Genomic DNA, 59,759 nt, shown 5'->3' with positions numbered 1-59,759 from the left:
AAAAAAAAAAAAAAAAAAGTCCCATCGCTTTGAAAAGACGGGGCGGGGGGGACGCCTTGGGGAGAGCCCTGTGAGCGGGCCGCCCCCTTTGCGGTGCGCCCCGCCTCCCCGCCCGTCCCTCTCGCCGGGGGTCCCCGCGGGCGGTGCGCCGTGCCCCCCTGCTGCCGGCGCAGCGCTCCGTGGGGAGGTAGCGCCGTCGTTTTCATAAGGATGCAGCTTCCCCCCCTAGCGACCGCGAGCGTCGGCAGCGCCTCTGCACTCTGCCTTTGTAGCTTGGAGGAAGCGGGAGGCAGTGTGTCTGCGTGTGCAGCCCCGAAGCTGCCGGGCCCTGCCCTCGCTCCCCGCCTAGGCCAGGTGAATAGCTGCTGCCTGCCAGCCTGTACTGCGACCGCCTCTGAGAGAGGCCGTGGGTATTTGGGCTATTTCCCAGGACAGGCTCTTTGTGTTCAGGGATGTTCTCTTTAACGTTTTTCGTAGGCTCATAGTACTTCATTCTTAGTCTTTTCGAGTATTTGATACTCATGCGTTTCCCTCCCCCTAAATAAGATTTGCATCAGTTGTGTAGAGCTCTTGGGAGTAAAAGCCCTGCGGAATAATTTACCTGTGTGTGAATACCTGCTTGGCCTCTGTGCATAATATTCTTGTGAGTAATTAGGACTCTTCTGCTCACAGTCTATGTAATTATACATGTCTGCCTTCTCTGGATAATATTTTGGTAGAATCAAGATATGAACTTGATTTTAAAGGTTTCATCTTCCAGAAGTACAGTGTCTGTATAGATGCCTTGGACTAAGGCATGTGCTTGATGTGTCACCCAGAAACACCATTTTAACGTGTGTATTAATTTACTGGGGCTTGATTTGAGTCAGTAGAGCGAGATCTTATATAAACTAATTCTTTTGTTCACTTCTGTGATATTGGGTGCTATTGACTATTAACACTGCTGAATGGAATAAAAGACTGTTTTAATGCTTATTCTTAAATAGTGCATGTGTATATACATGTATGATTTGCGTGACATGTTGAGATAACTTGAATAAGGCTCAAGAACTGAAACTGGAAAATTTTTAGGGGAACTTCACTTATGATAGTTTTTGAGTTTGTTCTTTTTGTCTTGAGGGCCTAATCTGAGCTTCACTGAAGTAGATGAGTCCTGAACTTAATTTCAGTGGGCTTTCTGTCAGGCCTGCAGAAATGTGGTGAAATTTTTTATTAGCAATAAAATATGCCTTTTTGGTGAACTTTAAAGATGTAGTTGTGTGAAGGTGAATTAATTTTCCTTTTGAGTAACTGTGGGGAAAGAAGTGGTATTACAATAACAAAGCACTTTCTGTTCTGTGGTAGTAGATTCAGCTAGTCCTCTGATGCAGAAGGCTCACTGTTAGTCTCTGGATGCATTCTTGCATGTATGTTCTGTTAATGGAAATCAGCAGTTTGATATCAATRTTTAACATGTACTGTTTCAGAGAGTTGGGGCAGGTAATTTTTAACTTTGGAAGAAGTTACAGTTTCCAAAATCCACATTGGTAATTTGAAGTAGTAAATCCTGCACACTTACTTAGTTCTTAGCTTATCAGTAGCTGGAGATTGATATTTACGAGTACTGTCAAATTACGAGAAATCTAAAACTGGGAGTCTGCCAGTGACATTTTCAGTATGGTTTCAGTAGGCTTCAAAATCCCTCGTTTCATTGAGGAAATCTGTTAGGTTCTTTTGATTTTTACAGATCTGATGCACAGTAAGAAGAAATAGATATAGGAGCTTAAGTCTGGCTTTACCAGTGTATTATAAAACAATTTCATATTGACTATCTAAAAATTATCAAATGTTTGCCAGATACTATTAAGCCAGAGGTCAGGATGATTCCTCACTCTTTCTCTTCAACCTCATACATCGGTGATGTATAATAGTAACTTCTTATCCTGGTAACAAACATAGGTTGTTCAGTGTTCCTTGATCTGTTTGAGTGTTAGTCTGCGATCTGCTAGTGCTATTCAGCAACTGAAGGGTGAAATTGGGATTTTTAGCTTTTGGAAACAGGGCAGGTTTTTTTGCTTTGTGACACTAAAATGGCCAACCTGTTGTTCTTAAGTTACATGTAGTGTGTGAGCAGTTCAAGTGTGGTTCTCATGCTGGAAAAGTAGGTCATGTGGAAGGGAATTGTTGACCTGGAGGATACTGTAATTCTCTGCTCTGGGAGGAAATGAACCACCAGGAACTGTTAAAAGTCAACATGGGCCTGCCACACAGTTTTTTGCAGTACCTTCCTATGTACCTTCATTCCTCCAATAAATGTTGAAGTTAGTGGAGGAGTATTATCACTACTGTTATAACTAAGGGCAGAAGCAGTTCTCTGAAATGTCTTATGGGTCCTGACTATATGAAAATTTCAGTATGTAGCTTGTAAAGTAAAGAAGAATAACTGCTATTAGTGTAATATTAGTACAATGAGGATCTAAGTGCTGATCATCTGGAGGTGTCACCATAGCCTGAAAATACTTTTGTGCTTATCTTCTTTTAAAGAAACAAAAATGTGCCTACTATTTCATTTTATTGCTCTTTTAGAAACTTTTAGCTGTAGGATAGACACGAGAATTTTTTTTCTAACTAGGTTCAGGAAGACGTATTGGATCAATGTATTTGGATACACATGGAAGTGTTGCTTTTGTAGTTGTAAGGAAGGAAATACATTTAAGAAGGTATGTAAATACATTCTGTATACACTTGTGTATAGGTCTAGATTTATGTACTAGATACCAGACTAGATATTTGGAATATGCTTGCTTTTTTCAGTTGCCTGTTTTTCAAAGTAGCTGGCAATTCTTAATGGAGATCATGGCAATTATTAACCATGACTTATTTCAAAGGCCATAACATAAACATGTGCTTAGACCTAGAAAAAGAGTATCCATAAAGCTAGTTTGAAAATAAAACTTAATGATGAAATGAAACTATTTTAAAACATTAATCAAGAATATTAACTTTTCAACATAATGGAAAAAATGGTCTGGACATATATTGTCATACAATTGTATGGTCTGGACATCAGTTGGTTATTAGACTCTTTCTCATGGTATTTCTGGGAAATCCTAAATCCTATTCATAGGCAAGAGTGTTCGGATGGTAGGGATGTTACAGGGTTATTATTTTTTCGTACACCAGTACACTGGTACTTTGGTGCTGCCTTTGGCAAAACCTCAGTAATCCTCCACACAAACACCCCTCTCTTGGTCCTATTACAGTAAGGCAGGAACYGTACAAATGCTACCATGCCATTTCTGCATTCCAGCTCTGGTAGAGTGATAGTGGTTCTCCAGCAGCTTTCTACAGTTCTCCAAGAGAACTGCTTTTGATGTTTTGGAAATAATTCACTGAGCTGCTCTGTTCAGTGCACAGAGAATTACAAAATATGCACACCAAACTATTAAAGTTATATGTATGTGAATACAGCACCAGTGTAAACAAGGTAACATTTTTTTTTCCCTCTGTGGCTTTGTTGTATTTGAGTAGAACTGTCTTGTATGTATAATTCAAGCCAGCTTTGTAAAGAAGACACCTGTCTTCTTCATTGATTACAGACTGCGGTATACTTAGTTTCTAGTGCTAATCCGTCGTGTATCACCTGTGAGCAAAGTATTTGAAAGTAACGTTAAAGTTGGAATAAAACTTTCATTTCTGTCACCTCTTATTTCTATACTAGCAAGTCCTCTCTGTGCTGTATCTAATGCAATGGATTTTTTTTCCTTTAAGTCCATTCCAGATTCTGTATAAACTTAGTGTTTAATGCTTGCCAGAACATCAGAATTTGGCTTGGCAAAGTGCCATGTAGGTATGTTGTTTCCATTTATTTTCTTTGTTTGAGCCTCTACGTGTAGCAAAGTCTACTCTTCTGTACAAATGCTGCACTCTACGTTTTACCTCATAAGTAATTGTAATATTTATGTGAGACTTCTATCCCTCTTGCCCCAATTCTTTATGGTGGACATATAACTTGTTTTTAATTATTCTATGTAAAATAAATTTAATTAAAATCTGCTGGCCCACTGACTTTTACTTGATTAAGGTTCCTACATCTAATTTTTTTCCACTTGTTAAGTTTTTTTTGGTTTACTATATCAGACTTGCAGGGAAGATGAAAAGGAAATAAAAAAACAACCAAAGCAATATTCATGCACTATTAAAGCATACCTCATTAAAATGGAGAGGAATTTTTTGCCTCAGTTAATTCTGTAAATGATTATGGTATTGTAACTGCTTATCACAGAAGGAATAGAATCCAAATTGTTTAAAGAATATTCTGAATATATTTGCGTATCATTGGAATATTTATGTCAAAGGTAGTCAGAATGCTTTGGTATTCAGTTGTGCCTTCTAGTATTATTCTTGTTTACCTTATTTTTCCAACGTTTCTTAGTAAAAGCTCATTGTGTTTGGATTTGCTCAATTGTTAACAGGTTAGTTATCTTCTCCCAGTTACTTAAGAAACCTAGTGAACAAGAAGGGCTTAAAAATGGTGTAAGTAATACTGTAATAACTTGAGATATTGAAGGAATAGAAATAAATTTAAAAATGTGGGTGTTCCTTTCCACATACATGTTACACATCATACTGCCACTAACACTTACCAGCTACCAAGACATTTCATATTAGTTTCCAAAAGAAGTCTAAAAGCAATATATGTTTATCTTCGTTTAACTTATTCTATTAACATTTTACATTAAACTGTTTATAAATAGTATAAATAAAGCACAAATACACCGTATTATACCTTACTCTCTTTCAACACTGGCAGTTACTCTTCTTTGATGTTGCAAGTAACTTGATACTTGGTTCATCTGACTTGGWGAGCTGCTGTATTTGAGAATGGGAGATTCAGTACTGATTCTGTTAAGCTTATTCAAAAAGGTACTATGACAGAATTAAAATAGTGGCATTATAAAGAAGTAGTGGTTGAATGCAGAAAACAGAGGAGAAAATTATTCCTGTTGTAGTAAAATTTTCTTCTTACTCTGAGCAGCTTCAGCAAAAGAGGAACCCTTTGGCTGCATCTCAGATCATAGACACAAAATTGATGGATTTTGCTCTCTGCATTGAATGGTATGTTGGAAAACCAGCAAGCCAACAGCTGTTGTGCCTCATGAAAGCTCTCTGAGTCTAGAGGTAGCATTTAAAGCTGTTGGTTACTAGTTGCAGCTGTATGAACACGTCAAATCTGGGTACCGTTACAATTTAATAACTTCTGTAGCTTCATTGCAGGGTGTTAAGTTCCTCAATGAATTTCTATAATTTATCTACTTTTTTTAAAGAGTTATTGAAAGTGAACACTGCAAGAGTAGTGCTTCCCATCTACAATAGTGGCTCCAGGTAACAGCCATATCTTGCTGAATGAGTCTGTCATTCATTTTACTTACTGAACACTGTAGCTTTTCCTGGATTTTTGAATGTAGACTCTAAATGGTAGCAACACAACCAAATGCCACCATTGCCTACTTTAGACTAGCTGTTCAGCCGAGTATGTGAGGTACTCTTTTCTGTATGCACTCAACACTGCAGACATATCCATGTCCACTTTGTTTTATGTCAAGGATTGAACAGTATTCTAGAGGAGTATAAATATTAATCTTCAGGCAACAAAACTAGACTCTGAAATTTAGGTTGTAAATTCTGTGGACGAAAGTGAGAGAAATTACATGCACCTACATGTTATTTTCTTTGTAAAAATATCATTCACTGTTTTTAGGACTTCAGACATGCTTTTGCGGTTTCAATTTATTGTGGTGGTTAAGATTTGTCAAGAAACTAGTTTTAGGACTTGCAGTACATTTTTGTTTGTTAATTTTTTTTAATGAACATATAGACCAAAAAACAGGTGTAGATTCTTTTACCGGTTTAAAAAAGTGGTGTGTGTGCACTAGCTGCTTCCGAAGTGAATTGTAGGTTCAAGTTCTTGATGTCAGTTTGAAATAAAGGTGATGAAATACTTTTGAAACATAAAAAATATGTTTTGTTTACAAGGGGATTTGTTGGATGCTTTTTTTTTTTCTCTCTCCTCATTTCTCCCCTTCCTCCCAAGTATATATAYTCTTTTTTTCCCCAAGTAATAGTGTTCATTTTGTGAGAACCATCAGATTACAGTTTGACAGATTCAGCTTGGGAAATACATTTTTCAGGTAGTAAAAAGGCCAAATGTCTTGTAGTCAAACACTACTTCTGTATAGCTCCCTTCAGGAATTTGTATGCAAAGGCCAAGCATTGTGACCAGAGGGTAGATTTTGGAATACTAGATTTTTTTTTTAATAGAAAAAATGTGAAGAAAAGTGTGAATTAAATTATATTGCCAAAAAGCTTAAAATAAAAATAATTTTCTTGGACTTGCTGTCCAACTACCATAAAATTTAAGCAGCAGTCAGTTTGCTTTGCCATGCTAGTGAGGTTTTCAGCAAAATTAAGGGTTTGCCTCATGTTAAACTGAATTCTCTAGCATATGTTATAGCACCGTAGTACCACATCTCCAAATCATGTGAATACTACTTCTAAAATATTTACCAGAAATGATTATTTATATTATTTGTTTCAAGCACCACTTAAGACTGGTTACTTTCTTTATGAATTACTGACTTAATTGAGGAACAGTAGCATGAGGAATTCTATAGACCTAGAGATATGTGGGGTGTTTTGTTTTGTTCCTGAGAGGAGGAAATCTGGTGATGAGAAACTGAATTTAGGCATTTCAGTCCTTTCCTCATCCTAATTACTTAGTACTTTGAAAGGCTTTGGCTTGGTATTTGTGCAAGATACCTATAATTGTATCTTTGCTTGCTCTGTGCTTTCAAAATTGGAAAACATTGTTTGAGGAAGTCAGATTAGAGCAGCACAGGCAACATTAATAAGCTACTTAAATATGTTTTTTTTCCCCCCCTCCCCCCCCCAGGTAAACTTTCATTAACTTCACAACCCTCTTGATCATTCTCAAGTCTGCTTTCCATTCCTTGCATGTATTCCTTCTCCCCTTACCCCACTCCAGCTGATATTAGTATTGTAAGAGGAGTCTTTGTGGTATTATATTTAGTATTTGTTTGGTGGAAAGTTCGGTGCCTTGTGGGAGACAGATTCCCAAAGTTCTCAATTCATGGTGGGCTACTTAGTCCAAAAGAGAATTTCAGATATATTTTCCCTTCTGATACCTTTTATGTAAAAATATTCAAGTAAAGAGCATGCTTTGTCCTTCATTTTTAATACTTTTTTTTATATTGATGCTTAAAAACATTTATAGGCACTAACCTAGCAAAATACGGCTTCCATGTACTGTGTGTGTAGTTTATTGTTTATTCTGTCTTAGAACTTTGAAGGTATTTACTGTATGCTTCTATTCAGTATCTTTTAAAGTGATTCTTAGACAATATTTGTGAGTACAAAGATATTTTACTGGTTTAGGGTCTTTTTCCTTGTTGAATTAGTTTTAGTTATTCTGGCAGTTTTCTTTAATCAGTATAAGCTGTACTGCTAGTAAGAGGTTTTATGGGTATAGAAAGCTACACCGGTAAGAATTTTTTGCAAACAATGTGCAAGTGCATTCCATATCTGCTGAATTTGTAGATTAAGGCTGTTGCCAGTAGTTGCATGGTATTTATAAAAATCAAAGTTCATTCTTGGAATGTATTTAATGTTTTATATTTTGAAATATGTAAATCTGAGCCAGAGACAGATAGGTTGAGTGGTTTGTATATTAAATTAGTTGATATTTTCAATTAAAAATGCCTTCATTGAGAACTGAATGTAATTCAGCCAAATTACTTTTCCATACCCAAACATACATTATTTAAAAACAAAAACACTACTTATGGCTTATGTCTACATCTTCATCTTTACTCTTCTGCTTTATTTTATTTGTTTGAAATAATAATTTGGTGTCAGCACTACAAAACCTGAAGGGATTGGAAACAGATCGTTTTGAAGAAAAAGAAGAATAATGAACTTCTCTGTGAATTTAGTTGCAGTTGCAAAATCTTGATCCTACAAGCTGTTGCTTCTTTCTTTGAAGCTTTTCTTCGGTGGATAGCAGTAGGAAGTATTCAGATATTCTTTAAAGAGTATGTAGAGCTCTAGTAAGAGAACGCTTACATGCCTATACATTAAATAATCTTTTCATAAAGCAAGATTTCCAGAGCCACCTTTCTTGTTCAATATAGAGCAGATAGGTACTATGTATTATCTGATATAATACAGACTCTGCAAAAGTAAAACCTTTAATTAGGATCATATAATCAGGAAGTATTTGCAAGAAAATGTGCTTGCTGTTTAATTCTCACCAGCATCACGATTTGCTTGCTACCGTGGAAATCAGTTTAGATTACTTCTGCCAACTGTTCTTTTGTTTGTTAAAGAAAATATCATAAAAGAAAACAAAGGAGGAGAAATTTATGATTGCTGATGCTTAGGGATTTCCACAGCACGTGCCTACAAAAGTTAATGGGATGTAGAAGTGTGAATCAAAGTTGAGAAATACAAAATTATTTAAAATATATAGCTATATATATTTTATACTGTAGCTGTGTGTGTGTGTGTGGCTACAGTAACTATTTCAACTGTAAACAAATACCAGGAAGATCCCCCCAAAAGCTTAGCATTTTCCTAATTACATACTCTCTTAACATAAATAGACCCAGTTCTATCTTTGTTAAATTTGGTTATTCTGATTTTAAATAAATAGGCAACATGCTGGACATCTGAGTACCATGCGAACATCTAAGATGTATACAAAACAAATCCCCACTTTTTAAAGTGTTCTGGAGTGTAGTCCTTTGTTATATAAAGGACTCAAATAAATTATAATAAGAATGTGAATTTTAATAAGAATCTTTGGTGAACCAATTCACTTAATAAACTAGGAAGATTTCTTCAGACTGGGGAACCTGCAGGTATTATTTTACACATTTGAATGCATGAAGGTATTTTTTACTTTAAAAAAGTTTTACCATAAAATGGAGTTAAAGCTAAATTTCTGTCATATTTCTAACACATATTCCATGTATGCTCTAGTTTGTGATATCCTGCACCTTATTCAAATCAAACTAAGGGTTCAAACTTGTATCTAACAGAATTGAAAATGTTTTTCAATAATTATATGGTTCACTGAATGATATAAGTTAACTGGAATTTCAAAATTCAAAATAAATTTCTGTCTGAAACATGCATAAGTGGTATTTTCATGGCAGACTGCTACCTGTTTTTCTAAATATTCAGTTAAGGACCTTTGCCACTCTATTGATCTTACAATCTGCAAGAAGATGCTATGATATGCTTCTGCAAGGCAAAGTCCTTGTGCCACATAGTACATTTTGCTGCTATCGATGTGGGTGCCTTTCCTGTTTTCTCTAAGGTGGTGTCAGGAGGAGAACAATGAATGAAGTATTGTCAATTATAAGAGCACAAAAAAACAAGCCAGAAAGGCTTAAAAAAACTAATAAATGTGTTTAAAAATCCGTATGTGCGTAGCAAAGATACTACAAGTATATGGCACAGTATTCATGCATGAAGCATCTCTAAAAGCTATTGCCAAACTACAGAAGGAAAGAAACTTGTTGGCTATGGGCAAAACCTGAACCCCTAAAATCAAATACAGGAATTTGTAATTAAACTGAAGAAAGGTGGAGAATTTGTATGCATTTTTCGAGGAGTTCTTTCCAAATGAAAAAGTAGAAAGAAGTTTTATTTACTTATTTATTTTTTTCAAAGCAACCTGCCTCACTCCTCCCCTAAAATCCCTTAAAGAAAATATTCAGAACTCCAGGAGTTCTGAATAAATCATCAGCCCTTCTGTATTCACTGCTCTGTAAAGGTCTTCCCTCCCGCCCCCAATTGGTGAGACTGGTTATTCCACTTTAATACCGCTTCCTGTTGTTAACAATTTAATTTTTCCAACATCTTAAGAAAACAGCATTTTACAAGAACCTGGAAACCAGGAGAGATCAGACTATGCCCTTGTCAAATAAGATATATAAAAAAAATCTATCTAAAATACTAGTTAGAGAAAGAAGCATTATCTTCAGCAGTGTGGAGAAAATAAATCAGCCAGGTTTTTGTTAGTTTTGAACAAGCTGCATAGGGGACTTCTGTTTCAAGTCAGTACTTCAAGAAGGAATTCAGCCTTTGCCTCCATGAAGATGATTTGGCATTTAGTTTTAAAAAGTGAAAAGAAATCACCTAAAATTATGCTCTCAGTTTGCAAAGGCATTTTTCTGTCTTGCTGTACAACAGAATACATTACATCTAATACCGTTTAATAAGCATCAGTTTGAAGTAATTCTCCTGTGCTTGTATCTTAAAAAAAATAGTGTTTGTTGAATATCCAAAATAAATATATGTTCCTAACTTGAAAGCCTGTAAGCTCTTACTTTTCTGTGCACTGGAGCTTCTACAGTTACATGTTGAAGAATAATAGCTGAGTAAAATAACCTTTTCATTGTTCATATGTGACAGTATAGCATATAGAATGATACATGCAAAGGCAGTGCCACAGGAGAAAGTGATTCGGTGTTCAAAAATTTAAAGTATGTTTGTATACCTTTTTATTATACTTATTTTCATTAGAGTACTTTGGGAGTTGACTGGATATTATGAAATTTGGAGGTGATTGTGGAATGGGCAATATTGCTAAAATTGGATTTTTTTTAAAAAAAATCAAGCTTTCCAAAATCATCAGTAGAAAAAAAAAAAAAAGCACTAATGATTGTTTTTAAAAAGCATATGCTTTTTCTTATCTTTGACTTTGGAGTCTAGGTGACTTTCCGGACAAGACTTCCTGTTTTCTACTCTGCTTATGCGAGAGGAATTGCTTTAAACTGAATATCTGTAGTCACTACTGTAGGATTTGGAGAATTAAATAAAAAGAATTACAGTAGCTGGCAGCAATTTTTTTTTTTTTTTTTAAAAAAACCTTTTAGTCTAACCATTTTAGACACATGTGCAAGCATGTGTCATTCAGTGATGCTCAGCTTATCAGATGAAAACTGAATTTGTGAAGTCAAAATAAAAAATTCAATCTCTAATGTTCTGTCTGATTTTTGAGGATAATAAAAGTAGGCATTGTCTTGTGGAAAGATTCCTCTTCCAATTCCGCCCCCCCCCCCCCGACTATTGATAATTTGGAAATAATAACATTAATTTTCTGAGGTATGATTCAGCTTGAAACTCTGAAGGGAGAGGAATGAAAATCTTCTGCCTTAACACTGAAGTTGTATTAAGGAACAATAATAGTAATAAAAAAGCTTAGCAATTTCAAGCGTTCAGAAGTTAAGAAAGATTAGAATTAAAACCTCTTGGAGGCTATGCTGAATGAGAACCTCACTGCAGCCTATGAAGAACAATCTGTTCGACTTTTGGCTTCCAGATAATCTAGTTAGATGATGTGCTCAGGTGTCAAAACTCTGCAAGAGACCATGCGCTTTGACCTCTCTGTTACTGTACAAGCTTTGTGCTGTGTTCCCGCTTTCAGGGATGACTTAGAATTTTCTTCTAGATAAAGAATTATTAAATCTGAACAGAGGCAAAATATATGTGGTAGTTGGAAGAAGACATTTTTGAAGGATTTTCAGCAACCGTATGGTCTCCTTTTTTGATTAACAGTATTTACATTTTGTCAGCTTCATTAGTATGGGTTCTTCTGGAGCTCAGACTGATCACGAACTCCTATCTCCTAAATCTATGAGCAATGCAAACTAATACAGAAAATTGTGTTATGTCTCCCTAGCATCTCAGATTGCTTTCACAGCATGATTTTTTTGCTGTTGCCTGCTTTCTAGAGGATGCTGAATTACGTTTTAAGTTTTGATCTTTAACTTCAGAGCACGCTGTATCCAGAGGAACTCTGCTAAAGGTGCGCAGATCTGCTTTCTTTGCTTCGTGGATCCCAGTGTACTGGGGATGAAACTTGCTGTGCAGGAGATGGTTTCTTTTGGGAAAGGAACAGGGTAGAGATGTATTGTGAAGGAATTGCTTCCTTCTGCCCGCAGTCTAAAAGTACATGCCAGTTATCAAGATTCAGACTTACAAGTAATCTTCAGTGTTAAAATTTCATTTGCCTTAAAATGTGGAAGAAATTGGTAATCCCTATTTAGTTGTTGTGGCTTGTGGGTTAGTACTGGCATTGAATGTTCACTGGAACAGTACTTGTATAATATTCGTATTTAGGGCTATTCCCTGATCACATTTTTTTTTTTTTTTATTTCTCTGTTACTTTTGCTAGAGAGAATGTACAGTTAGGATGTATCAGTGCAGTGTTTTCCCCTTTAGTTTTTTAAAAGAACACTTAACTTTGATTATTGTCTGAACAAGGTAGTTTTCCTTGTGTGGCCTGTGTGTGTGTTTAATCTTCCTTGGTTTGAGGGCCTGTGTCTTCCTTTGGCTTATGATGAATAATGGGAAAAAATTGGTTAATAAAAATGTTGTTGTTCTGCCTAATAAACTAGTGCCTTGCAGTTTAGTTTAGTTACTAGATTGGAATTACAAAGCAAGTAATGGTTTTCTACAGTATTCTCTCTTGCTTTGGTAGGTTTTAGTCTGTAACTCCATTTAAGAATTCATTGTAGATTCCTATTTCTGAAAAATAATATCAGTTATATTTTGCTTAATATTAATGTATAGCTTACTTGATTCTAGTATTCTTTGTTATGGGCACATTTGTTTTCTGCTCAGGCTTCTAAGTCTGGGAGGATTGTCCACTGGAGCTGTGAGACTTAGATATTTTATGATTGAGAGTTTAGTCTTAATGCTTTGAGATCTATTGCCAGTACACAAAACTATAGCCATCTTGCTGTTTTTTTAGTCATGATTTTCTCAAATTGCCCAACTAACTTTTTTTGCCAAGCTGTCTTAGTGACTATTATGAGACTTCAGCACTCTGTGCTGTTATTCTTTGGGGTCTCTATGTGATGTTTTCAGGATGTGTAGTTAGCCTCAGTATGCCAATACTTTAAAATCTTGCTCTGTAGAAATACTATAGCTAAGAGTTTCAGTGAAACTCCAGCAGTCGTCTTACCTAAAGTGATTTCCAACAGATGCAGGTGCATTAAACTAGGACAGCTGAAGTGACTCTTGTCCCAGCTGCCTGCTCTCTACTCTCATTGGCCTCCACGCCTGGAAGGGGAGGCTGAACATCTCGTGTATGGCTGGTGTGCCTACCGTTAGGCATGTTGAAGAGAATAGGGAATTGCTTCACTGTGATGAGCTGAGCTGTAAAATAAAATTCAAGAGTTGCTTCTTGGTCATATTGACTGTGCTTTTTACCTCCTTGAGAATAGAAGCTACTGAAAGAAGCTTGGGACAGGCATCTAAGACTTTAATGTTGCATAAATGGAAGAAATTAAGCTTTCTTTTTTTGTAGCTGACATGAGGTTGGAATCACATAGCTTGGTCTATGAGGTTAGTATTTCTGGTTGTCTGCCCGAATCCCAGTATTGAACTGCTGAGTCACTAGCTGTTTAGCTGCAGCAATTTGCAATATAGGTATTTAAAATTAACTTAAAATAAAATCAGTGATCATTTGTTTTAGCACACAGTTTTTATTGAGGTAGTTTTTATCAGCAGCCGGTTCAGATAGCTCACCTGTGCACACATGAACAGAGGAGGCAGTGTGTCAGTCAGACTTCTCTCACAATACCACCAGCTTCTACACTWAAGTGCTCTAAGCTTAATTTTAGATTGATTTAGATACCTAAAATCAGTAATGAGCCTGTAAGTTTCCCTCTGTCTTATGAAGATTTCTGTGATAATGTTGCAAGAACACTTTTTTCCTTAGGCTTTTGAKAAAATTTTCAGTTAATCTGCTTTATATTATATTTGTATATAGCTAGCGATAAAATTCCTTTAAAACATCTTTGAGTGAGGGTATTTTTTTTTAATAGCCTAGAATACTTTTGCATCCCTGTATTCATTTGTAATTACATGAACTGTTTTTTCCCCATTCAGATACTCTGAACGTTACAGGAGTATCTTCACTGATTTCATCACTGGAAAATTAGGAAGTGTTTGTTGTATTTTCACTAAAGATGACTAAGCAGTTGAAGCTCTTTCACTGTAAGCAGTCATTTCTTTGTAGTTGGTATGAAGTGCTCTGTAAAATACAGCGTGGAAATCTCACTTTTAGGGAACCATTTCTCCTCTGGAGAAAAAGTGATACTTTTTGATCATATCTATCCTGACTCTGTCTTAAAAAAAGCACCTCTGGGCATTTTTCATTGCCTTTGATGGGAAAGGTGTTGTTCCTTGGTATCAGTTCAGATACTCACTTGTATATTTTATTTACTCCAATGTATTAATCTATTTGCAGATGTGATGCAGATCCCTCTGCCCTAGCTAAATATGTTCTGGCTTTGGTAAAGAAGGATAAAAGTGAAAAAGAGCTGAAAGCATTGTGCGTTGATCAGCTGGATGTATTTCTTCAGAAAGGTATGGTCTTTGTCATAACTATTAAGCTTGAGTGAATTACTTTTCTTATTTAATTAATGCAAACAATCTTTTAACTTAGAATCCAGCATTTATCTTTTTATAAGCTTTGTTACTTAGAATTATGTAGTTCAATTTGCATGAAGTAATTTGTTTACAAAGATAGTTGTATAGCTTAATGTGTGTTATATTGTATTAGGTATATTTTTGCTGTTTATTGATACTGCTAAGAAAATTAGGGATGTTAGAAATGATTACCAGAGTAGAAATACTGGAGCTCTATATTCCAGCAATAATCTCCTAGATATTTTATTTAAAGTCATTAAGTAATTTCAAGGTTGAAAACCTTTATGAAACTTTATCATTATGGACATATTTCTTAACTCTGTAAAAGTTCTTTTTTAAATACAAAAATTAGAAGAGATGCAGATTTTGCCATTGTTCTAACCTTCCAATGAAGGTTGGATATTTTTTTTTCCACCAGTGTTAACTGAAGTTGTGAATATTGGATATGTATTTTTATACATTCTTTTCTTCTAGAAACTCAGATCTTTGTGGAAAAGCTGTTTGATGCTGTGAATACAAAAAGCTATCTACCTCCACCAGAGCAGCCATCATCAGGAAGTCTGAAAGTAGAATTTTTTCAGCATCAAGAAAAAGAGACAAAAAAGGAAGAGGTAGGCATTCAAGGCTTTATCTTAAATATATGTCTTTTTCCCCTCATTCCTGTAGTTTGCTCATGTGGTTCAACTTCATCATGTTTTTGTGTTCATCAGTGATGGTCACAAAACTTACAGAATAGCAGTATAATCTATTAGATTTGTGCCCGGTAGATTGAGTACTGTTACACAGTTTTTCTGAACTTAGGAAACGGATCCTTTGTAGATAAACCAAATGGTTTTCTCTAGCCAAAGATAAGCAATGTTACTGAACAGTGTAAGAGTTGTGGTACAACCTGTATCACTTCATTGCTCAGAATACTCTAGTAACTACTTATATATCCCTTCAATCCAGTATAAATCCACACCTGCATTCAAAATTACAATACTCCTTCCTCCAGCTGCATGATCCAGGCTTCATCCTTATAGTGGCATCTAGGGATGCAGTTCTGTCCTCCAGAAAAGAGGGAGAGGAAAACAAGGGAAGATTTAATATTACTGTTTTTAAACAGCAGCCTAGATTTGGCTGAATGAATGTGAAGAAGCTAAACTGCTGATAAGAAATAGACCACACTGTGTCAGTCGTCCTCCCAGACCATCCCAGCACTTCAGTATGGATTTGTCTACCTACATTCTAAATAGATTTAGTTTCATTGCAGCACAGTCAGGATTGTTTATTTTACTTTCTTGTAAAAGCTAATATTTTCTTGCAACCAGTGCTTTGGATATTCCCAGAAATTACAATTCATTCATTATGAAGATTGTTTAATTGCCATAGAGGCAAAATACACTGTTAAGGTTAATGTTAAGGCTGACTTTGCTCGATATTTTGAGTTGTTCATTTTTCTTTAATTGTGCAGAAGTCTTTGTTATAGTATACACATGTTTTGATCTAATGTATACTGCTTAAAATTCAGATAGTTAAAGAGGAAGAGCGAGAGAAAAAGTTTTCCAGAAGATTAAATCATAGTCCTCCTCAGTCAAGTTCTCGGTACCGAGATACCAGGTAATAAATTTTGCTTAAGCACTTGCATTATTTCAACAATCAAATATATTTGATTTTTTTTCATAATGTTAAATATTTCATTTCTGTACAGTCACTTGATAAGACTTTTGTCGCATTTATGCCTATATAATTAAATTGTAAATATACTGAGTGATAGTTTAAACTGTCTTTAAGTTGTGTATAAACTGTCAGATTTCAGTTTGGTGATACAGATTGAAGTTAAATTTGTAATTTGTATTAAAACACCTACTCTCTTCTGTTTTGAAATGGAATAGCGCTAATTTTAATTTAGAGGCATTTTTTTTGATATTTCTGACTTGGGGAAGATGCATTTTTTTCAGAAGCAATATCTTATCTACATTTAAAAATCTTTTGGATACTAAAAATAAATTACATAATCCAACTAAAATATTTGTAAAAGTCTTTTCAGAAGAGAGAAAGGACCATAGTTAAATTTAGTAATTTTTTTAGAGAACTGTACAAGGAGTGGACAGTCAGTATAAGTAGAATATCAACCTCAGTATTTTTCTAGTGTTTTCTTGGAACCTAGCTTTTCTAATATTTATACTTGTTAATTTTAGGTTATTGAGCAGAACACTGCAGTGTTCCTTTTCATTTGTTTGTATAATGTCTCAAAGCTTTTTCCATTGTCATTTCTCAAGATTTATAAGTTAAGATTTTCAATTATGGCTTCATAGTGCTTGTAATTTACAACCCACAAAATTGTATATTTAGAAGCCGTGATGAAAGGAAAAAAGATGAACGTTCTCGGAAGAGAGACTATGACCGAAATCCTCCCAGAAGGGATTCCTATAGAGATCGGTATAACAGGAGAAGAGGGCGAAGTAGGAGCTACAGCAGGAGTCGAAGTAGAAGTTGGAGCAAAGAGAGATTGCGGGACCGGGATCGAGACCGGAGCAGGAGCCGGAGCAGAACACGAAGCAGAGGTACCTATAGTTGGTCTCTAACATATGGTGGATTTTGCCTATATTTTCAGATGCCAGACTTTAACACAGTCTTTAAGACACACCAAAATCTTTCCTGTGGAAATAAGACTTACACAATTAATTTCTCATTACTTGTCCTCTGTTTCTCCTCCTGTTTTTCTCATCTAATATTTTTGAATGTGTTCACCCTTTTTAAACAGTTTTGAAAGAGAGACAGAAATATCAGAGCTGATTGCATCTCATTAAATTCTAGGAAACTTAGAATCTGATTTGAGAAGATAGAGAAATAATTACCTATTCACAGAAGTAGGACTAGCAGTGACTACTTTCTGTCTGGTAGGAAATGGCTGGTCAAGCAGATCAATACAGCTGATTTTTTTTTTTTTTTTGACCCTTCCCTGGTGTTATAGGAAAGGCCTGAAATTACTAACATGTGCACAGAAATTGCTAATATGTGCACACTAGCACACATATCTCTATGACTTTTAGATTTCAGTAGTTTTGGTCCTCAAATTAAGCTGCTTGCAAAACAAAACTGCTTATTCAGCTGAAAAGAATGTTTTTCCTCCTATAGCTGTTGCTGAAATATTGAAAGAGAGTACTGAATGTCGTTTTATGTTATCTTTATCCTGACTTAAACAACACAGTGGTAAGAATAGTCTAGTTTAGATCTCCTATGTGGTATTCCTTCTGCAGTATTGACCTCACTATCGCAGCCTTAAAAGCAGGAATGCAGTATTCCTGAAAATTGTGACTGGATATTTTGCTAACACCTTATGAATGAGCAAGTTAAATAGAATGCACCGACTTAACTAAAATATTACAGCGTCCATTAAGTTACATCTTAAGGCCTGTTCTACATACGCTACGCTGAGAATATCTTACAGTCTTGAAAAAACTATTTCTTTATTCAGGCACATAGTAAAGCCTATAATAAAACAGAATCCTATCCAGTRCTCTCACAATATTTTACCTATACTCCTCTGCCTTTTATAAGACATTTTTGTTAATGTTTCTTTTATATGGGCTTGTTTGAGTCTACTAGCTTTTCTCAGGATGGAACTCTTCTCTCTTAATGTAGGTACTTACTGTTTAATTGATGGTAATGTTAGAAAATAAAGAGATTGTGATAGAAAGTTAAGATAATATTTTGTATGTATTCACAATAAGAGATCCTATCCTATTACTCCTGTAGTGGATAGAGATCCTATTACTGCTGTATCTGGTTGGAAGTGTACCACACCTTTCAGATATTTCTGTATCTTTAAGCTTTGCATTCAATTGAGTGTACTCAACTTGGATATAAATTAAGATAAATCAATACATGGATATAAATTAAGATAAATCAATACATGGATATAAATAGAGATAAAATAATAATGGTATCTTAACATGAAACCTTTATACTGTTTTCAAATGATGTTTGACTTTTGTTTGTTGTTTCTGTTAATTCTGTTAATTTCTGTTAATTCTGAATAACTTTTCAGATTATTATTTTTTTTTCTAATTAAAACTCTGGAATATGGAATCATTGACTAGGTGAGGTTGGAAGGGGCCTATGAAGGTCGTCTAGTCTGACACCTCTACTCAAAGCAGGGTGATCTAGAATGGGTTGTTCATGATCTTGTCCAATTTGGTTTTAAATATCTTCAAGGGTGGAGAAACCAGAGTCATTCTGGGCAAATTGTAGGACATTTTAATTATCACTTTTGTAATTTGAGTTCAGTTCATTTGGAATAAAGATACTGGTACAGGTTAGTGATAAAAATATGTAGAAGGGTCACACAATGTAACTGTTTTCTCTTACAGAAAGAGATTTGGGAAAGCCAAAATATGATATGGATAGAACAGATCCATTAGAGAACAATTATACTCCCGTTTCTTCTGTAACAAATATTTCATCTGGCCACTACCCTGTCCCTACACTGAGCAGCACGATTACTGTTATTGCTCCTGCTCATCATGGAAATAACACTACTGAAAGCTGGTCAGAGTTCCATGAAGAGCAGCTGGACCACAACTCCTATGGAAGACCTCCGCTGCCAAAGAAACGCTGTAGAGATTATGATGGTAAGTCTACGTTTTTAAAATTACTTCTTGCAGCTATGACTGGTCCCTTTCCGAAATGATCCAAGTCTTTCTCTTTTTTGTTCTCTAATATTGTGGTTTACTTGTTATACAACTTGCTGTTTTTTTAGGAAAATTCTTAAACATTTTCCCACTTCTTAATTGTCTATCTTCTAAACAGCCTTTTGTGTTAGTACAGTGTAGTGTTTTAGTTATTAGAATTATGTAGATGAAATATACTATATAATTTTGTGTAAATATTAATGGGCTTTTACACAGTTTTTCTGTATTGTCTTGTTCAAGCAGAGTACAATATTTGATACATTCGATCATGACTAGCACCTTGCTGACCTCATCGTGTTTTACTTTTATTCTGTTCTTAGAGATGATAATTTTTAGCTAGAACGGCTGAGAACTTCAGCTTCTTAGACTCTCTTCCGTTTTTGTCAAAGCCAGCATTTCTTAAAATTTAGTGTTTTTTAAGCCTATCTGTATTTTGCACTATCATATGGATTTTTTTTTACTACAGTCAACACAGGAGGCTGCAACAATTTGCAGTGATTTACCTCAGTTCAGCCACTAAACTTGTTAACTCAAAAGCATTTCAATTTCCCCCTAAAGTTTTTCTGAGTTTTTTTTGTTGTTGTATTTCATAAGGAAAATTTGAAAATCTAGAACAGTTTACATTCAGAATACTGATTAGAAAAGTATTTTTTTTTAAAGTAAAGAAAATGAAGAGACTTGACTGCAAGTGTTGATGGAATTATAACAGCAAAGTTATTCTTAATTAGCACAAGCGATACAGCAGTGCTGTGAAAGTGTAGTTGTATTTTGAGATCTTTTAATACAGGTGGAGTTGCAGAAAGTATTGTCATGGTCTCACATCTACAGATTTTTAAGAAAGAGACAATACATACTGTTACACATTTTGAAATAACAATCTTCAGGTGTAACGCTGGAACTTTGTAACTTTAATAGTCCCTCTTAGATAGCAGCTTATTACTTTCCAGTATTCCAAATATAAAACAAATGTTACTGCATTATCGTTGTCTCAAATCATTACTTTATTTTTTTGTACATTTCTGACTGGTACTAAAATCTTTCCAGAGATGCCTCTTGCAATTGCTTTTCCTGTAGCTATTTGTGTGTTCTGAATTCATGCACTCATCTTTCTCTTTAGTAGTTAGCTTGTTCTAGCATACTGCTCTTCCTAGCTGCACTTTCACATTTATATGTGTATGTTGCACACATTTACGTATGTAAATAAACAATACATACATATAAATAAAAATACTGGTTTTTACTCTTACATGAGCACCATAAACTAAGACAAAATGTTTTATTTTTTTCCAAAATAATTGCAGAAGACAGAATATAAAAGAACTGGAAGGAATTTTCTCATGTTGGAATTTTATAATACTAACTTCCAACTCTAGTAGAAATTGAATTGAGAAATCTCTACACTCTTTACTTAGAAACATTGTGTTTTTGATATTATAATGACATTCTGATTTCCTTGTTTTCCTACAATTTGTTACAAATCAGCACAGAAATAATTTTTAGCAAAAAATCAAACTCTTACTTGATCTGATAGAGTGCCACTGCAATTTCCTGTTGTACTAACTGTTGAACTAAAGCTGAACAGACAGCTTCATGTTCTGATGTAAATTTTTGTTGCTGTGCAAAGCTCTTAATTTACAGACTCCTGCATTACATACAGAATATCCAATATCTCCTCAAAAATCAAACTTCAATTGCCGAATACTAATAATGCTTCCTTTCTTCTTTGATATTTCAGAAAAAGGTTTCTGTATGAGAGGGGACATGTGCCCTTTTGATCATGGAAGTGATCCAGTAGTGGTAGAAGATGTGAATCTCCCTGGCATTCTGCCTTTTCCAGCACAACCCCCTGTTGTTGAAGGACCACCTCCTCCTGGACTTCCTCCCCCTCCACCAATTTTGAGTCCTCCTCCTGTTAACCTTAGACCTCCAGTACCACCACCAGGCCCGTTACCACCTAGCCTTCCACCTGTAACAGGTAATTTAAAAAAAGGTTAAAACCCATTTTGGAATAGAAAAAGCTTCATGTTACTTGGGTTGCATGCAGTACTTTAATAATGTATATTTTTAAAAGTTGTAATACGCTCTTAAAGTCAGATTAGCATATCTTATCTCAAAATTACTGTTTTTATGGTAATCAGTATAATGCTGGTGGTTATATTATTTGAATGCTTTGAGTTTCGTAGAAGTTTGAAACCGACTATACGTAGAGAAGATGGGAAAACCCTGGAAACAACATGTGGTTGGCATTTCTCTAGTAGTAAAAAATTAAAGAGAGTTCCTGACCACATTAAACTTGCACCTAAAAATGTTTTGCTTGCAATTAATTGTGAAATCTAAAACAAAACGTTTTCTCCAGCTTGTTTACTCTTGCATTGGAACGTACTTTGGCTCACATATTAAAAGTTACTTGAAGGCTTTTGTGCCTGGCTATGATTTATAAAATAGCAACTTAGTATTCAGATGCCTCATGTGGCTTAAAAGCCGCCTAGCATATTACTTTTATGGGACTATTCTGTTTTGTTTTGTTTTGTTTTTTAATAGGTGTCCCTCTTGGTCGAATTATTCAAGAAAAATTGTTACTTGATATTATTTGCAAGTTTCTTAATCAATTTTCATTTCCAATTGATAGAATTTGTAAGAAAGAACTGAGTTTATGTATTTCACTTGGTGCAGAGAATAACTGTCTTGCTTGGCTGATCAAGTCTGCTTCACAGAATGTTTTTAGATATGCCTTAAATTGACTTTAAAGTAGGTGACATTATCTCTTCTTCAAAGAAATGTTTTTACTAACAATTATTTGAACGTCAGGCTTGACTGCTCAACTTCAAAACTCTCGCAATACCTTTTCTGAAAAAAAAAAATATTTTAAGAAGGATCACTTTGACTTTCAACTGTAGGTGTCTTCTCAGGTGTTTGTAAAAATTACTTCAGCTAAGTTAATTATTTTCAGCATAGAATATTTTTGTTACTCTACCTAGGTGGAAAGCCACCTTTTTTCCTTAAGGGGCTTTCTTCAGTCTTAAAGATTTTCATTTGGTGAAGGTAAATATTGGGTTAGCAATGAAGGTTTGTTTGTAGGAAGAAGATATCTGGAAGACTGTTCAACTATTAAAATGCTTTTGTCTGTAATCTAAATTCTTTTTTTTTAATATATTTGAGGATGGTTTCATATGAATGAAGGTATAGCATCGTGTCTGTATAAAATAGCTATAAAAGCATTTCATATCAAATTCCTTATGAACTGTGTGACATAGATCTGGTGGATAGTGTAAGAATGTAGTATTTTCCTTTATTTTTGGCAGGACCACCTCCTCCACTTCCCCCATTACAGCCTGCTGGCATGGATGCTCCCCCAAATTCAGCAACTAGCTCAGTTCCTACTGTTGTTACAACGGGTATTCATCACCAGCCGCCTCCTGCTCCACCCTCTCTTTTTACAGCAGGTGTAGTACTGAGGCTTTGCCCACAAGGTTTGCTAAATAGAATAACGATTTATATTTTACTATTCTTTTTAGAGATTGTAATTTTATTGTTTGGGAGAATAAGTTTTATCTTTTAGACTATGACAGTAACTTACCACTTCTTTTTTTTTTCTAAGTTAGGTCAGGATGGAAGTAAAATTTGTGTGTAAAATGGGAATCTTGAATATGGAATCATATTTTAATTATGTTTAAACAAAAACTTGTCATGGCAGTTTTTTTAGGATAGTAATGTTATACAACAGACTGTTCTATTGTAATTGAATCTTGTAACTAAATGAAATACTATATTTACAAGTTGTTTTTTTTAACTGCAATTTATTTTAATTAGACAATCTCTTTGTTACCAGAAACGTATGACACAGATGGCTATAATCCAGAAGCTCCAAGCATAACAAACACTTCAAGACCTATGTATAGACATAGAGTGCATGCTCAAAGACCAAATTTGATAGGACTCACATCAGGTGATATGGATCTACCACCCAGAGGTATGGTCTTAAAGTTATACTTACTTAGTTTAGCTGATTTCTTATGTTAACACAGATTGAGGCAGCTATCAGAGAATGTGATGCTGGAAAACATTTCAATTTTGTGAATCATTTTGATTTAAGAGAAATATAATCGAACAGGGAATTATACTGATAAGTTGCTTTGCATATGCATTTTTACAGGTACAGTGAAAACTATTGGTAGAGTATCGTATGGATTACATGCTTCTTAGACTTAATAACCTGTCACTTTTTACACCTCTTCTATAGAAAAAAATCTTATGTTTTTGTAATATAATCTTAGGGTGTTTTCGTTGTTGTGGAGGCGACAGGGACACTTTAGTTTGTAGTTGACAGCTGTGCCCAAGTAATCTTAACTTAGAGTCATTAAGTTAAGGCAGAAGAGAAAAAGAAGCAGCATATGAAATGGGAAGGTGGATAAGAGTTCTCTTAATGTGGTTTTATTTATATCTTTTTTTTGGTATTTATTGTTAAGTTTTCATTAATGTATTTTTAGAGAGGAATTTCTAAATTTGGTTCATGTTCTTCAGCAAGAGCCACTGCCTGCCCTACCCTACCTTACTCCAGAGCTTGGTCCTAGATGTTGATGCTTGGAGCACCATACCTGGCATTAGCATTTTTCTAATATGTCATATAATCGTAGAATGGAATGTTAGAAGTAATGGCAGAGTATTTTGTGGGACATTAGGAGTGAGTGAAATCATTTTGTGGCAGATGTCTTCTGTCACATTTCTTTTTTTTTATTTCCTTATGTATTACTGAGACAAAATTAAAGCTCTTAGCTGTTTTGATCTGTCACAATATCTGTTAATGGTTAAGATTAAGAGGAAAAGTCTGTGACCAAAATTTAATCCAGTTTGAACAAGGATAATAGTCATTTCAGAATAAACAGTTTGTTTTTCAATGCAGAGTCAGTGTGAAAGAAGAAATACATTTTGCAATCAAATACCCAGAAAATAAAAAAATAATGTAAAATCTCTCATCTATTTACAGAAAAACCTTCTAATAAAAGTAGTATGAGAATAGTAGTAGATGCTGAGTCCAGGAAAAGAACAATTGGTGCAGGGGATGGTGGAGTTCCTACAAAGAAGACTTGGTTTGACAAGTGAGTAATCATTAACACAAAGTTACCTTAATAGTTGATATTCATTGGAGCTCTTTTCTGTAGTCTGAAACAAATATAAACCAGTACAATTTGCAATGATATTAACTCTGAATGAGCTGACTATATTAAAATAAATCATACTATAGAGGGATCTATGTTTGACAATCTTATCTCAAAGACAATATAGAGATAACTGAAGTTGCTTTGGATGGTAATGAGATCTACTCCCTGAAAGCTGGAATGATCTAAGAAATAGAGAAGCTGCAGTGTCATTTCTGCAGAGAAAGACGTGGGAGTGCTGGTGGATGACAGACTGACCATGAGCCAGCAATGTACCCTTGTGGCCAAGGCGGCCAATGGTATCCTGGGGTGCATCAGGAAGACTGTTGCCAGCAGGTGGAGGGAGGTGATCCTGCCTCTCTCCTCAGCCCTGGGGAGGCCACATCTCGAGTACTGTGTCCAGTTCTGGGCTCCCCAGTGCAAGAGAGACATAGAGCTACTGGAGAGAGTCCAGCATGGGGCTATGAAGATGATCCGAGTGCTGGAGCACCTGCCCTGTGAGGAACGGCTGCGAGAGCTGGGCCTCTTCAGCCTGGGGAAGAGAAGACTGAGGGGGGATCTTATCAATGTGTACAAGTACCTGAAGGGAGGGTGTCAAGGGGATGGGGACAAACTCTTTTCAGCTGTCCCGTGTGACAGGACAAGAGGCAATGGGCAGAAATTGAAGCACAGGAAGTTCCGCCTGAGCGTGAGGGGGAATTTCTTCCCTGTGAGAGTGACGGAGCACTGGCCCAGGTTGCCCAGAGAGGTTGTGGAGTCTCCTTCTCTGGAGATCCTCAAGGCCCGCCTGGCTGCAACCCTGTCTACCATGCTCTAGGTGACCCTGCTTGAGGAGGGAGGTTGGGCTAGATGATCTCCAGAGGTCCCTTCCAACCTTACTGATTTTATGATTCTGTGATAGTCAGGCATTAGCAGTGACTGGTTTAGTTTTGAAATGTGAACTGGATCACTGCCAGTTTGGATTGAGTTTTGGAATATGTTACTACTATAAAATGTGGAATGCAGATTTACCTGAGGTGACAAAAAGATGGAAGGTGACAAAAGACAACAGGGACTGAGGAGAGCCTTTGAGTAATAGGAGATACTGGTGGGGGGATTCAGGGGATTTTGGAAAATAGTTTCTGGAGAGAGATACTGTGAAGGAGTTAGACATTTACTGACATGGGAATATTATTGGGAATTATCTTGCAGATTTATGCACTAGAGTATGCTGTGAGTATGAGTAGGGGAAACTGCTGGTGTATGGGCCTGTGCACTTTACTCTTGTAAATAAAATCACGGTGCAGATACCTCACCTACCCCATGCTCCTGTGTAGGTATATAAAACTTAACATTGTACTTGTTAGCTGTCTATGGGTTTCTGGCTTGATTTTTTTTTTTTTTTTTTTTAATCACAGGCAAAATTTTAACAGAACAAATAGTCCAGGTTTCCAGAAGAAGGTACAGTTTGGCAATGAAAATACAAAACTTGAATTGAGGAAAGTTCCCCCAGAACTTAACAATATCAGCAAACTTAATGAGCACTTCAGTAAATTTGGAAACTTAGTCAACTTACAGGTAAGAGCCAACAGAAAAATGACAGTGTACTTTGAGTTAATGCTAAAGGTAATCTGCTAAAAGGCAAATGTGAAGTGCTTTGTAACTACTTCCTTGAAAGTAGTTTCATTATTTTCCTAATGTGTTTTTTTAGACATAATTTCCTTGTTTTTAATAAAATTATCATTGAGGAACCAGAAGTGAAATGTTCAGTCTTTGAATTTTGAACAAAGATTTTCCTCACAGATCAGACTTTCAAGATTAAATGTTTTTCCATTTTCCCTTTCCCCAGTCATTTATCTGATGTCTTAAACCTCCAGTATTTTTTGAGGTAAATCATAATTAGAGAAGACTTGAATTTTTCATCCAGAGAACAGTCCCATACTTGTGGTATTATCCATTATAGTTGCTTCTTGGTATATCCGAGTGATCCACTTTTTTTTTTTTTTTTTTTTTTTTTTTTTTTTTTTTTTTAATAAGTGTTTATAAACAGAAATAAGGAGACAATTAGGGAAAGATAAAAAAGAGATGAAAAGAGCTGAAGCTTAGTTTATGTTAACGTTACATATGGCAGGCTGTATATGTAATGTCAGCATTTTGTACCCAGCGTCTGTGCTGCTCACTGTGATCTTTCATCATGTTTCTTTATCAGCAATGATAAGCTTCAGATGCTGTGTACATGATGTTTTCGCGTACACTTGCTTGCTCTTTCTGAGAAGTTGGATGGAGAGGTGGTAATAGAATATTTATTGTGTGAATTGATACAGTATAGAATGAACCTCCTGCACCCATCTTAACACTGAGAGAACTGAAATCTCTCTTAATGGCTCCTAAATATTTCTTTAGCCATTCATTAGTGTACCTAAGAGTATGGGAGTATTAGCAAGCAGTATGAGTCAGTAAGGCAGGTAAACATACATATATACAGAGAGAACAAGCTCTGCTCCTCTTCCCGAAGGTATAGTTTTTGTTCTTGGAAATCATCTAAAATGATATATCTAAAATGATATATATCAACATCAAAAGGAGGAAAGTGAAAATACCTTGTTATATAGCTGTGATGCTAGAAAAGGACATTTATTAACTGACTCCTCAGTTCATTATAATAATTATCTTTACTTGAGCATTCCTTCACCATCTGTCTTTCAGACAGATACTCATGTTCATGATTACGACATTCTGTTTGATTTTAGGTATTTTGCCTTTTTTCCTTTTTCTTCTTTTTCCTTTTTAAGCATTCTTAAAGTTTATTAGCTTAATCTCAGAGTTTCTTCTTTGACATCAAACTTTTCAAACTCAATCATGAGTAGGAAATATTCATCTACTGACCCATGCTGGGTTTAAATAGTAAGTTTCTGAACCTCTGAAACTATTGATTTTTTGATAATGTTGACACAGATAAAAATCCTACATGCAGTAAGTTTCATTCTTCTGTTTTAAATCTTAGGTTGCATATCAAGGTGATCCAGAAGGTGCCCTTATGCAGTTTGCCACACACGAGGAAGCAAAAAAAGCTATATCAAGTACAGAAGCAGTATTAAATAATCGTTTTATTAAAGTTTATTGGCATCGAGAAGGCAGTACACCACAAATGCAAGCTACTACACAGAAGGTAGAGGGCCTAAGTCTGTTCTATCTAGAATTTTATGTAAAATACATTCTTTTTAAACTATTAGGCTTTTAAAATGTTTTAGAAAGTAAACCAAGTACTCTTGAACTAATGAATAATTAAAGACATTTTTTAAGTTACACTTTGATTGTAGATACTTGGACCTCAGATACAGGGTACAGGATTTGACTAGCAACGTATGACTGAAGGTACTTAAAGCYGTTTTATGACTTATGAAGAATTAGGGTGTTACTTGTCATGTTATGTGAAGTAAAATTTGATGCTGCTGTGTACCAAATAACTGCTATTTTATTTTTAATTGGCATAGATTTCTTTTTCTTCTCGTAAGCATGAGAAAGACAGCAGATTTATATCTTTTCTGCAAAGATAATCTCTCTTTTCTTCCAAAAGTTGCAGTTTTTTTCAATTTCTTCCTTTTTCCTTTCTTATTGAGCACACACATTGCAGTAGAAAGGAGCAGTATAGTCTGTTTTATACAGAAGTACTCTGCACTGTAATCTCCACTGTAGGAGAGGAGAGCTACATTAGCCTAATTTCATGGTAACAGATTAGGGACATTTTCCATTTTTGAGCTGAGTTGCACAGTGGCGCATCTGCTTGTAATTTTCAGTTGCATAGTAGCATTGACAAGTTTTTAAGCRTATGAAAGAGTAATTACTGTAGTGGAGCTTACTGGTGAGCTATGGACAAACCAAATTTGCTTTATTAGCAGGCCTTGTGGTTCTACTGAAACCTAAAGAGACCTCCGAAAAATCCAAGCTTGTGTAGCTTGCATCCAAGTTGTTGGATGGAAGTCTGTCAGTTACCTCCTGGCGTTGCAAGTCCCTTTAAAAACTTGGGTATCCTGCTTTACTGAATTTGCTGTCAATGTGAAACGCGTTCTATACTTAAAACATGAGATGGGCTTTGTAGCAGAAACATTCACATGTTTATATACTCTACTATGATGAACAAGTTTTTTATTAGAGGATTGTTTCAGTGCTACTCTAACTTTGAATGCCTTCTTTCTCTTGATGGTGTATGTCATCTTTCAGAATCGATGACTTAGTTTTCTAAGAGCAATCCTGCTGTAGGCATTTCCTGTGTCTCCCTTTTTTGTGCCAAATGTCCTGCCTTTTATCTACAAAAATGCAGTTTTAGTGACTCCAATTCAAACTTTCCCTAGTTATCATCCTTTGGATTTGATTTTGGATCCAAATTTATAAATATCCTTGATGGCTGGTCTCAAAATACAAGAGTGATTTTACTAAGCTTGACTTGCATCTGATCAGCCAGAAGAGGGTGGTGAAGAATGTAGAATACATTAATATATACATTACTCCTCTTGAATAGGATAGCTTGAGTAGTTAGGCGTTGTTGCCATTGTCTTATTTGCTGATTACGCCATCCAACTTGGACTATTAACTGTATATTTCCAAACAGATACCTGTGTTAGATATTTGTTATTTTACTAAACATCGGTTATAAATCCTCTTACGGCTTTTAGTCATGTTATCCCAACATATTTGACACATTAACCTCGATGGTTTGAGACTGAATTTCCGCTGGTACCAAGTAACAGTATTAAGGGTTCCTACGTCACAGAGAACAACCTTTCATCACGTATCAGGAGACTAAAGTTTGAAATCTGTTGGGGTGGAGGAGGCACAAAAATTAGAACTCAAAATTAGAAATTATGAAGTACAATACCTTTGTCTTCCACCTACTCCAAAATGTAAGAATTATCAAATTGCTGGATGAGTAAACAGGTGTTTCTAATTCATAAACCTTTCATAACCATGAACAATTATGTCCCTTTTAACAGAAATTAGTATTTGATATTATATCCATAATTTCTATGGAATTATTCTCTTATAACTCTTCCATTTTTGTCAGGATTTCTGCTATTTGTTCACCTGTGTGTATAGTGGTTTCTGCCCAGATTTTTTTCTTTTCTTTTTTTCTTTTTTTTTTATCTAGCACTGAAGACAGACTTTTGAATTTTTTTTCAAGACCAATTGTCTGTTCAGTAATATTTTGTCCCACACAATTTCTTGACCATTGTTGCTGCCTCAGCAGGATTGCTTTGGTTAGTGTTGGGCACCACAGTTTAGAAAGAGTCTGAAATCCTTAAAGGAGCAGATTACATAGTACAGATGGTGAGAGTCCCCGATAATAAAACATCAAATAAATAAAAGGCTTCTGCCAAGAAGTGAAAATAATTGTTCTGTATGTCTCTGGTAGATAAGACAAGAAGTATTTATCTTGAAGGGTAGCACAGAAGATTTAGATTAGACATGAAAAAACATTTTCTAGTGCTGAAGGATAGTGAAAGAATTTTGCCTAAAGGTAATAGAGTCTTTTTCACTGGAAATCTTTCAGGAGCTAGATATCTGTCAGTAATGGCTTAGATATAGCTAGCTGCCCTGGAGTGGAAGGATGAATTAGGTCCTTCTGAGGGTCTCTTCATTTTTTTTTTTAATTAAAATGACAGGAAGTGTGTTCAGAAGCATTTTTTTTTGGGGGGGGGGTCTTAATATTTAATTGTAATGTTTTAGCAAAGAAAAAAGCGAAGGCGTTAGCTCCAGGTCATAGCTATAGCAGGCTGCAGGTTACGAAGGTGAGCTGCTCTGTATTCAGAAGCTCTTCAGTGCCACGTGTGCATGTCTGTGCCCCTCTTTCTGGCTTGTGCAGCTGAAACACAGCGGATGAAAGGTAACACATCAGCGTAGGAAGTGAGGCGCTTGGGGTGTAAGCTCTGCTTTTCTGGAACTGAGCAGTTGATGAAGAAAGATTTGTGAAAGGAATCAGAAGATTGCTGGTTACTTTTTGTTCGGTTCTAAACAGATGGAAAGTAAGGCAGGCTAAGTAGACGTGATGTATGGATATAGACCAGAGTTTTGATCACTACTCTGAGCTGTGTATGCAACAATAAATGTTATTGCTGTGTGCACTACACAGCGCAACACCCTAAATCTCATGAACTGTTTATTTTTGCTGTCAGGCAAAAAAGCTTTTGAGTGGTAGAAAAGAAGAACTGTAAATCTGAATGCCATGATAGCAGTCTTACTGGGTATTTATTGAACTGTATATGTAGCAACCTTCTGTTGTTAATATTATGATCTGTTTTTTGGGGGGATGGGGCTGTTATAGGTAATACAACCCTTAGTTCAGCAACCTGCTTTACCAGTAGTGAAGCAATCAGTCAAGGAGCGATTAGGTCCGGTACCTGCAAGTAATATTGAACCTGCAGAAGCACAGAGTGCCAATACGGAAGTCGCTCAGGTATGTACATTCAGTCAAAGAAATGAAAACTTTTTTTCTATAATGGGGTTCTATAGTGTATAAATGTATGCTAAGAAATATGTTCTTCACAGTTACTCATATGTTATAAATAGGCATTTACCATACTAAAGTGCATCTAGTTTGGTTGTGAATGTTTTTTATATAAAAAATGTTTTCTCTAAATGCCATGAAATTTGGCTTTTGCATCCAAGAGCAATATTGTTTTTAGTGTCCTAGCTTTTATTTTGCTTAAAAAACAAAAAACTTGAAATATTTCATGACTTTTTTTAAGTTGCATTTTTCAGATTTTGAAATAAAGTGAAAATTATCCTTTGTGTTATCTAAAAGATATATTGCCACATATTGATTTACAAGATTCCAGCATAGCTGATTTTAAAGGCCAATTTAGATACTAAAATACCTAGGGTTTTTTTTCCTCTCTCTGTGTTGCCTTGCTGGTAAGTGTTAAGTCRTTTGAGCATGAATCACCAGTTTTTCTAACCTTTTGCTAATCTCTAACCACATAATTAAAAACAGTACTTGACAAGCTTGCTCCCTTCTGCATTTTATAGGAGATTTTTTTATCAAAACTAAAGAAAAAAACAGTTCTCTTTATACTATAAAGACTTTATCTTTCTAATTCCCACATTATACCCAAACCATTAGTGATTTTTTTTATAAGAAATGTTGTATTCAAACTTCTGAACTGTCTAATGCATCACAAGTTAATGAATGTGCCTGCTTATGGAAACATTATATCAGTATATGCTATTGCTGGCAGCTAAAATGACTCCAATAATTGTTTATTAAATCAACTAATTACCAAAAAAGCTGCAATAACTAAACTCCTCAGAAGTCAACAGTTCCATTAGTTAGCATCTGTTAAGCAACTAAAACCATTGGAGACTAATGGTCAGCATCTAGAGGTGTTTTTGGTATTTGTACATCACTCTTAAAACAAGGAAAAACATGACTATAGTATCATGACATAATCTGGCATATTACTCTCAATTTGATACAGATGTTAAATTTTGATTATATTAGAAGTACCTGATTATTAGCACTGTACCACTACTCGCATTTTTCTTCTGAAAAGGAGGAAAGCCACATTTTATGACATAATTGTTTCATAAATTCAAACTGCAACATCCTGCCATTGATGCCTGCAAATTACAGCTTATAAAATGCAGTAACTGGAGTTTAAAGATGTGTTTAAAAGAGCCTATGCTGATAATCCTCTGCCTTTTAACATGTCATAGGCTTCTTCCAGAAAAATATCTAGTCTGGTCTGTAATTCCACATTTGGCTTTATCCTTGTTTGTGCCAAGATTTACAAGACACAGGTGCATACTATCAGTAAAATTAGATATCTAAAATATATTCTCTAAGATGCTATAGTAGTATTTTTCTTGTATTGTTTCCCAAATGTCTGTTATCTTACTAATTTTTTAAAATTCTGCTTTTGCTAAATTATTAACATTTAGAACTATACAGGAAACAGCAAATTATTATATTTGTAAAGTTAAACTTATTTGGAGGATAATTTTGCTTTGTTTTTTTAGAATGTGACTAAATTGTCTGTGAAGGATAGACTGGGTTTTGTGTCAAAACCTGTTACTCCAACAACTGAAAAGGTAAGTGATTGTGTCATATTCCCCTCCTCTCACATTTAATTTTAGGCAGAATATATTTTGTTGCAAAATTATTTGTATCAATATTCAGTTTGTTTCATAAGAATGAGTAAAATTACTTGCTAATACTATGATATATAGAAACTCAGTTTAGTGAATGTCTAAATGATAACAATAAGACTAAAGCATGATAGGATGGAAGCTGCTGTTCTATGTTTTTTTGCTTTAATGCAATAGAGCTCATGTTCAATCATGAAAATGGCTAGGAATGACCAGGATCTTGAGTTGTTGGCAGAAAGTAGAAGTAAATTTTAAATAAAAATTGATTTTGATACTACGTATGAATTTATAGAAAGCTTTTCTATAGAAACATTTTTGGGGTTTTATGTCCCTTGAAAGGGGATGCTGTGAACGTTTACTGGCTTACTTGGTTGGTCTTAAAATAAGATGGTAAAAATTAATACACAAAAGAGAGAGGTAGATGGGAAAGGCATCTGAATGGTGATTATGAGTTATATATTTTGCCCAATGGTTGCAATTTTCAGAATATGGACTTGTTGATGAGTTTACCTTTAGTAGTAAATTTCATGTTGCATGTTCCAGATCTATTTAGTGCCTTAGGAGTCAGGCCTGCTCCGTATTTATAGCATAAATTTGAGAAGATTTTTGGTAGAAAGGCAGCAAGTTTTTCCAGTAACAAGATTTCTCTGCCTGGGTATGTATCTTTTCTGTTCTGAATTGGCTTGACCTGACGTGAGTCAATTATCCTCTGCATTTCATTATTATTACTCTTTTTTTTTTCCCTGGTAATGTATCAGTTARTGAATTTAGTGGAATGTAATAAGTACAATTCACTCTGTAAATACAATGCTGTACTTACTTTGCACACAAAGATAGCAGTCTTTAGTGTTGAGTTATAAATGTGAAGGATGTCTCTTTGACTCGTTTCAAGTCAAGCCAAGCAGTACACTTGCATACGCTGATTTTGGTTTCTTGCCTGTGTTCAGTTTTGAGTTAATTAGTTGCATTCTTGTGGCCAAAAATTAGTTGCAGATACGTGTCTTACAGTATATTCCTGAACTACAGTCTACATTTATACCGTATACTTACTTTAATAATAATTTCTGTTCAAGTAGGAATAGTTTCTTCTSTTTCTGTAAGAGCTGAATTATCCTGAAACACCAGGGCGAAATCACGCTAAAATGATCCTCTGCTGTGTTGCCTTATAGGGGAGACTGACTGGGATAAAGAGCTGCTGGGCTCTTTAATGGATTGATTATGAAGTAGCATTTGCCTTGRCATGTTTAGTAGGATTCTAAAACTTATTTTGACCTGTTTTTGTCTATATTTTCCTTTCACAAGGAAATGCCCTGCTTATTTTGCAGTGACTCTGGTCTGTGATGATTAGAAATGAGCATATTGACAGCTGTCAGAAATTACAGAGCTCAAATTACAGATGTTTCTCTGCTTCTAAGTGCAGAGAATTGCAGCAACTTTCTGGTGAGAAGGTAGCTAGCTTTAGCTGACTCTGCCTCTCATGGAGCAGAAAGAAAGGAAGATGAAACAGTCATGATGAGGCCTTTTAAGATCTGTATAGAGACTGTTCTTCCAATTCATGAACTCATGAAGTGATTCACAGTATTCTTTGTAATGAATACTATTAAGACATTTGCAAGATGTTGATACTTTGCTTCTTGCTCTACTGTWTTACTGAAAGGAGGTACATCTGCTGTGGCATCCCCCTTTCTTATAATGGAAGGGATAATGAGTAAGATTGGTTCACTGTGCTGTGCAGAGAGTTTAGGGATAAAGGWGTGTGTCAATATTTTTATTCTTTACTTGGTCCTCTGCTTGTTTGTGATGTGGCCTGTCCTAAAGCTACTTTGTAAAGCAGCTTGATGATTAGGATGTGTTTTAAAAAAGATTTTAAAAGATTTTAAAAAATTACTTTATCTCCTTTTGCCTTAAGCTTAAGGTCATTGGCCCTTAAGCAGGTCCAATGACCTGCTTAAAGGACTTTATATTACCTTTTCTAATACCCCGTAACATGCTTTGCCTGTCTGCACTGTCTACTCTAGAAAATACTGTTGGACAAATTAGTATCAAAAGCACAATGAAGTGCAAAGGTTTTGTATGAAGTATTCCTGTTGTAAATTCCTCTGATCTCTAAATCTTTTCCATCTTTCTAATGTTTCTTGGCTGTCCCTTTTTTCTCCTGTTATTGGACATTGTTAACATTTTTATGGAGTTCATAGTGACCAACACTCTGCAGCTTTTCAGTTTATGCATGAAGTTTTTAAACTCCTAAAATTTGGTATCAATTGGATAATTACTGTGATATGCTTAGAAGGCAGACAAGATTGAGCCAGTACCATCTGCAGCAGTCAACCGTGGATTTTTTCAATGCTGATATAGCCAAAATGGCCTTTAAGGAAATTGATAAGAAACAGAGAATGCCAGATCCTCAAGTATTGTAGAGATATACAAAGCATATTTAAAGAGACTGTAAAGCAGAAACAACTGTGCTGTCCATAAGCTAGAGATAAATTTCCCATAAGTGTAGGAAAGAGAACAGAGAGACGTAAGAGTCTCTTCCTTTGCTGTATGGTGTTAAAGACTTCTCTGTATTGAAGTAATTCTTCTTGGCTGTGCAAGATCTACTTGCACAAACTTGCATATGAAAAGGAACTTTTGTATCTTCTTTGGGCCGTGGTCTCTAAAATTATATTGAAATTTTGCTTAGAAAATTCACGCAGCCATGAAAATGGCATTTTAAACTTAATATAGTAAAATCAACTATGCTTGGGCAAATCTGTTTCCTTAATTTTACTCAATTACTTAAGTTTTTACTTATTTTAAACTTTGAAGGACATATGAAACCTCAATATAAAGGATTTATAATCTGGTCATAATTCTTATATATTTGATGTCTTACCTTTTAAAAAAAATTAACTTCAACTACTCCAAACATTTGTTGCACCACATTTTAAATATTCTGTATTATCAAAACAGCCGAAAGAAAAGACATTTATATATTTTTAAGCACTCATGTTTTTTTTAAAAAAAAATTGAAATTCACTGGCAAAAAATAAAATGATTTCCTTCTATAGGTTTTATCCACTTCTACTGGCTTGACAAAAACTGTGTACAACCCTGCTGCTTTGAAGGCAGCACAGAAATCTTTGCCTGTTGTTTCCACTTCCGTGCTAGACTCTAATGAAGCACAGAAGAAAAAACAGGTAAATTAAATACACTTCTTTACAAAATGGACCTAGATTGCGAATTTGTGACCACTAGAGATAGTGCACTATGTATATTCATCTTAAGAGCATAGATGGAACTAGTTAATAAGATTAAATTTTGCTATTATGTTTTTTTTTTTTCCAAAGTACAAGAAAATTCACCATTGGTTATGTTGGGGTTTTTTTAAGTTTTTTTTTTTTTTTTAATGATGGTATAAGCATGTTTACAGTTATCTTAGAATGCAGAGTATGAAACAGTTTTTCCTGGAAACAGAATCTCCGTGTTGAGGCATGAATTATCTGTTATGAGTAAGAAGGAAGTATAGTGTAATTACTGTCCTTCTCTCTTAAGCCCTTCTGAAACTGGCCTTTATTCTCATTATATTTTGAATTTGTAGTGACCAAAATTCTTTCTTTGCTTTAGAAAACTGTATAGCTCTCYGGTTTATCATTTCCAAACTGCATTTCTTTGCCTTGCATTTTTATTACTGCATAGGACTAGATTTTCTCCTTAATTTTTATATTAGAGAGGAAATAAAACAAAATATGTATTTGATTTTCTTTGAATAGGTCATTTAGTTGTAGTTTAGCTTAACTAGATTTTTTCAGAAGAGCCCAGTTAAGCTTCTTTTTAAGATTTCTTGGAAAATTTCTTTGGTTTCTTATAATGTAGAAAAATTAAATATAGGACAATGTTTATCTTACTGGTTTCAAGTTACCAAACAAGAGTTGAATACATCAGCTGTGCCTCACACAGAAGCATTGAGAGCGATATAACGATTAAACAAAAAAATTAACTCATTAGTAAACTTCTGTAGCTAATATCTAATTTAATTTGAATTAGCAGTTTGTAGCTTCATGTCAGTTGTGGCATTGGGTGAGACTTTCAAGAAACCATTTCTAAATTTGAAATTTAATTTCATGTTTATTTCCTAAAACATGTTTTTCAGAAATAGAGCCTTTCAAGTTAAGAAACTAAAAGCTTTTAAGGTGGTAAAAAAGCTTGAAGTAAAGTTATTGACTCATCAGTACAGCTATGGAGGGTTTTTTTGGAGAGGACACGCTGAAGGCTTACTATGTCACTGGTTGTTTTTTGTCTTGCGGCTTTTACAGTCTTTAAAGATTTCCATTATAATATACTAGTACTTGTGGAAAATCTTGGTTTTGTGGGACTCATTCTCTTCTTTGCTGTTCTCTCTAGTTTTTCTTAGCATTCATCCCATTGTTTTATCTTCCCTTTCCCTTCAGAAAAAAATGATTGCACACTATATTGCAAAACTAACATTCCATGCAGCAGAATTTTTCGGTATTTGGGAGGACACATGCACAAGCATTATTGCTATTTCTTTTTATGGCTGTTGGGCATTTACATTCCTTATGTAAAGCATTTACACTGATCCCAGGTGAATAGTGATCTAGAAGTGCAAAATCGTCTTCCGTCTTTCCTGTTTTATCCTATCAAATTTGTTGATATCAAAACTGTTGTTTTCTGCAAGTATCTTGGTATCTAAGATCTTTTTCATTCTGTATCCAAGAGCAAGAAGCAATTGCTTTCTCCCAAGCAGCATTAGTAGGAGCTGAGCACAGCAGCTGTCATCTGCTTCCCCTTTTGAGCGCATAATTTGTCAGTTTTGATTTATTTCTGTTTACCAGTTACAATGTCATATTTCTGTTTTTAGCAATTGGAGGTTGGAGGGATAGTACTTGTCAGTTCCAAGTTAAACTAGTCAGATGCAAAAGAGATTATTTTCTGTTAGTAACTTTTTTGGAGGGGGGGGCTAGGATTGTACTGTTGATTGTGTTTAATTAATGGGCTTGATGTACAGTTGCTTTCAAGATAGTATCCTTGCATGTTTGAACTCTTACGTGATTAGCCTGCTTGTAGCTCTTATGATAGTATATTATTTTGCCTTTCAAGTTTACTGGATTGTATAAGGGATTACTGTGTACATAAGTAATATTGAGGTTTAGCATTTCCGAGCACAGATGCAGCTAAGACCGATCATTACATTTGTCATTAATTTGGTGTTGCTTTGTTTTCCTAAGTGTAATTTTAAATATTCCCTATTTGTACTTTGAGTTTCTGATACTGAGCGGTTTTTTACTGTTGCCAGAAAAATCATASTTACTGCTGTGTAGTTCTGAGGTATAGTATATTATTCTTCAGACATTATTTTCAAAATCCAGAAGCTTTCTCTAATGTTTTTGTACTTCTAGGAAGCATTACGACTACAACAAGATGTGAGAAAAAAGAAACAAGAAATCTTAGAGAAGCACATTGAAACACAAAAGGTAAAATGTTAACATTAAAGAAAATGGGCAATTTAGTTGTAAAATCTCCATTCACATTATTAACATCTTTCAGAACTTGTAAGCATGAGTTATTATAATCTGACCTATAAAATAATCCTGTTTTCTTTTGAAATGGTATTATCATACTRTTTTCAAATTAGAGTTCTAATCTAACTTATCTTGCTAGTTCACTTCAAAACTACAGACTTCTGCAATTTAGATACAATTTTAGATGAGATTGCCTAATTTGAGTGCAAAATGTGTATTTTTTGGGGGGGAGGAGTGAAATCCAGTGTGTCCTACTTCACAGCAGAAAGTGAGATTGTTGTAGAAAAAGTATGCATGAGTGTGCTCAGACTTAGGAGGGGAAAAAGGCCAAAATGTGATTAAGATTTGAATACAAATTTTGAAATACTTCAGGTATGCTGAGCAACCACTGGTCAATTAAAATTGAAATATCAGATATTTATTAGCAATTTAATCAGAGAATAAATAAGAATCTTTATTTGACTACACACTATTAAAAGCCCTCTGTATTGAATTTGAAAATCTGGGTTAAAGAAATGCAGTATTCTGTTTTTCCATTAGTTGTAATGAGTACTGGATAACAGATCCAAAAACGTGTATTGTTGTAGTTGTAAATTAAAAAGAAACTGTTTTAAATTGGACAGATGCTCATTTCAAAGCTGGAGAAGAATAAAACCATGAAGTCAGAAGACAAAGCAGAAATCATGAAAACACTGGAAATTTTGACTAATAGCATTACCAAGTTAAAAGATGAATTAAAAGGCGTATCACCAGGAGGAGCACCCCCCCTAAAAAGCATGAAAACCAAGGTTCAGGTACTCAAGTTTTAGTCAGCTTTTTGATAAGATTAATTTATATGCTTCTGTCAGTTGARTGAAAAATGAAAATATACAACCACTTTAGAAGTCTTCAGAACCATGCTGTTTTAAGTTTGAAGTCTTCTTTCTTGGCCCTTTAAAGGAATGTTGTTAATTGAATAACTGTGGTGTCATCTGAAAGGTTATGCACTGTTACATAAGAGTTATGATACCTGGAAGATGCTATTTTTTTTTTTACGTGGTCTGTTGCTTACTTAAATATTTAATAGAAGTCAGGAAATCAGTATTTCTAATGCAAAAAGATTAGCATTTCTCAGCGCAGATATCGCTGGTTAGGTTCAGTATATGAAACAAACCTTTACTGCTTTACAATATTAGTTGGCTACTGTAGTGGTACAGAATTTTTCTTATGTCAGTAAAATTTTTCAATTATCTAAACTTTTAAAGTTGACAATCATACCGGTTAGTTTTTCTTCGATTTATCTACCCATATTTAGCTGTATCCTTGATCATCTGTGTCAGAAAGTTGTCATCAGTGCACTCCAGAAACTTCCTGGATTGCTTATGTGCTACCTCTCTAGCAGATAATCAGGGTGGTTGAAGTCCCTCAAGAGGACCAGGGTCTTCAAATCTGAGCCTTCTTTCAGTTGTCTGAAGAAGGCCTTATCTACCTGATCTGTAGCAGACACCAACCGCTATGTTGCTGATTTTGGTCTTCCCCCTAATTCTGACTCGTAAGCTCTCAGCTGGCTTATTAGCCATCCCTAGGCAGAGCTCCATGCATTCCCGCTGCTTTCTTGCATGAAGCGTGACTCCCCTGCTCCTCACCATTCTGGCCTGTCCTTCTTAAAATCCCTGTATCCATCCACTGCAGCACTCCAGTCATGTGAGCTATCCCACCATGTCTCTGAAATCCCAGTGAGACCACAGCCCTGCAACTGTGCACAGAGTTCTAACTCATATGGTTTGTTTCTCAACTTGTGAGTGTTAGCAGACAGGCTTTTCAGAGAGGCACCTGCTCACACTGATTTCTGAGAAAAGGTATCAGAGCTTCCCCCTTGATACTGTTCTGTGGGCACCTGTTGGTACCCTAGATGTGCATTTGCTTGAGGTGGTCCCTTTTCAGGCCCATTTCTGTTGATCACGGGGTGTCTCCGACTCCTGTCACCCTTTACTTGTCACTTCCTTGCTTGATAGTTGTTCATACTTGATAAAGAAAGATAGTATGCTTTGAATTACAATTTTGATACAATTCCTGAACTGGTTTTCCATTTTATCCTGAAATATGGAAAGGGCAGAAACATTTTAAGGAAACACGTTTCCTAATTTTCTGCCCTTCATGGGCAAAAAAAAAAAAAAAAAAAAAAAAAAAATCCATATAGAAGAATTGATTTTACAGAGATGCCTAGAAATGTCTGTCAGTTAGTGTTCCTCTCAGGCAGGTTGTGCATCTATGAGCACTGGTTTGTTAACATTTGAAAGAGACAGGGAAAAGAATCTGTCCCATCTGACCTTTGTGCAAGAGAGGAATTACAGATCCTTCAATTAAAATTTACCACTTTGACAACTTTCTGAAAGATTTTGCTCATGCATTTTCCTAGCTTTAAAAATCCTGGGCAGCTCACAAGTCCCTGCAAACTTACAGCATTAGTTACGTAGGGCCCATGTGACTGTGCCTTTGCCTTTACCTATTTTTGTCTTGTTGCAGTTCATGCAGATTACAAAATACTGTTCTCTCTGAGTATAGAAATCTTTGCTACCTCCTGCTATATCTTGAAGGAGGCATTTTCTTCTTGAGACTTGCACAGGTCTGTAAAAGGAAAGTCTTCACTAAGAGCACCAGAAATAAACCTCACAAAATCTAGATGCTTTATAACACCAGAGTCCCTGGCTGATTTGTGAGTTCTGATTACTGGTCATTATTAAATTTCAAAAGTGATTGTTTTGCCATGTCATTGATGCATTGCAGCACAGTGGGATTTGACAGAAACACTGTTTCTCAATTTTGAAGACTTTGGAAAATAATTACAGGAAAGGATGATGTTTTCTGTGGTTGCTGTAGATAACTAGAAATGGGATTGAAATGGGCTCAAATTGAAGTTACCAGTTGAATAATCCAGCTTTTTTTCTTTTAAAGCTTCCAGGGGAAAAAACAAAGAAACAAAAAACCCCTTCTCTATCATTCATTGGTGATACTTGGTTTCCAACTGTCACAACTGCGAAACCTTCATCTCTTGACAACCAGCCCTTGAATACATTACATGCTGTGGTTTTGAATCAACGGGTGTAAATGTAAAACTGTGTTTCACAATCATCTATAATTTTCTTCTTCATTTGTGATACCATTTGAACATTTGGCTGCTGCTCTTTTCATTTTTTTTAAAAAAAGTTTCCAAATTGGAAGAAAATTTCAAGTAAAATTTTCATGGTCCCGCTAAGCTCTTTCCTGCACCAGCATCTGCACCTCAGTTTTTACAAAGAACATGTCTAAATTTAGATTCAGGGACAATTTTCAGTTTTGTATATGTTTTTGCACTTTTTTTTTGAGGGTATTGTGTGCTGGAAGGCAATTCTAGGTGCATCAGAGACCAGCCTTTTGTTAGCAGAGGTCTTGTTACTGTACTTCACAGTTTGTTCCACTGTGGTCTGGATAGAATTACCATTTGTGCTTTTTGCACACATGATAATCTTAGGAGTTATTTACTATTACTAAGTGTAGATTATGTATTTATCCATAATTGTGCTGCATTTTTCTTTTTGTAGAATCCCTTTTTATCTCATCATCGCTACCATATAATTCTGCATTTTCTATTTTGTGTATCTCTAGCTCAGAGCAAATTCCTTGGCTTTGGCTTTGTGTGGTAGACTAAAAGCTTTAACATCTYCAATCTCAGAAGCATGCTATTACACCTAGAGATTTTGTCTTGCCAAGAAGGCTTCTAAGCTTGTGCTTGATTTGTTTTTGAAGGTGGAAACCTAGCATAGTAAGTAGTACACCTACAAAGTCACTACTGCGATTTGAGTTAATAAGGTACAATTTAGCTAAGTTTAAAATTTCAGTCCGTCTTCTAGTTTTCAAGTACCCTTTCAGTGTTTCTAGGAATTTGTTTTCCAGGCAGAAGTGCTGTGGCACACTTCTACCTTATGTGGAGACCAGCAGTAGACATTGCTTAAGTCTCTACATTTTTTTCTGTGATAGTCTCCTGATAAGAGTATAGCAATAGATTATTGGGTTTTATCAGAAAACTATGTCCTCACTAGAGAGTGTGAACTGTATAACTAATAATTTATCATAACAATTTCTTAGATGCAGAAAGAGTTACTAGATACTGAACTGGATTTATACAAGAAGATGCAAGCTGGGGAGGAAGTTACTGAATTAAGACGAAAATACACAGAATTGCAGTTGGAAGTATGTTTGTCTCTTATTTTGTAACACTTTTAATCACACATCTTCACATAATTTTTATTAGCTTGTGTAATAGATTGTGAGCTGTTTCTTTTTTTTTTCAGAATACAATGTTAAGTTGCATACAGATGGAGGCATTTAGCAAACATATTTTGCAATACTAGTTTCTGGATTCCTCTTATGTAGAGAAATAGTAATGTCTTAATTTTGAATATTAATCATTTTAAATTCTGTAATTGTTTACATGAAATGGTATTTTATAGATTTGTGGTGGTAGTACTTTCTTGAGAATATTGTTAAATTTTTGCCTATAGGTGGTGCTGTGTTTGATACAAAACACTGCCTAATTGTTCTCGTTTTTAGGTGTCAACATCCTCTTACTGTAACCAAAATAGTCAAAGTCCTCAAAGGTAGTATTATTATAGAATTAGTTTCAAGAGAAGATAGACTGAAAACATGCAAACATGTTGTCCTAAGAAGTATTCAGTGTATAGAACCAAATGCTTTCCGGTAAAGAATTTGTTTGAAAAAATCAGAAGGTTGTGTAAGATTTTTCAAATATGTCTTACTGTAATCAATTCTGAATGGTATTGGGAGTTATTCCATGTTTTGTTACACTTTTTTTGCCTGTATGATTGTGCAAATCCACTTAATTACATGATATTCTGTCTTTTTTTGCTCTTAACTGGACTGCTTTGTTGCTTAAATTCCTCTTGTCCTAGGGAAGTTTGGTCATGTCTTCTAGCTTTTCAGATCGACAGTAATAATTGATGGTCTTTAGCCAACTTTTACCTTGAAATAGGGGAGATAAATATTCTCTGTAGAATAGAGACTATAGAGAAAATATATAAAGGATATTTGTTTGAGTGCATATGAGTACAGTGCACAAACATATGGTAGATTACATCATGCTTAAAAACTGCAGTTGTTAGGTAGCACTGGTAATTGTTAAAATATCTTTGTTAATAAGCCACAGCAGTTGAATAGAGATGACACAAAAGCGTACATTAACAATATGTATTCTAAGTAGTGAATAAGTATTTCACAGATGCACTAAAACATTTTTAAAACATCTACTTTGATCTGGACTATAGAAGTACTTCTATAATCACATAGTTGTAGAAGATGTTAGTTGGACATACTAATCCTATTCCATCTCTTACTGAGTCTGTACTGCTTATGAAAAGAATTAATTTAGCTGTTTCATCRAAATATTTTTTGCTAATAAAAATTAATATTCTGAGGCCTTTTAGCTAGTATTGATCATAGCAGATGCAGAAAAATTAAAATTATAAATAAAGCATGCCAGTATGTTTCAAGGAATAACATGAAATGTATTCCTTTTATGATTTATATGAGCATGTATTTTTTTTTTAATTTGACACCTATTTGAATCAATTGTGGGAATTGAAAGGAGTGGCTATATAGGGCAGAATTTTTAGAGAATACTTTGTCCTTATAGGTGCCCTTTATAGCCTCAGATTTACTACTTTCAATTCTGTAGTCAAAAGCTACTATGCTGCTTCTGTCCTTGTTAGATTAAAAATCCTGGTAGAGCATTAGGAGAAAAATTGAGTAGTTACTGCAACAAAAGTAATTTGTTAATGAAGTTTAGATGTTGAACTGCAGTTCCAGTGCCCTGTGAGGAATTGTTCTCATGAAGAAGGACTCTTTTGACGTCTGATTTTTCTACTTCGTTCTTCTTTCCTTGCTCATTCTATTTTTGATCCATTAAAAAATAACGAAGACTGTTAAACTATTACTGTTATTAACATGTTCATATTTTGTCATTTTAAGATATGTAAGTTGGTATTTTGAGGCTTTCTTGTTTTTTTAAGGAAACAGAGAATATATGTCTATTAATTTTGACTAAATATTTAGCTTATGAAATGTAATATATCAATATGTTATGYATAAACATCATAGGCTGCCAAACGAGGGATTCTTTCTTCAGTTCGTGGTAGAGGGGTTCATGCAAGAGGTCGGGGTGCATCACGTAGCAGAGGCAGAGGAATACGCGGCCGGGGTAGAGGCAGAGGAGTTCCTGTGCACGCAGTGGTGGATCATCGACCTAGGGCATTAGAAATCTCCGCATTTACAGAGAGTGATAGAGAAGATCTTCTTCCCCATTTTGCGGTATGTGGTATTTTCACTTTTTCTGTTCTTTGGATAACATTCTTCAGTGCTAAATGAATGATTCTAATCAATGACTTGTTTTTTCTTGATTCAGTTTATCTGATAATATTATCTAGAAATGAATCTATATCATGATATTTCTGTTCATGAAAGAGGCTGCATCAGAAAAAATGAAAAAGTACAATCAATAGTTGTACTATTGGTACAACTGGTTATAGTAGCAATCATGTACCATCTACAAACCCTGGGTTTTGGGGGTTTTGTTTATTTGATTTTTTTTTCTAATTATTTTTTAAAAGTGGGGAAAAATTGGGGTATAAATAATGACTTCTAATATTCAGTTATTCAGAACAAGATATATATAAAAATTAATAGCAAGTGTTTAGGCATAAAAAGATGAAATAACTGAGGGGATGGTGTGAACAAAGATAGATTTGGGATTCAGCCTTCATTGCCTGGTAGTCCATTTATCTTTCATGAAATATATTAACAAGTACTTACAAAAATAATTATTCATGATTCCGTGTATTCATGCTACTTTTTTCAATGATAGCTATAATCCTTTAAATACCTTTTGCATTTGTTATGATATCAAGTTGATCTGCAAATCTTCTGTGTTTTTGCCTAACCTTTTGAGTATAAAACTAAGGGTGAGAACTGTGCAATTGGTAGACCTTTCCAGCAAGGGCACAAATTTTTGTCCCTTCATCTATATAAGCTTGAGAATTCAGAGTCCATTCTACAATATTTTTCTATTTTTTATTATAAAAAAGTTCAAAATTTCAAGTAGATAATTTTTAGCAATTTTTTTAATGTGCACATGTAATAAAGTGAGAATTGAATAGAAGGGGAAAAAATCTTTGTCCTCTCAAAAGCCTATGATAAAAAGGAAATTTGTTTATGTTGAATGAATGTTGAGAATATCACTGATTGACATAAATCATGGGTGAGGTTTTTTCCCTTCCTTTTTTTTTTTTTTTTCCTCAATATTTAATTGCAGTGATCCTTTCTGAAGGTAGACGTTGAAGAGCCAGTAAGTAAAGTAAATTCTACTCCAGTCACTGTACTTAGTATTTCCAGTCTGGCAGCCATGCAAACAGCTTATCAGAAAGATCAAGAGTAAACAAAAGAACTGACTGTATTGAAAAATACAGATGCTATTTTAGGTTTTCTTAAGGAGTCATGTTTCCAGCAACAGATTCTGTGTGTGTGTGTGTGTGTGTGTGTGTGTGTGTGTGTGTGTGTATACACACATAGATACACGTAGATGAAAAAATCAGATGTGCTAAGGGGAAACAAACTGCTTTTTATAGAGATGAATGATAGACTGAACATTTAAACATTAACTTTAAAAATTTTTGGTATAAAGACTAGGGACTTTTAATATGAAAATGTAGTAATACAATCTCTTTGGTCAACTGTAGGATGACCAAGCTAGTTTGCTAGTTAAGCTAGTTTAAATAATGARTAAAAGACCAAAAAAACCCTCTTCTTTTTAATCCAGAACTTTGTTGTGATTTAATCTGCCATGTGAATACTGCTAAACTAAATTTTGCTAATCACACTTCGTATTTTGCATTTCACTGTGCAGTATTCTCTTACTGATGGTGAAGAATGTAAAAATCCTCTGAAGAACAAGAATCTGTCATTGCTAGAAACTTGCTATGTGGCATCAGTTTATGGTCATAATTTTGCTCAGAATGTGGTGTTTTCTTATACTGAGGTGGTTTTATTGCAAGCAGTATTAAATTTACTGACTTTAATCTTAAATAACAAAAAATTTAGTAGCTTCAGTGAATGTAATTGTATTGATAGTTGTACTCTATTAACACTGAGAAAAGTTTGTTAGTGGTTTCATTTTGAAAGCTGAGGATTTGCTGTTTTTTTTAAATGTACTCCAAATTCTGTGGAAATACATTGAGATACACTTCTGTTTTGCAAAGCTCTATAGCGGGTGTTATGATATCACGTGTCTGCACTTCAGGAGTGCACTCCACCTGTGTGATTATTGGGCATTGCAGCTGATGGCAGCAGAAAGATAGCAGTACCTTAGAGGCTGTTACAGAATTGGAACAGAATTGGAGTCTTTAGATGCTGAAATCAGGTTCTTGGAAACTTGCCTCATTTTGCCATATCTAATACATCTGTTCATGGAAGTAGCTCGTGATCGATGAAATCCTCTCAGGATCCATTCTTTTTGATCAGAACAGAGGTACTGAAGCAGAACATCCTCTTTATCTGTCAAAATTATATTTCATATCTGTATATTTACAACCAGGAGGCCCAAAGGCACTTTGTGTTTTGGCAGTGCATGTAAAAATAATAGTATTCCTCACAAAGAAAAGCGTTCTGATTGGCATTAAGGCTGTGAAAGGGTGTGCTGGTCTAATTTTATGCGATTTTTAGGGCATTCTGTTTAGGACGACATTTGTAGGGGGTGGGGGAGAACTATTTCACTAAGCTTATTTTTTTCTTATTAAAAGCAATATGGTGAAATTGAAGATTGCCAGATAGATGACTCTTCTCTCCATGCGGTGATTACCTTTAAGACAAGAGCAGAAGCTGAAGCTGTGAGTATAATCTTTGCTAAAATATATATATATATGTATGTATATATATATATATTGTTTTTACATAATTGCCTGGAGTAAATTCAATCAAATGCGGTAATTTACTGTAATTACAAAATAACTGAATGCTACTGAGTAGTTTCAAACAAGTCTAACACAAAGGTTTATTTCTAGATTAAACAGTGTAGAACAAATTTGTCAAACTAGGATATTACTGAAATTCTTAGTAAATGACAAAGTTTATAACAAAGCAGACAAGTACAGAATATAAAAAGAAAAATCAAGAAGAATATGTAGGAATTCATGGCTTGATGTCTTGCTTTATCTTTATGTAATTGCCGGTTGTTTTTATGTGAAGACTTCGTACCTCATCATCTTCCTCAAGTTTTAACTAACATCCTACAGAGTGATCCTGTATATTTTGTGATGAATCAGAGTTAAATTTGCTTGAAAGTCTTGATAGTGTATATGTAATTTCACATGATGAGATTTTTCTTTTTTAGCATATTTCTTGAAAGCTTAGGAAATCACAGAAGTACCTTTTAGAGACTAAAATGAATTGTTTTGTAGGTAGTTCAAGAATTTAGGTATGTTGTAATTCACCATCCTTACATATGGATCATTAGGACTTTCATATATTTTTTTATATATAGTTTTATATATAGGTTACATATAATTATATACACACACATGCATACACAGATATATCTACATATTATATATATATATTTATTTATTTACACACAAATATGTAAATATTTGGCCCAGTGGCATGTCTGCCTTATTCAGTCCATAGTCCAGGCAATGATTTACCTAGGCATAGTTGTTCTGCAAAATATTCTGTTTTCTGTGAAATTCCTGCATCACCATTGGAAAGGAATATTCTGAAAGTAATTGGGTCTCCAGAAGGAAGAAAAAATGGATTCATGGACATAGTACGATTGTATAGAAAGATTTCATTGTATGTTTATATTTTGCAGAACGTTGTTCTTGTAGAAGTTACTCAAACTTCTACATAGAATTTTCATATCTGTCCAAAATTTGCTCTTTTTTTTATGTTTTATGTTGAGATAAAGRGACCTGGATTTATAGAAATACTGATATTTACAATGCAAGTCGATGGGAGCTGTGGTTTGAACGTGTACAGTATCAATAGAATGGTTACATATTTTGTGAAATAATTTGAGACATCTCCCAAAGATGAATTAAAAGGGCACAGAAACGCTATGAAATTCATAGATGGGGTAGTGATGAGCACTAGGTATATCAAGATTGTAATTATTCTGTAAAAATAGAAGTATATTTAGTGATGTGTAGTATATACGTGTTCTCCCTGAATGATGAAGGGAAAAAGCAGAATTGTAACTACTGTCTATTGAAGGAATGTGATTTGGCAGTGAACAGATGAGTTCTATGGAGAATGAGAAATAACCTGATCACAGATAGAAGTGGTCATAATTAATATATACAGAAGCAGACTGAATTAAACTTGAATTTTGGCACTTCCTAACTTTGAATACTAGGTTTTGCAACTTCCTGGTTGTTGCTTTTAATAAGAAATATATTAAGTATTGAGAGGAAATTATTTACGCTGCCTCTTAAAAAAACTAGGAGACCTGGAACAATAATTTTCTCTCATGGAGCATCCAAATAAAGTCTTAACTGATGCTAGATTGAGTGTGATTCACAATTGACCAGATATTTGCTATGAACAGAAATTCTTCTTGAGATAACTTTWTCAGCGAAGTACAGTTTTTGTTGTTGCAACTTTTTTTGTTGTTGTTAAAAATTGGTATGGAGAATCACTTCAGATCAGCACTACAGAGCTAAATTTATGTATCCAATAAAGCAGGGAACAGGAGTACTTTGCAAGTAAACATGGAAGCCTAGAGATGTGAAGCACCTGAAAAAGAGACGGGTTAATGCAGGGCATGCAGAAAGGTATTGGCGGGGGAAAGGGAGACGTGTTTGGGGGAGAAGGGGAAGTCAACGTTGTGTTCATTTTCTTTGGTGATGTGTTTTCACTCCATATGAACAACAGTGTGTTTTGCTTCAATTGTTATCAGATAGAATAGAAAGAGTTGCCAAGCTATATCAAGGAGAATTTTTGAACACACGCTTTGGAAAGAAATTTAAGCAGGGTCAGAATTCCTCATCGATGTGTGATGTTTTCACCTTCCAGTTAAAAACAGTGTTAAAAATTTTCATTTTCATATGAGTTTGTGCCTAATTGCACTGTTATTTTTAGGTTAAACTTTTGTGAAAAATGTGGTTGATCAAATACAATAAAYTTCTATATTTTTCCTAAGATACTCTAATATATTAAATATATTTGTCTGGAGGTTATATGTTCTAGTAAAGCAGACTTTAAGACTGGCAATTGGAGAAGTTATTGAATTAGAATATAATAATCAAAAAATGATTCTGAAGCTGATTGTGAAGTAAATGTAGCTAGTGTTTTACCTTCTTAAATTAAAAAAGGGTTAACATACATGTTTTAGCCTGGAAGGAAAAAGAAGACTCCCTACTGTAAAATGTTGCATTTTTATGTAGTAGTAATTTCTTCCAAAGATTACAGATTGTTTCTAAACCTAAATGTCACGTAGAAGTACTTTTAAAAATTCTAGTTATGTGACATTGTGATGAGACCATGGACAAAAGCTCTTGAGCTGCATTTTAATAGGCATAGAATCTTTTAAATTTATCATAAATTTATATGTACAGATTTAAAATTTATACCTGGGGACTTTAATATCACACAACTCATGTTCAGATGTCATTGAACATGTAATTGTTTCTACATTTCACATTATGCTGTACTTTCAGATTGTACTATAAATCTTCTGTGACTGTGACGGTTATTTCGGAATGTTGCTAACACTGATTTATGTTAGTTCATGTTACTTTAATTTGAACATACTATATCCAAAGCAGCCACTTAATGCATCTGGTACTTAGAAAGGCATGAATATCCCATAAGTTAAAAAATTTTACATTTCAATTACAAAAGCTTTACAGGAAGTGGAACATTTTCCAGTAGATTAAGTTTTAATCATAAAGTTTTTGTTTTTTCTTTTTCTTAACATCAAATCATTTTTATTGTGGGATGCTTTATTTTTTCCAGTAARTAATGCATTAATTGTTTGTTCATCTTTTGTGTCAGGCTTTGAAAGGTGAAGAACCCACAAAGACAGTGTTAAAAAGCAGTAAGATGTTAGGTTCAAAATGCTGTCCACATCACCAAATGATTTATGATTTTCAAAGCTTATTTTCCTTATGGTTATATTTTTGTCATTTTTCTGAAAGAATATATGAATTCTCTGTAGTTAATAAATATGTTCAAATCTAACAGTAGTTCAAGAAGAGTTTATGAACTTACTAAAACTCAAATTTTCCTCAAAAAAAGAAAAGACTGTTGGTTTATTTCTGACGTTGAAACATTACTGAAAATTATATTCCTCCATTAAGAAACATTTAACTAAAAAATTTAAATTTATTTTAGGCTGCAATTCAYGGATCTCGGTTTAAAGGACAGGAGTTAAAGTTGGCATGGAACAAACCAGTTGCTAACATGTCGGCCGTTGAAACRGAAGAAGCTGAACCTGACGAAGAAGAAGTAAGCTTGTTTGTTTTTATTATTATTATTTAAGGTGAAATAATGCCTCTCTGTCTTTTTTTCTTTTCTGAAATGATCCATGGTTTCATACTTCTGTTCCTGAATTTGACTCTCATTTTTTGATAACAGTAAATAGATTTATCAGTAAATATATTACAGTCCAGATATTTTACTTTCCTTTGCTGGAATGTTTCATCTTTTATACAACAAAAAGTTCTRGAGGGTTTATTTAGAAAATTGGAAGCATGGATATGAACCTGGCTGAAAAAAATTGAGGATTTTGTCCAAAACTGGTTATTTGTCCAATTTACTTTAGGCATGAATTAGATTCTGAACTTCAGTCCTCTAAGAAGTTATCCTTTATAGACAGATACAGGTTGAAGGATACAGCAAGTGAAGGAATAATTTTAAAGCTTTTGCTAACATCATTCAGACAGCTAAGTACCCCTTCTGAGTGGCAGTCTTCATCATAGTACATGAAGGACTCACAATGGAAGTGGATTCAACACAGATTTTTTTTCAAAAAAAAAAAAAAAAGATGCTTTTTTTGTGATCTTGAGCTGAAAGATACTAAATCTTTGACCAAACAACTTTACAGCATTGAATTAGAAAAGTTGAGAAAGATCTCATAATGTGATTGGTTCCTTATGTTCAAAATACCTGTAGCTGTGAACTGTGAAAAATAAATGCCGCTTGTTAAGCAATTTTCCTTTTAATTCATTTATTGTGAGTTAACTGCATCTACGTGATAACTGTAGGGTAGCTGAAGTAATAGAAGTACACCTTGACTGACTTTATGATGATGTTTTGCATGAGTATTTACTCCTACGATGTTTTGGCATACCTACCAAAGAAGGTGTTTCACAAGGTTAAATTTCGATATGACCAAGTTCAGTCAGTCTTTTTGCACTTTGAGATGTTCAGTTTTTAATAAGATATGAGTGAGCAAGAGGCTATGTTGGGGAATCTGTAGAGGATTTTAGGTATTCTGTCACTTCTCCTTCAGGGATATATTGCTTCTGAAGATCGACAGCAATGTTTGTTTTTAGGAGGAGTCTGCTTTATTAGAGGTCTCATTGAGAAGCTGCTTTACTGAGACACCTATGTTTTACTTAATGAAGGAAAGGGCATACAAGGATATACAAACACTTCAACAGAGTAAAGAAAGTAAAATACAAATTGATTGGTAGGTGAGATACCATGAGATCTATCTTTTAACCCCACCTGGAGATACTGAACATAAGGGAACTTTTCGGTTGTGGTAGGAAGTGGGGGAAGGGGGAAAAGACAGTAACAAGCTATGGGCCAGGATAGATTAACATGCTTCTGAAAAGACCTGAGGCCTTAGAGATTTGACAACTCTTGTCTGTTGAAAAACAGTTTTGGTAGTGAGATGCATCTATTTTAGATGGTGTTTACTTTCCTGAACAAGACTCATCAAGTAGGGAAATAAAACTTGTGGAAAAGACTTGTGTAGGACTGTTTTCTGTAATTCATGAATTGTTGGACCTGTCTAAAACCTTATGTAATTTCATGGTTTGGATGTTGACCTTCATGGTAGATCCTTATTATTATTTATTATCTAGTGATTTTTTTCTAATATTTTTCTTGAAATATATTTTTTTTCTTAATTTAACTGTTTTCATTGGTTCTCTTAGGATTATTTCTCAATTAGCCCTTGGCTAGTGATTTTTGTGGAAAATGTGTATGAATTGATCTTGGATCAAAACCCTAAATGTTCACGTCCTTTGTTTGTTTCCTGATTTCTTTGCAATACTGAATATCTAATATAAAAATACTATTTTACATATATTTTTGTCAGCTGTATTCCTGGAGTCTTTCTTGGGCCAGTGTTTACAGATTTCTCATTTAATATGATTAATATATCTAAGTACTTAACTCAGGCCATAACAGTCCAGATATATATCACTTGTTTGTCTTGTTTACTTAACAGGATTTTACTTTATTTGAATTCTGTCCAACTGAATTAGTCCCTCCAACCTTCATTAAATTTCTATAATAATGGCTTTTTACTTAGTGATCATTGGGAAATGTTACGCTTCTTTCTCCTTTGGAAAGTGACCTTTGCATTCCTTCTAGCATGTGGTTAAGTTAGTATTTGAAGTGTGATATTATGATTGCAGGGTCCTGGATGAACTAGTTTAAAGAGCATATCAAGTTCATTTGCTGAAGTTCAACCAGTTGCAACAAAGATACTCTATAGTCCTATTGTTTAATTTTGTTTACTTATGTAGGATTTGAGCAGGGTGTTTTTTTCCTATAGTCTGTGACCTGAATTTCARTCATGCATTCTTTAAATGTGTAAAATGACTTGAGTTTCTGTGGACTTGCAGTTCATCATGCTACTTATAAAACTTTGTTTTACAATAGCTATTATACACCCACATGAAAAAGCTTTTCTTTGTTTTTTCCATGTCTAAACTCTGCCATTTTAGTTCATCTAAGGAATAGTAAGATAAATAGGGTTAGTAGGCTTAAGACCTGACTAAAACTAAGAAATACTTTGCAATTAAAGAAAATAAGCTAAATCATTCAGCAGAATGACATTCTTGAACAGTCTGCTTATGAAAATTTGAAGCAAGGCTTTTTTATACTTGGATGCTGTAGAGTTTAAACTGCAGCCCAGAAAATCTCTGGTGAGCAGCCACTTAATTATGAAAGCACCTAAACTGGCTACATGTCTTTCTTGCTAATCCTGAGTGCCTCACTTAAGTCAGCAGCAGGTGCCTGGGATAAAGGAGACCCAATTGTAGAGATGCTCTTYTAATCCTAAGTAGTTTGCGGTTCAAGGACCTCTTGAGTGAACGATGGTGTCTCCATACTTGAAAGCTTATTATAGATACCTATTCCGTGAATTAGTTGGGATTCTTTGGAACTTGAATAAACTTAGCATCTGTAATGTCCTGYGACAAGGATTGTTGCTGTTTAACTATGCATACCAAACATATTGGACTTGCCATCTTCACATTTAATTTTGATAGTCTCTTACTCTTGTATCAAAAAACCCCAATAATCATTCTTTCTTCACATTAGTTCTAAGACACTTAATATTTTATAGACTTCTGTCATACTTCCCCCAAGTTACTTTTTTTTCCAGGCCAGAGATTCCTGGTCTGTTTAGTAATTTCTCTGTATGGTGGTGATTCCATGCTTATGAACATCCTTGATGCCTCCTTCTCTTGGGCATCTTTGAGTTCTGCGTTGTGCACTAGCCCAGAACTCTTTTTTTGACAGTGCTGAGTGGTTCCTTGTCCCCTGTGTTTTAGCTTGCTGGGCATCTAGACAAATGGGGAGGAGACTAAATCTTCAGAAGGCTACTACGTGTTAGGTTGGCCCAGAGTATCCCTGGTGTACTTTGGTAGGATCAGACAGTGTGTCAGCAGAGCTACTTTTTAAAATGAACTTTACATAAGCAAAGGTAAAGAAGATAGTAGTTTCTCCCTCTTGTAGAACAACCTACTGGAAAGAGGGAGGGCTTAGTTGCAGGCTTTTCTTGGCCTAGAGCCTTGCATTTATCTGGAAGGTTTCCTAACTTCACTCCTCAGCCTTCCTCTTSTGAGTCTTGGAAAGGCTACAGTCCKTGGGACAGGAGGAACAGGCAAGGAAGAGCATAACTGTAATCTAATAGTTAGGAGACTTTGCTAGGAAGCRCATCCTGATGTTTTCGTACTTTTGTTGTAGTTAATGCATAAATTGGTGCAAAGTGTGTAATTTTAAAGCATTTCTGAGACAGKGGATAGTTCATATATACACCCTGTATCTAATAAATAGAAACATGACTCCCTGTTCATCTCTCTATTTTTATATTTTTAATTTTGCCTTTCTGAAATCCATAACTCTTAACAGTGAGCCAAAGATGTATTTGTGTAGTCTATAGATACGTTTTATTGTTACTGAAAGCCAGTATAGAAGTTGAAAATCTATTAACCTATTTTGTCTAGATTTCTGTAAAGAGTCTTTTTCTTCTGATATTATAAAGATTAGGAAGATCATTTTTGAGCTGGATTAAGCTGTCAAAATCAAAATGACTCTGAGTCAAAGTTTGTGCTATTGAGGCAYAGGTAGGTTAAGAACTTTGGGGTGAAACAAGGCAAAGTTATTACGAACATGGGAAAGCTAATGTTATTTTTCAGTATAGCATCCTAAAATTCCTGGCAACATAACAGCTCAAGCGTGGATAATATATTGAAGAGTCAGAAAGGTACATATCTTCTGGATATTTTGAAGTCCACTTAAAACAACAAAACCAAATCGTATTTGCTATCTGTTTAAAAAATGTATATTTTTAAATATATTTATGTGTATATACACACCATACTTTCTTGACAGCATTACTGTTTTTACCTTTTAAAAATGAGTACATAGTTTCTTTATTAAATATCAGGAGTCAGAAGTTTGTATATTGCCTTTTGATGTTTTACATAATTTGACTTAACATAGCGACTATTGTGTTTTTCTCTTGAAGTTTCAGGAGGAATCRCTGGTGGATGACTCACTGCTTCAAGATGATGATGAAGAGGAGGAGGATAATGAATCTCGTTCATGGAGAAGATGATTCAACTGATCACTGATAATGCTAGAACTGCACCTGCATTGCATTAGTATTACCTAATGTACTTCTGCATCTTTGTAATAAGAAGGGTTTTGGTAAATGTGGTGAAGTTGGATTCAGATATAGACTAAAAAGCAACTGATCAGTTATATGTTTTGAGAGATTGATGTTTGAGTTACATTTCAGTAAATGATTGCTAAAGACATCATACTAGGAACATATGCAATGTTTTTATTACATAGTTCTACAGAAAGTTACAGAATTCTTTGGGTTCTTTGTAATTTACCGAATTGGTCAAACACAAATGGCCAAAAGTTGTTATAACATAGATAATTTTTGTTTTATTCCAGATACGGAATGAAAATTTGCATTTAAAATCTTTGTGAATGTTTTCAGAAATGAATAGATAACAGTACTAAACTGAAGTCTCTAAAGTTATGTATTCATAATATTGCATAGTAGTATGCTTAGGCTTTACTATGTACTAGCCTTTTGTTGGATTTGTGTACGTATTTTACCTATGGGTTTTAATGATAAAGTGTATGACTGCTTTGCATATAAGTCCTTATGACTTTAAGATGTTAAAAAAAATAAAGAAATGGAATGGTCTTCAGAAAAAAAAAAGAAAAAAGAAAAAAAAAAGCAATAACCAAAAAAGCTAAGGCAATGGTCCTTCATAATGAAAAAAGAAAAAAGAAAAAAAAGAAAAAAGAAAAAAGACCATTCCAAATGGCAACCCCCACCCCCATGTTCACAAAAGGAGCTCTAATCACTGTCTCTTACATTAACGTAGTATTGACTATAAAAAATAAAACTTGAAGTAGAGAAGTTTCCTTTCAGTTGCACACAGACATACTTTACTGCCATATAAAACTTTTGCATGTCTTCAGAATTTTAAAATGGATTTAATCAAGCTCTAAATAGAATAATGTTTCAACAACAGGGAATTTATTCTGGATACCTACACTGAGCARCTGTAGAAGAAGGCTCGATTGCACAATGATATATGCACTACTGAAATGTAGTCTAAAAATACATTAAGAGAAGTGGACTATTTGTTAGATATTAGTCTAAAAACTTGAAGCCTACACACACCAATATATTTTTTTCTATTCTTGTGTGTCTGTAATTACTTTTTTCCATTTCAAAAGTAGTATGTGGCAGATACTCAGTTCATGCTATATTGTGTATATTCATTTTTTAGTGTACACATGTGAAATATTGTTACAGTTCTGACTCCACATAGTTACTTACTTGGCGGTGCTTTTTAAGAGGACAGTGTTATGTGAGGTGTGAAGTYTGTCTTTTGCTTACAAAGAGGAACTCCCTAGTCCTTTGCCGTAAAGCAGCTCTCTCATCTCAAAGAGCTTTTTTCTCTTTCCCTGAACCGGCATTCTGCTGCTGCTTTTTTTTACAAGCAAAGCCACCTATTAGGTATTAGAGTTCCTCTTTTTTTCCATCAACTCATTAATTAATGAGTACAATACAAAGCCACTATCTCATTTACCAAATAGATATCAAGAACAGTACTTCAGTTAATAGTAAATTTTTGTTAGGCATTGTTCTTTTCCTTTTGGGGGTGGGAGGGCAGGGAGTGCTAGACTTTAAACATGTTTGGTTTTTAAAATTTTTTTTCCCCCACTTTTTTATTCCAAAACAGAAATGATGGGATGTAGCTTTATCCCAGAGATAGGACTTCCCTCGTAGACTTTTTCTTTGTTCTGTGCTTTTTAGTTGTTCAGAGGTTTTTGGAGGCCTGGATCCTGTGTTTTTTGTTTTTGTTTTCATGTCCCTGTGTGTACGCATATCTTGTTGCACACGATGCACTTAAAAATTTTTGTATAAGTTTCACATTGAAATTTCACAATCGACTGCCATGCTTGTTACAGTAAGTTCTRAATCTTGCCGTAAGGAGTTGTATTTGGGAAAATGATTTCCTTTTACACTGAATTTCGGGCAAAATAAAATATTTTAAGAACCCTTTTATCCAGTGCTCTGAATTAGCTATTCTAGTTCACTAGGTTAAATACAAGATTTCTTTTTTCTTTAATAAATTAGTACACCTGAAGGGTGCTAGATAGTCCAGGAGGTGGAGGGAGTCTTTTAYATGTTTCATATGTTATCTTACAGAACATGTACAGCAGAGGGGAGGACTGTGCATGCTGCCTTAAGGTYGTTGCTCAACATGCTTTGCTGCTCAAACCTGCCTCTTCACAGACCATCGACCATAATCCAAGCTAATGATAAATACTAGTGTGTAATGATTTATTTTAATCTTTCTTTACTTTAGGGATTTCACACTTTAAAATGGTCATTTCTCGTTTGCTTGCTTGTTTTGAATTCAAATTGGTAAGACATCCACACAAGATTCATTTCTTAACTGTCTGAATCCTGATCTACATGTAAGGGGAGTAAATCCTTTAAAGTTCTTTCTACACCCATACCTCCACCAAAAAAAAGAGAGGGAATTCCTGCTCATGTGTATTTCATCCCCTGCTGTTTTCTTACAAAACTCTGAATTATTGAAAACCACTAGGATCAGAATGGTTTGGTTTACTCTTACTTTAAGAAACAAACTCAGGTGTTTAGTTTTCAGTCAAAAACAGTCTGTGATTGGATACTTTTCCTTTCCCTATCACAGTCTAAATTGATAATGTATTTCTACCCTTATCAGATTACTTGATTTGAATTTTTTTTGGCTTGCTCTGTCCTTGTGATCTTTGCCTAGCTGTGTTCTCCGTTATTTGCTGCTACCTTAACCATGTTTGTTGTTGCAATTCAGTCAGAGCCTTACTAAGATAGCCTTCAATGAAATCTCTGTCATCTGGAGCAGTATCCTCCCCTGTCTGAACTGACCAAGCATCCTGCTGATCTTCATTCGCTTCTTAGTTGATCCCGCTGAATGTATTCCTCAAGTATGTCTCCACTATGATTAGCTAAATCATTGTGTGTGTGTGGCTTTTATTTTTTTTATTTTTTTTTTATTTTTTAAACAGTTCTGCAAATGGATTTTGATAATCTGAAATACTGAGAATGTGTTACCTTCCCCCCCCCCAGAATATTTTCCAAATTTCCATGGAGAAAACAATGTTTAAGAAGGCATTTTCTTTTATGGGTAGATGATAAAGGACTTGAATAAGATGTGATCTGATATGTACTGCAATGACAATATTGCAGTAAACCATACTGGCTAAACTACATACAATGTTAAGTAACAGAAGTCAGTCATTGCAACTACGTTACAGTCTGTCTACAAAACAATAAAATAACAGGCATACCACTTACAAGCAGTACTGAGCTAGTGTTATTAATATTTTTTCTTCTAGTCTTACTACTTTTTTCTTCTCTTAAAACTCACTTAAATCACAAAACCTAGAGATGAAACACGAGTTAGTCATTAGYGAAGCAAAACAAGGTACATGACTTTATTTTACAAGTAAGACTGTTTCTTAAATATGAAAAACATCCATTGGAAAGTATTTATGTAACTTCAGACAGTTAAATTTTGCTGCTGTTCTGAAGCACTGTCTAAAAACATCTATCCCTTGATTAGACAAGGAATCTAAAAGTATCCAGGTAACTTAGGTACCTGAGAAGAGCCCAACATGAATACATATAAGCAGACCTGATGTAAAACATTCAGTTCTATTGAGCATCTACTCAGAAGAGGTCCCCAAACTAGTAAAGTATACTATAATTGTCAGCCCTTAGGTAACTTTTAATAACTCTTCTTGGGTGGAGTTGACACAGTCGTAATACTAAATTGACTGGACAATATCATTTGTATTTGTATGTAACCTTTGCTGCTGGCCCCCTCCACTCCCCAAACAACTATTTTTTGAGGGAAAACTGCCTAATCCTTTTACTTCTAGATTTCTCTCTGACCTCTGTTTTTACGAAAGAAATTGCCTTAATAAGGATTTACCTATTTGGTGGAGGTGGAGAGGCTTAATGCTCTATATTTCGTTAAGCAAAATGTAGAATTTGAGAGATGTTCATGTATTCTMACATTATTGAAAAAGGAGATGTATCTTCAGGTAAGAGGTAAATTAGTGTAGATACTAATAATGCATTTTTTTTGTATCTTTTCCAAGAGGAAAAAACATTTCTTTGGTTTTCTGGTTTTCAGTTGTCTAACGAGCATAGAACACCAAAAGATGTGCAGGAAATTCTTTTTGACTCAAATGATTTTTATTAGAAATTTCCTAAGTCCCCTGTCTTTCTTTTATTAAATTCCTGAACTAGTAGGTCCCACTAAATATACTTGGGATGGAAGGAGCTGGAGGGGGATCTTCAGTCTGGCATATACAACTGCTGTTCCAATGCACAAAATAACAAGAGGCATAGACTTCCAAAGACATACTCCATTTATTGTATTCAGCATTGTTTTAGTGTTATTACTAAAGGTAATGTCAGATTGAGTCCTAGATTTTTTTTTTAATTCTGAAAGTCTGAACAATTTTGACTTTTTTATCATCCTATATTGAGGAGGAGTAGGGCTGATTCTTGCTGTGTTACTCTAACAGCACTTAATTACTTTAAAAATAATTTCTGTTATTAAGTCAGACAAACTAGATATTTCTTAAATTTCTTGATCAAGATTTCAAAAATTATATTTTGAAGAATTACAGAATGGTAGAGGTTGGAAGGGACCTCTGGAGATCATCTAGTCCAG

The 59,759-nt window shown here is 34.7% G+C and overlaps 1 protein-coding gene across 1 annotated transcript; it reads left to right on the top strand.

The window, feature by feature from the left end:
* The first annotated feature begins 13,414 nt into the window (after window positions 1-13,414).
* On the top strand, window positions 13,415-55,830 carry RBM26 (RNA binding motif protein 26). Its single transcript, XM_085309564.1, has 22 exons — window positions 13,415-13,419; window positions 14,327-14,445; window positions 14,983-15,119; window positions 16,019-16,107; window positions 16,843-17,054; window positions 18,864-19,124; window positions 20,920-21,159; window positions 22,487-22,654; window positions 23,014-23,154; window positions 24,169-24,280; window positions 25,738-25,897; window positions 27,324-27,488; window positions 30,639-30,770; window positions 32,333-32,404; window positions 35,512-35,640; window positions 37,861-37,935; window positions 38,607-38,777; window positions 42,088-42,192; window positions 44,116-44,325; window positions 46,809-46,895; window positions 50,398-50,511; window positions 54,998-55,830. Exons 1-22 carry the CDS (start codon window positions 13,415-13,417, stop codon window positions 55,085-55,087), a joined length of 2,994 nt encoding a protein of 997 aa, XP_085165690.1. The 3' UTR covers window positions 55,088-55,830.
* Window positions 55,831-59,759: the final 3,929 nt, after the last annotated feature.

The sequence above is a fragment of the Rhea americana genome, unplaced genomic scaffold (genome assembly GCF_003343005.1).
Source record: "Rhea americana isolate MKP2758 unplaced genomic scaffold, rheAme1 scaffold_3, whole genome shotgun sequence".
NCBI lineage: Eukaryota > Metazoa > Chordata > Aves > Rheiformes > Rheidae > Rhea > Rhea americana.
This window is presented reverse-complemented; position numbering and strand designations above follow the sequence as displayed.